Genomic DNA, 72,089 nt, shown 5'->3' on the forward strand with positions numbered 1-72,089 from the left:
CATTTGTTGTGGATGTTGCAAAGAATTAGAAATGCAATAGTTGATTAGTCCTCTCAACATCACTATGAAACAGATAGGTCCCATTATGATTAAACAATGCCAGTTAATTGCTGCCCTGTGGAATTAAGCTGTTCTACACCAGACATCTCAAGCTTTGAAGTGGCTGAATGTCTTAGAGTAATCTGGATCATATAGGAGTGCATGACAAAGTGTTGAACTTCTTGTGAGAGACATTTATTTTTGGTTATGGCTGCAGAGACGGGAGAGTTTTGTTTGTTGACTTCTTAGCCCATGTACTGGAATTTATCAGTATCTGGAGGTGGAGTCCAGGTCCACTGGAGAGCTTTGGGAATGCAATTCTGAGAAAACTTCCATGGGCAGAAACAGTCCTTATTTCTCAGTTTCAGCCTGCCACATTTGCATAAGTAGTTTTATGACTAGTAAATGCTTCATTTACTAGTCATAATACATTTTCCATGGTTTACAACTAGGTGAACAATGTGACCTGAATACTACTCACTGGAATGGTTCTGGTGTTTCATACACTGGGACCTGCACACATGACATGGACTAAATAGTCTTTAGGGTCCCTTCCAACCCAAGCCATTCTATGATATGATATGACTGTAGGCATGAGGACTGATGATTCATGATATTTTGTTGTTAGAGACTGGATTCTAAATGATCTGGTCACATCTTACTATATTTGAACAGTAATAAGCAAACAATTTCTGTTTAATATCTGAAAAATAAACCTACTTTATCGTGTCTTGCAGGTTTTACTGGGAGGAATAAATCATCTCACAGATGATTCCCACAGCATTAGTAACTTCTGGTTTTGGTTGATTACATGTAGCAAGAAGAAATAATGGTATATAAGCAAATGTATGAATGTAATTACCTCAAATGTCTATAAAACTTGTATAGTAGTATTGATTCCCCTTGAATACAGTATTCCAATTGCAATTGCTTCACTGTCAATAATTTTGGTTTTCACTTATTAAAACTCCAGCAGGCAATGCTTTTATAGATGTCAGTAGGTGTATGTTTATGGGTATGAGCCTGTCAGAAAAAATCTGTTTAATGTCTCCAGTTTTTGTAAGTCCTTTTTTATTGTCAGACAGAATTTCCTAGGCGTGGTGATGGGTGTGCTTATGGATTTCACTCCTTTCTTCAGACTGCATGAGACTTGGTATAGATTTGATCAAACATGTAATTTTCACAAATAAGAATTCATAATCTATCAGAATCCAAGATGTTTCCTTAGATAGTGCTAGCAGTAGATTCACAGACTATAGTCCTAAATGGTTCAATGCTCAAGCTTTGAGTTCCACTGACAGTTTCCAAGGAAATTTTGCAACACCATCTAATTCTTCACTTGATTTTGACTTTTAGGATTTTGAAGCCTAAGGGTTTTGTCAGTTTCTAGGTCCCTTCCCTTCCCTTCCCTTCCCTTCCCTTCCCTTCCCTTCCCTTCCCTTCCCTTCCCTTCCCTTCCCTTCCCTTCCCTTCCCTTCCCTTCCCTTCCCTTCCCTTCCCTTCCCTTCCCTTCCCTTCCCTTCCCTTCCCTTCCCTTCCCTTCCCTTCCCTTCCCTTCCCTTCCCTTCCCTTCCCTTCCCTTCCCTTCCCTTCCCTTCCCTTCCCTTCCCTTCCCTTCCCTTCCCTTCCCTTCCCTTCCCTTCCCTTCCCTTCCCTTCCCTTCCCTTCCCTTCCCTTCCCTTCCCTTCCCTTCCCTTCCCTTCCCTTCCCTTCCCTTCCCTTCCCTTCCCTTCCCTTCCCTTCCCTTCTCTTCCCTTCCCTTCCCTTCCCTCTCTATACTTACTGGTTAAATATGCATTTAAATCAATAACTGACTTTCAGTTTCCAAGTATTTCGGGATTAGCTGCAGACTTTGCTTGAGCTGTAGAGAGGAAAGCCTTTCTACTTACTTCTCTTGGTCCTTTCCTTCTGTGTCTTAAACTAAGGTTTGAATTTAGAGCATTTAATGTTAAACCTTCAGCTTGCCTAGGAGAAATGCAGTTGCATTCCACCTTTGGACACTACTGTAATACCATTAGTGGTAATTTATGTTATATCTGTAATATTCTTAAGTCACAATAAAGCCATAAATAACCATAAGTAACCATAAAAGAGTAAAGTCATCTTGACATCTGAAAGGGGATCAGAATCGAAAAAGAGAGGGGAATCTAATTCTAAGGTCCAAATCTACCCTTTAGTAACCAGAATGACTCTGTTTGTGCTGTATTGAGGTTTTGCCTAAAAGGAATTATAGGAAGCCTGAAATACTTCTGGCCATGTTGTTTTCTTCCCTTTCCTACACTACTGCTTTTTATCCATAATTTCTTTCCTTGCCACTCTTGATTTCCATTTGCCTTATTCATGCTGCTGCCCTTGATAGCTCCCAGCTTCTGACTCAGTGGAAAAATCCCTGACTGAAGTGCCTCCCTCAAAGAATGTTCTAAAACTTCTCATCAAGGAAAAAAGTGCATAACTTTAATATGCAAATAATCCCAGTAATTTTAGAGAGAAACCTTAAGCTCAAGCACATGCATACAATTTTCTGTAACTGTACATATATAATAATCCTAATCAAATAGATTGCAAGCTTGATGAAAGATTGCTTTGTGATTCTGTAAAAAAATCATTTTGTTTTGTCTTTTCAAAGCATAATTAAACATATGTACCTTTCTTAATGTCTTACTTGATCCTTCATAGTATGATCAATTTTTGTTAATGATCAAAGATGTTTTAAAAGTAAACAGCAGAAATATTGAGCATAGGTCACTGAGACATGAATTCTCTGTGAAATCATAGATTCTATGAAAGATCCTTCTCTATACAGTATTGTTGCTTGCCAGAAAGCACAATACCAGTAATCTTACCTTGATTTTATTTATTTTAAATTCTATTCACATGGGTAGCAAAATTATTTTGATAGACTTCATCAGTTTTAACTAGATTCAACTAGTGCATTGTGGAACAGATATCATGTTAATGTATCCTGTCGTGTTTAGTTTTTATTTTATTTTCACTTGATTCCCTTCCTGCTTGAAAAGATTAAAATTAGCCAATGGTTGCACCCTGTCAGTTTCTGGATCCCTTTCCCTTCCCTTCCCTTCCCTTCCCTTCCCTTCCCTTCCCTTCCCTTCCCTTCCCTTCCCTTCCCTTCCCTTCCCTTCCCTTCCCTTCCCTTCCCTTCCCTTCCCTTCCCTTCCCTTCCCTTCCCTTCCCTTCCCTTCCCTTCCCTTCCCTTCCCTTCCCTTCCCTTCCCTTCCCTTCCCTTCCCTTCCCTTCCCTTCCCTTCCCTTCCCTTCCCTTCCCTTCCCTTCCCTTCCCTTCCCTTCCCTTCCCTTCCCTTCCCTTCCCTTTTTGTTCTGAGATCATCAGATTTAATAATTATACCGAACTATATAAATCAAGTCTTCCCTGCCCCTTTCTTGCTGCTATTTTTAATGATTTCCAGAACCTCAGTGACTCAGGGCTCCATTCATTCATCTGAGCCTACTGCTTTGAGGAACACATAACTGCCAGCCCCGTTAAGTTGCTCTGGGTTAGAGTTTGCCTCTGCGTGAGAGAAACCTCTCCTGCTTATTTACTTCACAACTATTGCTGTTTCATGGCCCCAGCTGGGGTATATGGCTTAATTGTAACTGCCAGGTTGGACTTCTTAGATTGGACATCATTAGCTAAATCTGAGACAAAGCTTTTTATTCTGGAAAGTGATTTATAGCAATTCTTTTCTCTGGCCTAGACTTATGATGTCTTATGTTACTTTTTTAAAAGGGTCCCTCTACTTGTTTTCCAAACCAACTTTTAAATGGTTCAGAAGAGGGTTTGTTGTCTGGATAGGTAGGGAAAAGATCATTCTTAAATCAGTTTTTCCTACGGTTGTTTTCCCACACTTGACCCATCATTTTCAGGTCAGCTGCTTTTTGCCATGTTACCTACCTCTGTCTGTATCAGACTGGAAGTTAAACATATATAAAAATGAAACACATAGAGGAAAACTCACTGTTACAAGAATTCCACAGGTCTGTTCTTATTTTGGGCTAGTTTTGTACCAGTTGAAGCAAATATCTTGCCTTGTTTGTCCTTGCATACAGATTTGAAGGAGATGACAATCTAGCCCTGAACCTCACAGCAGAGACTAAGACAAGGAGTCAGAAAAGGAGACAAACTCTGGGGGCTTCTCTGTAGGATACCCTTTTGTAACATATGAGCTGGCACTCTCAGAAGAAAGCCATGTATAGAACTCTTCCTGGTGACCTCTTATGTTGCTGAGAAATTAGCTGCTGAAGGTTCCACTCATAGATGTCTTATCCTGACAACCTGCAGAGATGGAGTTCTTTATAACTGCTTTGGAGTGGAAGAGAGGGAGGGAAGCAAGCAACTTGTCTCCCTAAAGAAGAGATAAAATCTTAGCATTATTGATTCCTGTAGAGAATTTTTAGTGATTTGATTACAGCCAGGACTTTACAGTGAGCAAGGCATAGAAAAATCAAATGTCACAAGTGGTCTGCTTGGATCAATAATATGGTTGGGGTCTTCTGACCCCATGGGCTCAGTACTCTTGCATTATTTTTTTTTTCCTCTGTTCCCTGATGATTCCACTGACTGAAATATTCCTGTACTGTGGGTTGGTCTTGATTCTGTTAGATAGAGGATAACAGACAGGATAGATGACTGATGGAATTGATCTGGAAATGACCAAGCTAGTTGCCCAACTATAGGCATCTCCTTACATATGCAAACAAGCACCTGCTGCTTAGCCTCCTTGCTTCCTCAGGGAAGCATGGATCTTTTACAGTTTTTGCATTATGCATGCACCCTCAGAAATATTAGGTGGCAACAGATACCTTCACTTTAAAAGGTGAGCGAAGCCTACAATGTCTGTATTATAGTAATTCAAACAGGGTATAGTTAAATGAATAAAATTTCAAATATAGAAAGTCAAGTCTGAAAGAAAAGATCTCATCTAAGGCTAATATTAATTCTAACCTACCCAAAGTTTTTCCTTGAAATGAAAGCATTACTTTTGCTAAAGCAATTCCTTTCTATTTATTTTCAGTCCTTTTTTTTTTGGTTGTGAGGTACCAGCCCCACCTAGTGAATGATTAATGAATTCTTACAATGCAGCACAACCGGAAGAGTTATAAGCAAATGCTCATTTTTTTCTGGACTATGTAGTCTGTTTCTCCAGTTAAAGACCTTGGTAATTCTTAACTTCATCAAAGCTTTATGTTAAGATTACTGGTGGAAGTGAAATTAAAATCAGAATCGGGCTCAATGGCTTGATGTCATGTGTTACAAGATTAGTTATAACCCTCAACAGGTTTAGCATTGTGATACGATTCAGAGTAAATAGAGCATCAAAGCAATACAATTTTTGGACCATGGAAGAGAGAAAGAATATTGATGTGTTTTCCAAAACTGTCAAAGAGAAAAATATGCTAACATGTAAAATACATCACTTAACTAGGTACTTATACCGTAATCAATGCAGTGACATATAATTGGGACACAAAGTAGTATAAGCAAGTTTAAAGTATTGGGCCTGATTTTTGGTTGGAATAAATTGAAACAAGTTGGAATAAATTAGAATAATCTTCTTTGGCTTGAGGCATGGCTTTTATACATCTGGGAACATGGCTTGCTAATACTTGAAGGAAAGGTCTTGGTGATAGAACCAAATTATTCCTGCTGTTCCACCCAAACAGTTCATAGTTCATACACCCTTTGAAGAATTTAGAACAGCGTGAGCTAGATTTTAATTTAGATTAATTTTAAATTGTAAAAAATGACTTTTTTTTTTTTTTTTTAAACTCTGATTTTTCTTTCTGTGGCAGCAGAATACCTTGGAACATATTCTAAACACTGAACTCCTGAAATCACATGAAGTGACATTTTAGGGAATTTAAAAAATTCATCTAGAAGGTTTGTCTTTCTGGGTTTTCTGTGTAGTCCTTCACCTCCTCCTTGTGACAGGAGGTTTAGTACAAATCAGGTTCTGAAAGCACTAGAAAGGATGTTGACCATTACTAAAAGAAGATAAAGAACATGGGTCTGTAGCTGTGGGCTACAGGTCTCAGCAGCATAAGTAAGATGAAGCAGTGTCCCTCTAGATACTGTGTAGTACACAGGGAAGAGGGATAATACAGAGAGAGCCAAGGGAAATTAATTAAACCACTTAAAAAGGATTCCAAAGGTTACCTGTTCATAATCAGGCCACTAATATCTATTCATTTCATTTAACAAATCTCAATTAAACAATCTTCAAATAAACTTAGAATCACAGAGGTCACCTGGTCCAACCGCCCTGCTCAAGTTCAGTTTGCTGCAGGTCATTCCATGTGTCATGCCATGACAATGGCAAATCTAGATTCTGCTGCTGCTGCTGAGAGCTAAGCCTAGTTCTGAGGCATGCAGGGAAAGAAGTAATCTTCCTGATGGAAGAGTGTCACGCCTTTTTTTTTCAGTAAGAGTTATGTATGAAACTCAGATAGCATTAAATGTTTGGCACTGCATGGGAACATTTGGGTAACACACCTAATTTATTCCCCACTTTCTCCATCAAGCTGAACAAAATGAGTATCTTCAGCTAGTATTCACAATTCAAGGCTTCTAGTCCTTTCACCATATTTGTTGTTCTCCTTTGGACACATTCTAATATTTTATATCCTTCTTATATTTTGGACCCCAAAACTGCTAACAGTACTCACACCAGGCCAATGGCTCTATGTCCAGGTGGAAGCCAGTGATTAGTGGCGTCCCACAGTGGTCTGTCCTGGTCCCAATACTGTTTAATGTCTTTATCAGTGATATAGACAGTGGGTTCGAGTGCATCCTCAGCAAATTTGCAGACAACACCAAGCTGAGTGGTGCAGTTGATAAAAACAGAAGGAAGGGATGCCATCCAAAGGGACCTGGGTAAGCTGAAGAAGCGGGCCCATGTGAACCTAATGAGGTTCAACAGGTCCATGTGCAAGGTGCTGCACCTGGCTCAGGGCAATCCCAGACATGAGTACTGGGAGAAGATCTCACTGAGAGCAGCCCTGTGGAGAAGGACATGGGGGTTCTGGTGGATGAAAGGCTTGACATGAGAAGGCCGACTGCATCCTGGGCTGTATCAACAGAGGAGTAATCATCAGGTTGAGGGAGGTGATTGTTCCCCTCTGCTCTGCCCTCATGAGGCCCCACCTGGAGTTCTGCATCCAGGTTTGGGGCCTCCAGCACAAGGTAGATGTGGATATATTAGAATGGGTCCAGAGGAGGTCCATGAAGATGATCAGGGGGCTGGAGTACCTATGAAGAAAGTCTGAGAGAGCTGGGGCTGTTCAGTCAGGAGAAGAGAAGGCTCCAGGTAGAGCAGCCTTTCAGAACTTAAAGGGGGATTATAGAAAAGATGGTGAGTGACTTACATTTACACAGCCAGATAGGGATAGGACAAGGGGTAATGGTTTTAAACTAAAAGAGGAAACATTTAGATTAGAGATTAAGAGGAAATTCTCCTCTCAGAGGGTGGTGAGGCATTGGAACAGATTGCCCTAGGAAGATGTGGATGCCCCATACCTGCAGATGTTCAAGGCCAGGTTGGATGCTTTGGGGAACCTGATCTAGTAGGTGGCATCCCTGCCCATGGCAGGGGGTTGAAACTGTGTGATCTTTAAGGTCCATTCCAACCCAAACCACTCTATGATTCTATGATTTTATGATACTCAAGGTGAGGCTGCACCAGTGCTCAGTATGGAGAGGCAATTTCTTCTTTCAACTAGCTAGCTCTACTATTCATAATGCTCCCCAGGATGCCGTTGGCTCTTTTTGCTGCCAGGGCACAAATATCAACTCATATTGACTCATCAACCAAAGCCCCCAGATCTCTCTCTGCAGGGCTTCTCTCCAGCCACTTGTCCCCCAGTCTGTATGTACATCCAAGATTTCATCATCCTGGGTACAGAATTTAGCATTTGTTCTTAATAAATTTCTTATGGTTGATGGTTGTCTGGCATTCTTACCTGTCAAGATCTCCCTGTAGGGCCTCTCTACCTTCAAAGGAATTGATGTCTCCTTACAATTTATTATTCTTCCATATTATTATTCTTCCGATTTATTATTTATTATACATTATAATTTATAATCTATTATTTTTTATTCATATGTTCAGTGTGCACTCAACTCCTATGTCTAGGTCAATGATAAAATCTTTGAAGATAACTGGCCTTAAAACTGAATCCTGGGGAACACTAGTGATCACCAGCCTGATTTTACTACATTTACTACAACTCTTTGAGCCTTACCTTTCAGCCAATATTAACCAATCATATTGCATACATGTCTAGTTGTATGCTGGACATTTTGTCCAGGAGGATACTAAGAGAGAATATCAAAAGCTTTGACAAAATCCCCATCAAAACCCATCCACTGCCTTCCCTTTGTCCACTAAGTGGGAAACCTTTTCATAAAAGGATATTAAGTAGGTAAGGCATGACTTTGCCTTCATGAACCTGTGTTGGTTTTGACTGATGACTGCATTGTCTTTAGAGGGTTTTTCAGTAACTCCCTCTACTAGGTTTACATGTCAAGTTTTTGGTAGCAGGGGGGCTGCAGGGGTGGCCTCTGTGAGCAGAGCCCAGCAGCTGCCCCATATGAGATAAGGGCCACTTTCAGCTGGCTCCAAAGGGACCCGCCACCACCCAGAGCTGAGACAGTGAGTGATGCTAGTTGGGTGCTTGGAGACCAGATTGAAGAAAGAGGGAAAAACAAAACAAAACAAAACAAAAAAGCTGCTGTGCAACAGCAGCTGGGAGAGAGGAGTGAGAACCAGCCCTGCAGCCCCCAAGGTCAGTGCAGCAGGAGGGCAGGAGGTGCTCCAGGCAGGCAGCAGCAGTTCCCCTGCAGCCTGTGGAGAGGCCCCTGGTGGAGCAGGCTGTCCCCCTGCAGCCCATGGGTCCCACATGGAGCAGATCTCCACACTGCAGCCCCCCCATGGGTGGAGGAGCCCCCGGTGGAGCAGGTGGATGTGGCCTGGAGGAGGCTGTGGCCCATGGAGAGCCCCCGCAGGAGCAGGCCCCGGGCCGGAGCTGCAGCCCGTGGAGAGGAGCCCACACAGGAGCAGGGGGGCTGGGGGGAGCTGCCGCCCACCCGTGGGGGACCTGTGCTGGAGCAGTTTGCTCCTGATGGATGGATCCTGTGGTATGGAGCCATGTGGGTGCAGTTTCTGAAGAGCTGCTGCCTGTGGGCAGCCCCCGCAGGCTCAGTTCAGGAAGGATGGCATCCCGTGGGAGGGACCCCATGGGGAGCAGAGGCAGAGAGGGACCGTGAAGGAGCGGTGGAGACGAAGTATCAGGGACTGACCGCAGCCCCCATTCCCCTGTCCTGCTGAGGGGAAGGAGGTAGAATAGGGTGGGTGTGGGGAAAGGTGGTTTTAATTTGGTTTTAGTTTCTCACTGTTAATAATAGGCAATAAATTATTTTAATCTCCCTATGCTGAGTCTGTTTTGCCTGTGACAGTATTTGGTGTGTGATCTCCCTGTCCTTATTTCAACCCTTGTGCCCTTTTCATTGTATTTTCTCTCCCCTTCCATCTGAGAAGGGGGAGTGAGAGAGAGGTTGTGGTGGAGCGTAGATGCCCAGCTGGATAAAACCACCATATTCCTAGAATAATCTGCTAATTTTACCAGGCACCAAAGTGAGACTGACAAAGACTTAAAAGATCTCATGGGATTTGAATACTTTAGGTTAGTAGTTTATCCATTTCTGGCCTCACTGGAGATAGGCTGGAGTGGTACAGGGTTAGGATGGTAGACAAGCTTCTTCAGCTGCTTCCCTGTCACTGGCCATATGTCAAATTGTTGCTTCAAAGAGGAGAAAGAGTGCAAGTGATAGGGCTTGCCCCGGGCTTTCTATTTTGAAAAATTTCAGTGACCCTTTAAGACTTTACAAAATATCATGTTGAGTTGAAGAAGTGCATTTTGGCTTAGGTTGCCTGGCACTCCTCAGTATCCTAGTTGCAGCCCAGTGTTGTGTTTGCATGGTGCTTCTCAGTGGAGGAGGTGGTGTCCCGCTCTGTGGTGACGGCACAAGAGAGTAAGATTTACAGACTGATATAGCATCCTCTGTTTCATGCTTATGATTAATGGAAACTGAAAACTTTTGCATGGCATAGAGGAAGATGCAGTTAAGCAGATGGTTATTCTTCTGGTAGTTTGCTTAGACTTCATAATGACAATCCGTACTTAGCTTATCAGTCATATGGACCGGTGAGTAAGTGTTTGGAAGTTTGGTCTCAGTATGGGAATAAGGAACTTAGGAAACACATCAGCTTGCATTACAAATGTAAAGGACAGAACCATTCAAAACTACTTCATAGATAACAAACAGGAAGCATGTATATGAACAAATATGAGTGTAGTGATTCAAAAAGTCCAGGCTAAAGTTCCTCATTCACTGTGTCCGATTATTTCCAGACACTTGGTAAGTCTTTCAGTAATGATCTATTGCTTTTAAGAAAGAGTAAAAGCTGTTTTTCCTATGTTGTTAAGCATTTGTTGTGCATTTGTGATGTATGTAGAAGTTGAGGAAATTTCTGTTTTGTTATCTTCTTAGATAAGCTAGGATGTATAGTTTTAGAAGAAATAGTTATGCATGCTCTGGCTTATTTGCATTGGGGATGTAAAACTGGGGTGGCTGAACATGGCAAAAGAAATCAGAGCAAATGTACTGGCAAATGTAACAGTTCAAATCCAGGACTAGAACATTGCAAGACTCAAATGGTTAATCAAAGATAAAAAAGACTATTTAGCAAACCATATTTAATTATTCTGTGCAAATTTACATGCCACTCACATTTCCATTTCATTATCTATGAATAAAATCTGATTAAATACGTGAGTTGATTGTACCGGTTTTGACGTGGCAGTGCCACCTGCTGTTACATTATGCAATTTATATAGATTTTTTTTTGAGCAACCTAGAGGTTTACATATACTTTGAAAAGACAGACACACAGGAAAACTTAGGAGCTGTGATGCTAAGGTGGCATATGGAGTTATGCTGTCATTCTCATATTGTATTTGGGAAGTGGATTAATTTCATTCTGAGGGACTGAAGGACGCACATTCCTCTGGGAGATGACTGATTAATGTTATATCTCTTAATGGCCTATTGAAGATGGAGTCCTCTGGTAGAATTATGGAATCCATGACATTTCCTTCTCATTTGATTTAGGACTTCACCTAAAATGACACCTTAGGGTGTCTTTACAGATTAGAATTTAGGCATCTGTAACGAATTTTAAGAAACTAGAATATGGATTATATCATCTGCAGGAACAGTTGAACTTCTCATTCTTCATTCTCCATCATCCTTTTTAACTTTCTCTAGTTCTGTTTTATCCCTTTAGAAATGTAGAGTGGGAAGGGACCAAAACAGCAGAAGATGCCCCATCAGGGATTCACCTTGGAATTATAATGATCTGCTCTATTTTCTCTTTTTTGTCTTATTTCTCTTTTTTACACTTTTTAACATTCTCTGTGGCTTTTGACCTCTACTGAGCTCATGTTTTCATAAGTACTGTTAAAATACCAAGATGTCTTTCTTGGGTGATAATACCTAATTCAGAATCCTATACTCCTACAATGTAAATGTAAGGTAAGACTGTGAGGTGTTTTATTTATTTATTTATTTATTTATTTATTTTAATCTCAATTGACTTTCATATGACATTGTATTGCTTACCACTACGAGATCCTTCTGTTATTTCCTCAACCTGACCCATTGGGCAGTTCCTTTTCTGTCCCTGAATAGCTTGTTGACATAAGAAAACTGTGTTACTTTATTATATTTTTTCTGTTTTCCATGTGTTGAATAGTCCAAGCCTGAAAAAAACTAGTATGCAATTCTTATTTTTGTTTGACTTTGTTTCCTAGCTTGAAAAAAGATCTTTATTCATACGAGGACTTCCATCTTACTTCACGGCAGCTTGTTGTCTGTGACTGGCTTTGGTGAACAACCCTGTTGAATGCTTTCTCAGGATTCAAGCACATTATACCAAATGGATTTTCTCCAACTGATTTGTGAGATACGGCTTCTCTTTACAAACATATGTTGATTCTTCCTTAAGATATCTTCATCCACACGTCTACTAACGAATTCTACTGTTCATTATACTTTCCAAGAATTTGCTTTGTACGATTTCAGATTTACTGCTCTGGAGTTCTGAGAGCCCTTTTAAAAATTTGTCATTGTGTTTACCACTTTCTGCACTAGATACTGAGACAGTTTTAAGCACATGGTTACACATGGCAGTGAATTGATTTCCTTTAGAACTTGTGGGGAATGGTATCACTTCTTTTTTGCTGTCTTCTCAGCCTAGCTGCTCCATTTACAGTGGCTAAAAATGTAATCTCAGAATTGTCTCCTGATGTGATGTCTCATAATTATGTGTGAGCAATTCCACATAGTCTGTCTCTTACTTTTGCAACTTTTTAGACCTATCTCAGCATGTCACAGCATGTCATCTGATGCTGTCTTGGTCATATACTAGTACTATAGTGATATTATTACCTGTAAAGAATATTCTGTGTTATAAACTGATACTGTAAATTAATTTCTTGTCTTTGACTCTAATCAATATTTTATAAATTGCTGCTCTGTTACTAGTAGAGCAGTGTATGTCTGTCTTATGTAGTTGTGTCCTGGAATGGAAATGTATCGGCAAAAATAATATATGCTAATAATATGATTTTTAGAATCAGTGGGCTTCAGTGATAAGCATTTTTGAAAGTGCAATGAAGCATTTATCTGCATTTGCAGACACCTGTCTAGATGCATATGAAATTGAAAATGCAAGAAGGATATTTTCTTGCCTTACCAAAGAAAGATTTTGGTAGTCATAGCCAAGTTTATGTTATTATGTTATATGGTTACTGACAATAAAATACTTTTTTAATGCACTATAATTCAAATAGAATTACTTGAAGGATTAGTAATAAACATTAGGAAACTTCAGAGAGCTTCATGTGTTCCATTTCCTTGGGATATTTTCTTTAACAGTGGGCATTTCCAAGAACAAATAAGCAGATTTTCCTCCTTTTCACTTACTGTGCTTTCAAACTAAGACAAGTATTGTCCTATCTTCTTATGTCCATATTTCTTTGTTCTTAGGACTCTCTAGACAAGCTCTTGTCTTCCCAGTTATTTGCTTATGTAAAATCTAGAGAATTCCTCATCCTTATTGCTGACAAGCCTATGTTGCTGATGAGGTTAAAAATTCTCAGACTAATGGAGTTTATGCATACCTTAGCCTTAGTCATAATTTTTCTACTACTGAAGTTTCATTAGTGGAATTTTAATTCTTAGCAGTTGCAGAGGGCTTTGGGTAAAATTCTCACATAAAATTCTCACACCAGAGTACATAGAGAATCTGAGATTACATTCTAAATTAAATTTACTTATATGCATTCTGTTTGTAGCAATGGTTTCCATAAAATCACAACATGTGACAGGGTCTTGTTAGACTTGTTTACTCATAGGTTCTCACAGCATTAGGTGCTAAGGACATTTTTGAAAATGGAAATTATTTCTCCAATATTTTATTCCTTTTTTTTTTTTGTTGTTGTTTTTAATTTCTCTTAATGCTTTCTCTCCAGTTTAACAGGTTCACCCTTAAGTGAATCATTTCCCTGTGCATAGATGAACTGAAGTGAGAGAGCCAAATCATGAGAAAACCAAACTGTTTGTCTAGACAACCTTTAGCTAATTGCTTAGGGGAGGAGTGGGAGAACATTTTAATTTTTCTTTAATCATGTAGTTTGGTGTTGGTTTTTGCCAAACTCGCTCTGGAGGGAAACTATTTGCTGAATAAATTACTTTCTTTGGCAAGTTAAAATGGGTATATTTTTCTGATGCTGTCCAAAGAAACAAGGATACCAAGCAACAGTTCTCTCCTAATAGTTGTAGTGTACATAAGCCTTCCACCCCACAGAAGAGAAAAGTTTTCTGGTTTCATGCATTAAGAGGAAGAAAAAATTTGATAAGAAGGTAAGGTATCTGCATACTGAATAGCTCGTGTTTGACACACAAGGATATTTGGAAGAAAAACACAAATGTGTGATTGTGTAGCCATTTTTCCCTCTGTAAGAGGGAAATTCAAGTTTATAGAAGCTCCAGTTACCTTCAGAAACACTTGGATCATACCTAATGAAGCTGATTATTTCCCACAAACCTGAAACATTCTGCATCATCCCACAGCTTCCTCTGCAGGCTGAGAGGAGGATTTGGGCTTTCAGGAAAAAAAAAAAAAAAAAAAAAAAAAGAGGAATTAAACAGATTTTATGTATTTAGAGTATAGGCAGCCACTACCATTTGACATGTGTTTTCCATAAACTGTCCACAGCCCACTTGTGTATTTGTGTATGGATACAATAGCTGAAACATTTATTGTTGGCTTGGACGTGTTCACAAGCACTAATCTCATAGCTCAAGTGAGGTGAACACACATCAGAGATTTATTACCATTTGTGGCGACATATACCTATGGTAGAGCAAATAACGAAGAAGGAATGCAGATGCCTGACAGTGTAAGAGACACAGTGCAGAGCAGAGAGAAATTTCTGTAGAACAGTGGGTGGCACTGTGCACATGTGCTAAAAAAATTCCTCTCTCTCTCTAGCCACTAATATGTGCAGTGTTAGAAAGGCAAAATGAAGGTGACACTATATATAGTACAACATTTTATCCATAAAGAACAGGGCTAGTATTTTCTATTTACACATATTTAATACTAGATCTTCATCTTAGGCAAATAATGATGATGGTGATGATTATACTTTACAGCTCCATTAAACCCATTTTTGGGGGATATCAAAAAACCCTGCAAACATTACAGCATAACGTATTCCAGTGAGACAGATAAACACAATTCATTTTTTGACAGGAGGAGATTCAGAATTGTTTTTATTCTGGTTCTTTGATATCTGGGGGAGTGTGCCGGCTCCTGCAGAATGCTTAGCCACCGTACTTCATTTTAGTGTTGTCCATGGCACTGGACCACACAGCTGAGGACGGACAGGCTGGCTGCCAGAGAGCAGCTCACATGGGGAAAGATGGGTTATAGCACACAGTAGCAACTCTTTTCTTCTCTCTCCTATCCCCCAGTGCTTTTTGTTTTGCTGCAGGAAGCAGTGTGATTGCCTTTGCTCTTCTTAGACAGAAGCATTACGTTTGGATATCAAAGTGACAAAATACCCCCTGTAATTTTCTAGTGGTGACCAATGTGCAAAACTGTGGATATTCGTTTCACTAAATAATCTTCAAATAGTAGAAGAAAAGGCTATATTTGCATGTATCTCTTCCTTATTCATAGGTATGAATTATTTCTTGTGTAGACCTAATAGAAATTGCAGCTCTCGTATGAATATATTGAAAATTCTGGAGATACTCCTTTGTATAGGCACAATGAAGCTGACTTTTTTTCACAACATGAATAAATCCAGAATTAAAATGCATTCAGTTAAAAGAAATATTTTTTTATTCTTTGCTAAAAATACATAGGCATTACAAAAAGATTAATAATTCAAACTAATCTTAGTCAAATAATGAAAGAGTGGGCAACCTAAAAACCACATCTGTTAGTTACACTGTGCCAGATATTTAATGCATGACATGCCCAGCACATAAAAAAAAAAAAAGACAATTAACAATTCAGATGGGTTTCCAGACTACTACACAATGATCTGATGAAAGTACACATTCAGATCATGCATCTTTTTCTGCAGCTCTCCTCAGCAAACTACATACCACTGAGAATGCGAAACATGGCCAGAGCTAATATAATAAAGACGAGCAAATTAAATCTTTCAGTAATTTAAGGAACTGATTCTTCACAGCCAAGTAATGCGCCAAACAATTTCCCCCTTGGCATAACAACATCAATGAGGTTGAAATTAGTGACCTAATGCTATGAAATTTAGTCAAGGTGTAATTTCTCTTGTGTACAGGTGAGAACCTAGACATATGACAGTGTAATGTATTTACAATAAGTGTTTGTAGTGGTCTAACTATTTAGAGTGGTGGACTGCTCATTTTCATAACAATGACCAGGCAACTCAGTTACAAGCAAGGAAACTGTGGAAACCTCCGTTAGTGGAGCCACAGCCCAGAAGACATGCTAAAGAAACCAAATTTAGTTGACTTGAAGACTTGGGGGAGTTCTGTCTGGTGTAGATACACACAGAAAACACGTCTGACTGCATGGATCCACAAGGAAAGTTCCCCAGTGGGCACCCCTCCCTCCTCACACTCCCTTCTCATGGTCCACTGACACACAGACAGCCTGGGGTCCCTCAAACGCTAGACCTGTCTGGCCAAGTCGTGTTGACCCTGACTCCCTGCCCAGGCCCTAGGCTCCAGCTAGGCCTCCTAGGCCTCCAGCTTCCAGCTTTGTCAAACCTGGTTTTGTCTGAGCTGGTTAGCCCATATTGAAGTTCAGTAGCAAATGATTCCTCAGCCCCCTCACACAGCAGAGAGGCAGGTTTCACAGCAGGCAGGTGCAGGGCTTGGCCAGAAAAGTATACCAAAAAAGCTCATTTACATGTGAGGCACTGTTTTTACCCCACCTCCTCTGTTTCTTTTGCTTCTTTCTCCACCCCTGGGCCCACAGGCATGACCTCTCAGCGTGCACACAGTGTGGAGGGGTTGGCTTCCAGCTGGTTAAGATAATTAGCACATTTGGGATGAAACCAGTGCTGGAATAAGTGATTGCTTTGGTGAAGTAGGATAAACAAAATTATAGAACAGCATGGACTATATTTTTACCATTCCCAATGGAGAACTGCAAAGAAATCCTATTGCTGCTTTTCATATTTTGGATGAATGTGTGTTAATCAAAACAGTTAATGTACTGTCATGACACACAGCATTGTGCTAAAACACACCTGTCCAGGGGAATGGGAAAGGAAAGAGGCTGATGCTTCAGGAGTTCTGAAGGGGACACATAGATTAATTTTTTATTTTTATTTTTTTTTATTTTTCTATACGTTCTATACGTTGGCTGTAGAAAAAAATGTGACTGTAAAATGATCCAGCCTACTTAAAACAAATTTCTGTTACCTTCGCTGAGAGTATTGGGAGCCAATACCACAGGTCAAATACCTCCATCCACATCCTCCATTTGGGATTCAGAATACTTAATTTTCCTCTGAGAATTAAAAAGACATAATTATGCACAGTAAAAGGACCCTTTTTTTGCACAATGTTCTATAAACTAATGACATTATCTGGGTTCAGGTGTCTGGGCTGCCCAGATCATCTTTGCCTTCTCCCAAAGTAATAACTAACTAAATAAATCAGGACTGGACAGTAATTAATGGTAAGCTCAAGTCAGCCTCCAGCTAACCTATGTCTTTTGAGTGCTTCTCCAATAAGAACTGACTAAATGATTTCTGAATAAATTTCCTATCCAGAAAATGATTACATGGAAGGGAAATATCACCACCATGTCAAATGAAATTAGCAGTAGTCCTGACACATCTAAACTTTCATGTTTTTTTTTTTTTTTTTTTTTTTTTTTTCCAGGAATGTTAATAGGCTTCAGTGCTTTTCCCCCTAAGCCTGGATTGTGATGAGTGTTCTTATCTTACCAGAAAAGGTATCTCTAAGAACGCTGGGTGGTGCGTGACAGATGGACCCAAGGGATTACCAAGTTAAGGAGAAGAGTATTTAATAAGGTAGGTATATAAGAAAAATTGTCTTGGAAAGTAGGCAGACTACTCTGCTGCTTCAAATAATAAGAATAATAAGTAGGTTTTGGATATGTAAATCCAAACTTAAAACAGAATGTAGGCTGGTGAGATTTCATTTTTTATTAACTTCTTAGGAAGTTCCATTGTTGTTCTTTCAGCAGTGACATTGACATTAATTTTATTTTGCTAACTGCAGTCTGTGACATATATTCAAAGAAAGCTCTTTCCTGAAGTTTTTTGCCTAGTTCTAGTTAAAACTGAATTTCATTTCTACCAAATAATTCATTATCTATGTCTCTGATGTGTCTGGGTTAGAAAATAACAAGTACCACATTCTAGGAAATCTGTATTGAGTGGAAAGCAAATAACTCTTTTTCTTAGATTCCCCTGATTTTTTATTTTTTTTTTATTCTAAAATCTTTCTGAAAGTTGTCAGGAAGTTCTCTAAGATCACTGGTTGAAGGATGTTATAAAAACACACAAATACGTAGTTGTTACAGAATGTAGTCACCTCTCCTGCTTTTTCCCAGATTCACAGAAACCTACTTTATGATTGATTAAATATTTCAGCTCCAGTTTGGCATTTAATCTGTCTCAGCTGTCAGTATTTCTGAGTGCAGTTGAAATAATTTTTCTCACTTAATTTAACAAGTTCCTATGTAGCAACTGAAATCACCTGAAAAGGAAAATTTTCCAGCCTGATTGAGTGTGAGGATACAGTTAATAAGGAAGCTCTATCTATATAGTCCCTCTTGGGGGCAATGAAGAGTACAATTTTGTAAATATTTTTTAGAGTAAACCCTAGCAATGGATAATAACAGTGAGACATCTAATTCTACACACAGTAGATTCCTTAAACATCCAAAGCCAGATACATTCCTATAATTTAAGATCATAGCAAGAATTTCCCATTTGTCTTAAAATGTAGCCTTCAATTCAGATAGCCTCAGAGATACCTTACAAATATTCCAAGTATGTTTTAATATGAAAGGGTACAGCTAATTAACAGTCTCTGAGTGGGATTCAAAACCAGTGAAGACCTAGGCTCAGCTGTTCCTGTTGACTGCCTTGATAGTGGAGATCAATGGGTAACCACCTGGCTTCGAGTAATCTTCCAGAAGCACTTAATCTCCCTGTTGTCTTTAGAAGGAGTCTAAAGGGCAGTCATGAATTAGGTCCCTTTCCACGTCTAAGTGAGATGGAATGGCTTAAATGATAAATGCTGATTTACTGTAAAAGCTTTTGAAAACAATTGTCTTTCAAATGTGCAGAATTGGACAGCTACAAGCACTATATGTAATACAACTTCATTTGCAACTGCAAATTAGTTATACACCAAAGTTCATCATCTGGAGATTTTTCCACCCAGAAGACATGTAACTTCTTGATGTGCCATTTCAAACTAGTATACCAGCAAGTAGTATGTTTTTGTTCATGGTAGTTCTGCATACTTTGCCTTACAATACATCAATACATTGGTCTTATTCTGTTCTTGCTGTAGAGGGAAGCTTAGATATGCAATCATTGTAGTGTTTTGTATCACATAAATTGATGAAAAATGGGGCTTCAATATGAAGGTAAGGTTGGATGGAGCTGTGGGCAACCTGATCTAGTGGGAGGTGTTCCTGCCCATTGCAGGGGAGGGGGGGGTGGAATTAGATGATCTTTAAGGTCCATTCCAACCCAAACTATTCTATGATTCTGTGATTCTATGACCCAGAATCATAGTTTCCACTGGCCATGCAAAAACAAATTTATGTATTCCTTAATCATTCTTAATAGATGCATCTTTTACTTCTGCTTAAAATCCAGCTACACGGGACATGTTGTCCCTAAGTAATACATCCCATTCCTTTTATCCTCTGTGCTAAAAAGCTTTTTCCAAATGAATAACTTGAAACTCTTGTTACGATAATTAAATTAATTTTGTAGCTAGACATGTAGACACATCACTTCCTCTTTCTGCTGCCTCTTATCAAGAATATTATGAAATATGAGGGGAAATTACCTATCAAAATATATTGTTTCTGTTACTATATCAACCCTATCCTGAACATTTTCTTCAAAGCCTTCTTCTTTTAGTTTGCATTGCTATGTCATGGTTACTGTTGTGAAACACATGTTTTTCAGGAAGATCAGTTTTATTTCAGGCAGGAAAATTCTACTCAGTGCTTTCCACATGGGTCAGTGTGAAAACCTAATGTATTCCCATAGCAAATTAATATTGATCCTTGACCACTAAACCTGAACTTGATTTTATGAACTTGTAATACCTCATTTGTTCAAGAGCATGTATTTTTGGCTAATATATTTTCTATGTGTAATTTAGTAAATGGCAAATTTAGTAAATTACAAATGGAATCTTGCTAGAGTCCTAGCATTATCAAGCCTGAAGGTTGAAGTGAACCTATCACCATACAAATGTGTATTTTTCTTCCATGTGTATTTTTGTAATCTTTTCATTGCAAAGAAGTGTGTAACCTTTAGTCAGGAGATTTGAATACTTAGGTTTAAATCTTCCTGATCATGGAAGGCATCCTTTCAGGAAAACTAATTAAATTTCTCAAGCAAAATCCTTACTATGCTTTAATTATGTATCTGACATTGTCTTCAGTGTGCAGAGCATTTCAGCTCCTAACTGAAGGAATCCAGAAATATTGATACTGAACTGATAATTTAGGAAGCCATTAATGTTGGATTCTCACTTGGTATTGGAGTACTGATATACTCAAATTGCTTTTTAACCACTGACATTCCAGCCACCCATAGGATAGCTAAGCATACAGCTATTTGAAGTCACCACCATGTGTGAGCTCAACTAACATCACCATAAGAGTGACTATATGTCCTTTACATAGAATCTATGATATTTTTCAGTAATTGCTATTGTACAGTGGTGCAATACCGTAAGTTATTACATTCAGGTTTTGATTTACATTTTCTAATTTTCTTGGAATATGTTTGTTACATTATGTTAAGGGAAAATCCTGATAGAACTCTACTGTAATTCATATTAGGACTGTGTGAAACAACTATAGATGGTGGATTGTAGTCTGTACCATTATCAAGAGCTTGGAATGATCACTTCTAATTCAAACTACATTTGTCTTTCAGCATTCACAAGAAAAAAAACATCTGTGAGAATAACAAAAGGAGTAGTTTTTAGTAGCAATTGCTGCAGATATCAATAAGTACTAGTGGAGGGTAATTATAATAATCAAACTAAAGAAAACTGTTCATGCTGTTAGTAAAATAATATGCATTCTCTTATGTGAATAACTAAGAGAAAGGAATGTAATGGTATCAAGCACTCCTAAGCACAGAAAATAGTATCCTGAAAGACTGTGCTGTGACATTGCATGCCTGTTTTAAGTGGCACCATGCCATGGCTAAGCATCTAATTTGCAGTTGCCTGAGTTCCTGTAAGTGGTTGGGATGCAAGCGCCTGCGAATATGTAGTTTATCACAAAGCAATCAAAAGTTTCTTTCAGAGATTGAAGTTTAGGAACCTGACTTAAATCCCTAAAAAAAATGCTGCGTATTATTTGCGTAAATATACTGACATTGCCTTTTCCATACCTGGAATCCTTCTTCCCCCACTGAAATTAAGGAGCTTACATGATGGCAGAAGTGGTGGGTTTGCTTGGCATATTGCTTCCTGCAAGTAACTATTTTCGATCTTCTCAGGCCCTTCTTTTTCTAAAATTGCTACTTTGAAATCTACATTGTCCGTATTGAATATATTGTCAGGACATGACCAAAATGTTCTGTAAACATATTCCAGATATTTGATGCTGTAAATACCAGTTGATAAAACAAACCACCATGAGGCAACTTGCCAAAGGGCAAAGCTATGATCCATGAGCCCCAGGGCCAAGCACTCTCCTTTGTGTTTATTTGTAGGTAGCACTGAAATGGCATCAAATATATTTGATGAACTGCAGGGTGAATTTGTTATCATTAGCTAAAATGCATTAAAATTTTTTAAAAGAGACTGAAAATATACCAATAAAAGGTATGTTTCCATGCAGCTGGGTGTTACCATGGTCCTTGATTCAAAGGCTCTTTAAGACCTGCAAAGCAAAATCAGCAAACCCTTTCAGAACAGGCTTTAGGCAGCTACTCTCAGGGAAAAGTACAGCACTATTGATCTTGAATAGATAAAGGCACCTTTCTGTGAGAAGAAAGAAATCTTATAGGAGTAGGCACTCCCATGCTTAGCATTTTCTATTATGTGAAGAAATTTCATTGTGTGCTCCCTTTTGTCCTATTCTTAGGTGAGTAGTTTTCTCTAGCACTTCCTAGGAAGCTTCATCACCTTCTTCTGGACCTGGATTTCACCTCAGGATACAAATCTTTAATGCAGTTTAAATGTTTATTTGGTTAGAATCTCGATTTTCTACACATTCTATTCTGTGTACTTAAGGATAGGTCTTTTAGCAGTCATTTTAATAACCGTTTCTTTGCTAATGAAGGGCATGCTATGCCTTCCTTAAAGTAAAGAGATATTATTGTCTAGGTATATTCCCTACTTTACAGCTAACAGAGAACTTCAAGCAGCATTGTTATTCTTCAGAGAGTATTAATGTTATTCCCTGATGCATTGAACAGATACAAGTAAGACAAAAGTTTCTTTCCATAAAAGCAGATAATATAAATATGTATCATGGAAGAAGGAGAAAATAGAAGAGAGTGAAAAATGTTTTTGTCCCCATTCTAGGAATGGAGAGCTGCGGCAGCTCTTAGTTGAAAGATTTTTTCTTATGTCAAAGTCCACAGCATAGCTATAAGTCAAAGTATAGGCTTTTGCCTTTACTGTAAAATCAGGATTCATTTATATTTTTATTGTTCTAGTTTATAATTTAAAAAGCTTAGAATTTCTGTAGTTAAACCTTGCTGCTCAGATGAGACTGTGTCTGGAAAATCCTAGCAATGTAAAAATGGTGAGAATTACTAACCTTAGATCATTAAAGATTAGAATTGCTAGTACATCTATAGCAACTGGGTGCCATTCCATTAAGGAATTAGTTTGTGTCTTTTTAGTCTAAGATTGCAAATAATGTGAATGTATTTTAATGTACATTTGAAATGAAAAAGTCAAAAAATCTATGATTTATGGAATTAATGTGTCATTTGACATAATAAACATTACACTGTGCAGTACTTTGACTACAAGTCAACAGAGTAATAATAGTATTCTTAAGTATAATTCTCAACTTAGAAAATGCCAAAGCAAAATGCTTATATATGTATGATTTCACAACAAAGGGCTGTTCCCTTCCCTGCATTTAAGGCTAGAATTTTGTTACCAATTTATTTGATAAAAACTCAAGCTTTCAGTGAATCTGAAAGTATTCATTATGTAAGTCAAGGACAATACAATTTGCTTTCATCATAGATTTTTCCCAAGAAAACAGGAAAAAAAATAAAGGAATATTAAAAAAAAAAAAAACTGATCTCTGGCAGTAACTTTAAGTCATGCAAATGCCTGGTTGTTTGAATGCTTAATTGATTAGATTGATGCTTCTGAAGCAGTGAAATGCTTCTGCTATTGCTATCAACACAGATCACAGATGGTTTGAAAACTGGAGCATGTTTGTGGATATGTATGGAGTAACACAACCTGAAATTGGTCTAAACTTACCAAGGTTTCAAATCTTGACATCTGAGGATGGAATGAGAAGCCTTAGCAGTGAATCCAGTGAAGACAATAGATCAGTGTCTAGTGGCAGGTTTTATTTTGTTGCTACTGTTGTTTTTGAAAAGACAGTAACTGGTGTATTACAAAGGTTTATGAAACATAATGACAGTGCATTAAATAATGGATATGACTCAGTCTGCCTACTTTCACTCAGTCACTACGAAATTGAACAGATTTAAAAGATCAAAAGAGGGACAAAAATTTGTCTAGCAGTACAGGGTTTACCCAGAACAAAAGAAGACAACAGTGCATTTATGATGAGAAGCAGAATGATTAGAAGATAAAATTTTAAAGGTGAACATTATTGCTGAGCCATGACTTCACTTTAGGTATTATGATTTAAGGCTATTTATCAGTTTTTGAGATTAAACAGTGATCAGAAAAAATGTCAATGAAAAGAAATCCGTCTTTTCAATGTGTAGGTTTACTATTTGAATTTGAACAGAATTTTGGATAAAATTTTATCCTTAATGCAACAATCCTTTATGTCTCTTTGTATGTTTTGCTGCCTCTCTATAGGTTGAAGTTTTACTTGTCCTGGCCACTATGTGGATTGTATACCTTTTGGATGAGAGACCCTGAGCTATTCTATAATTAGCAGCAATACTCAATTTACTGTTGCTTGTTGAACAGTTATTTCCTCCTTTGATAATCATGCATCTGTTCAAAGGGCCTGATTTACCACTCTTAATTCACTAAGAAAGTTGCAGAGTACCCTCCTGAAATCTCTAAAGCAGCTAATGGATAAAAGTGTTCAAACTAATAAAAATATAAAAAATCTGCATTTTTTATCATGATCAGTATTATCAAAATATTTTATTTTGTATTTCTAGTTCAATGTCTTTTCATGCTGAAAGTCTCCAGATAGACATATAGTTAATTAGGTGATTTCAGTACCTTAATTAACTATTATATTTAATTGTGCTTACATAAAGCTCAATAAATGAATCAAGACAAGCAAACCTTCTCTAATAAATAAAGGGATGTTGACATAACTGTGCATTAATGATGTTGTTAATTATATTTTGCATAGCAATAGCATCCCTAGACACCAGTCAGGATGAGAGCTTATATTGTGCTAGACAGCAAATGAACAGGATAGTTCTTATCCTACAGCAAGTTTGGCACTGTGGGGGACATAGTTTTGGTGAAGGACAACGCTGGAGGTTTAACACGTGGATTCCATTTGCCACTTCTATAAGGGTATGTCAAACAAACAAATTTAAATAAATAAAACCCAACCCAGAGGATTGTTTAACTGTTGAAAGTAGAACTGACATATGAAAAAAATGACATGCTGTTTCAGTGAAAAAAAATGGTGTGATATGGATTTATTTTTTTTTCCCAGTGAGAGTTAAAAAAAAATCAGCAAAATCAGAAAACTCTACAAGCAGGAAATTAACTACAGGAAAAATAGTTTTTAAAATCATTCAGTTTTGCCTCAGAACTAAATTCTGGAAGGTGGCATGGGAGAAGTAACTCCTGTTCTATGCCTCAAAACAAAGATGACGATGTTTGTATGCATGACAACGGAGAAACACACAAATGAAAATCAAAATATTATTGCAAATGTAAATATCATCTACAAAATCATGTGTAACTGTCATCTTCCCTTTCTACATGGGTCTAAGAGGAAGATTGGGTAAAAAGTGGATAAAAATAAGGAATTAGGGTTTGTGCAGCCTTAAAAAGCTCCATGGCAATACAGCAGGTGTCATACATTGAATAACAGATCTGTATTTAGATGAAAGTAAATACTATTTCTTCCAAGCAACAATTTGTTTCTAGAGTCCAGAAGTCAGCCAGATGAGACCTAAGAGTGTCCATTCGTCTTACCTTCAGTGTGTTTCACAGCCATCAGTCTCCTGTTCATTATAGTTTTCACCCTTATCTAAATATTTGGAAAGAAAATGACATAGACAAATGAGAAGCATGCTATGTAAAGCATTGTAAAGCACTCCATGGTGTGTAAAGCTGTGCTAACATAGAGTGAAAAAGATGAGTTTTCTTACCCAGAGATGGAGGAAAAATTATTGCCTGTAATTAGTTTCTGAGGGTGTAGTTTGACATGCACGTAAATCAGCATATTCGCTGGAAATGTATGTCCATTAGTACCTCCTTTATGCCCCCAGCTATTTATTCTCCCTCTCTCACAACATATTTAATGCTAATACAACACTAAACTTGGTTATTTTTCAGAAGGGTCAGTGCCTGAGCTGCATGGCTTCATAAATGCCTAATCTGGTCTAGTGTGAAGAGGAAGGAAACCACAGTATGATGATGAAGACAAGGTGAAGATGGAGCCTCTTTCTACCAGGCACAGTAGGAAAATAAATACCTATAAAAATTATGACTCAACAGTAAAAACTTGGAAGTATGCCATGATTCAGGACCAAATAGCATGCAGATTGTTGCAAAGAGCTTAACCATAGTTTTATTTCTTTAGAGGAGTTGGTTGAAGTGTTGTTGAAGCTATTTTGCATATTGTATTAATGAAGTGATACTGGCCTGTAAAACTAACGTTCTTTTCCACTCAATCCATTCTGCTGTCCTCACCATTTATTATGGGCTTTGGTAGTGAGAAACAGATATGAATTACAATCCTCTGACAGCAAAAGAAGAGTGCCTATGGTTTACTTTTTAAAAAGCCAAGTCAGCTCCTCACTTTATGCTGCAAGGTGAACCTACAAAGGGATGTGTTGGCATAACCAAGAGTCCTGAGTCAGCTGCAGAAGGGGTGAGCACAATCTGGTAGGCCTAAAACACACCTTTTCAAAAGCTAGTTGTCTACAAAAAAAATTCTTTACTCCCAGTATGTTATCTCTTTCTTTCTTATTGGGTGAAAGGGATAGGGGATGTATGGAAAGTTGCGGGGTTTATGAAAAGTGTTATGAGAAGAAGATATGCTAAGATGATAAACCATTACATGGCTGTGTGATGCTTTAACAGATTTACAATGTGAGCCTTGTAAACTGAAATCTCCCCCCATTAGGTTTATATTAGATAAAATAATAATAATAATAAATGGATTCACAACAGTCTTAGTAACAGTCTGAGAAAGTGTATTTCAATGAAGGTAACTCCTATGTTGGAATCAATACTAAAATATAAAACGGTATATCTTATTTCATTTTTATCTGCTAAATTTAAAGATTTATTTCAATTACTCTTGCGTGAAAATGTGGCAACAATTAAAATATTGATATTCAATAATTTTTTGTAATGATCTGCTATCTAAAAGTCTCCCAGATGCTGTCTAGGTAAATATTCTGCTTGTGTGCAGAATAGAGAGAGTATTGATCTTGGAGAAGTCAATGTATTTTGATCAACAGAAAATCCACAACTACTCTAGAGGTTTCTTGCAAAACAAAAGTAATTAGAGTGGAAGATTGTAATTAATAAGTACTGCTCAGTGCATTAATATGTGCTCACTTAAAGACACAATTCTTGGTCTTCATTGTCTGTAGGATGCTGATTACTCAGCTCATTAATCAATTTCTCTATTCCCTTTCTGGGTCATGCATGTCACTCTAGGAAAACTGAGTAGCTTCCGTAAATATAGAGTGTGCCCACATCACACATTAAACAAACTTTGCTGTGTTAGCTCTATGGTAATTCAGATTCTAACTGCATTTAGGTAGCTTTATGCCTACAATTAAAATATGAATATTTTATATTACCAAGACTGAATACATTGCAACTATTGTCAATTGCTATCGCCATTGCCAGTCTCTTACTGACATTATCTAAATAATACAGATCCCAGGCTGATGAATGATTAGCTGACCAAATGACATGCTATATTTTTTTATAGAATATATATATATATATAGGATATACATATATCCTATATTTATATATATATATATAATGAGTGTAAGTGGTGTCACTTGGCATACACTTCTGTGTTTATGAAGTGCTCAGTGCTGAATAGGTAGTGCACTGTATTTTTTATTTATTTATTTTTTGCTAAATCAGTAGTTCTTTTCCTTTCCTGTGTTTAATTCTGAGGCTCCCTTACAGACTTATTTCCAGTTCTCACAGCACCTAATGCAGTTCCAGCCTTTGTGCAATTCCAAGGGGTCAGGAGCAAGGATGTGGTAAGAGACGGACATTCCCACCTTGCAAGAAAAAAAGAGGAAGAGGGATTAGTTGACTGACCACTACTGCCATTCCTGCAGAGCTGCCTTGCAACTGTAAGCTCTGTTGGCCAGCCATCCTGAATGGAGCTGTCCTTTCTCTTTTCTCACAGCACTGGGTTTCAGCAGCTCTCCTCTTGCTTTTCTTTTCTTTGTGTCTTCTTATGCAGCCCAGGTTCTGAGAAGCATCCCCGTCTTCATAGTCTTGCAGGTTAGCAGGAGCAGAGGGCCGCTGGCATCACCATCATCCCGAAAGGAAAACTTCTCCCTTTCCCCATAATACCTCTTTGGGAGAAAGCCGTTATCCAGTAGGAGGGTATCATATCTGGCTGCACATTAATTTCCCCAAAAATGAGCTTTTAAGTGGATTTAAAAACTTCTAACAGCTACAGCAAGTATCCTCCCATGATGTTTGAAATGTTGCAAGAGCCAAGGGGATGCACACAGTGAGTGCTGTTGCTCCCTTGCCCTTCAAATACCCTGCAGAGGTGTGTGGATGAGTACCACATCAATGGGTGTGGGTGACATGAATGACCAGGACTGTGGTCTGGCATTCAACAGTGTATCAGGGAACATGTTAGAACCTCAATGGTCCCTAGAAGTTTATCATAGTTGCTTTACTGCAGCATTGCAATTAGTCGGAATAAATGATTATAGTGTAACTGTGAAGCTTCCTAGTTAATTTATTTATTTATTCAGTATTTCTCATGAATTCATGGATTTTTAAACCAGGAGATATGATTAATTCACTTAGTTTGATCTCTTATATGACACATACCATATAATTTTATTTATTTATTTATCTATCTATTTATTTATTTATTTTTCTGAGACCAATATCTTATTACTGACTGAAGAACATCTTATGGAAAACATCTTGCCATCAGTTTCTAGAAAAAATGCAGAATCAAACCACCTCTGTTACCTGTAGAAGTAAGAGAAATTTTTTTTCTGAATTTCCTAGGCTTCAATCAGCAAGTTGTTTTCTTCTGGGTCAAACGTCTTTTCAAATACAGTATTTACTTTCTAAAAAATCACTTGCTAAAATCAATCAAAATAAACAGATTGCATCATTTTCTTGTTAAATTTTATTTTTAATTGTAATGCATTTTCTCTTTTTTATGGCTTCATTTTATATCTTTCCCATTTTTCCTTTTTTTTTTTTTTTTTTTTTTTTTGAGAGGGGTGTAAAATATGGCAAACGGAACTGTAATACTAGCTTTGTCAACAACTGCCACTTTTTAAGAAGATGAAGCATTGTCTCCTTTCAATTATTTTCCTATGTTTATGTTCAGAGATTCCCTTTTTTTTTTTTTTGGTCTCTGCGGAAAAGCATGGTAATTAGTTTTGGAACAATATATCATGGCCTGCAATTGCATTGGTAATTTCTGTAGAAAAATAATATTTATAGTTTTTCCTCACTGACAAATCATCTTTTCTGAGATACTCTACTTAGCTCATTCTTAAGCCATATACTTTAAAAAAAATTTTCTTCTTCCCTTTTTGAACTGTCAGTGCTGCAACGCACTAGTCTTCTGATTCATTTCCTTGGGGATAATTTTAAGTGAAACAGTTTAAGCTAGTTTCAAATCATATGGGGATAGATTTTACTAACATAATCTCTAGTTTAAATGTAGAGAATCTTGCCAATAAGTAAATGAGTAAAATGATTAATGAGACACTGTCCATTTACTTTAAAAAGTCTTTTGAATAAAAAAAAAATGAATAAGAATGGATATATTAATGCACATTCCAGTTATTTAACTGTCAGTATGACCTTGAACTTTGCTGGGAATAATGGAATAAGAGAAAAGGAAAAACGTTGTAAGAACTAGCCTTTTGTGCTTGTTTTTATAAAAACAGTACTAAAATCTAATGAATAGGTATAAAATCCTACAGTTTTAAAGTCCATTTTATGTATTCATAAATGAAGTAGTAATTTTGCTATAAAAGAACATTTATATTTTAATTGTACCTCATAACAGTAAGATCTAGAACAATTTCCCTGAACAAATACTGTTTGTTTGTTTGTTTGTTTGTTTGTTTTTTCTCCTGAAATGGATTAAGTTCATTATGTTTTTGCTGTTGTTTTTGTTTGTTTAATTGTTTATTTAATAGGTGTAATCTAGCTCAAGGGAGAGGAGAATGATAAATTCCTGTGAAAGTAATATAGAACGTTTATTCTGAGATACACTGAAATATTGTATAGTGTTTTAGGAAGGTGCATATAATTGGATCGGATGAACTGCTCTATCTAGAGTGGATCCAGATTAGGAAATAATTGCCTCCGGCTTCCTGTAATGTCCACGGTGGAAAGTATTGCTCACTGAGATCTGCCACTGTGGCTTCTCCTTAATCTCTAGTTTGGATTCTCAATAGGTTTACTAAGTTGGGCACAGGGTCATTCTGAGAATGGCTGATTACCTTATGATTTTGAAGCAAGATGTTCATCGCTTGCTGATAAATTTCTGCACCATATTCTGTGATCTAATATAAATATACTTTACGGTTGAACAGTGACGGATATTGATGAGGATGGAACATATAAAGCTATATAATTCAGGTTAGTATATATTTCCTTTCTCAGTACTGTACTGCAAGAGCACTGAGGTGTAGCTGCACACACACACATGCTGCAGATTTCAGGAGACAGAAACACTGGATAGTGGCAGAGAAAAGTAGGAGCAAGAAGCTGGGCCAGAAATCATTTATGATCAGAAAAGTATGCTCCTAGGCATTGTCTACACCAGGATCTCTTTATTTGTACACATGCTGGTGTGGCTAAGCTAGCACAATGATAATCTGGCTGCAGTTATTTCAGTATAAAACAATGTTTTATGCCAGTTTCAGAAATCAAGATGACTAGTAACAGTAGAAATATAGGTATGTTGATGCAATGAGTTATACTTTATGGAGGTAGTTAGGTCGTTTAGAATACAGCATCTCTAGCAAGTATATCTTCTATACTGATAGAAAGGCTGGTAAAATTTAGAAAAATATATCTTGGTATAGAGGAAAAAATCCATGGGGTAAAATTTATCTTTGACCAAAAAAAAAAAAAAAAAAACAACTGCAGAAGAATGTGCGTCTCTAATATTCCAGTCCAAATTGTAAAATGAAGCTCTAATGGAAACTGCACAGTGAAAATTTTATTTTAAACATAACAGAAAGAAACAGTATTTAAACAGTATTTAGACATACGCTTGCAGAGGTCAAGAGTGAGGTTCTGCACTAATGCAGAAACCAGCTACAGTATGAAGAGGTATTTGGCAGGCTATTTTCATGCAGTACATTACAAAATGACAAGGAGTCAGTTATTTCAAACTATTGCCAAAATACACAAACATGAAGCAATGACTTATGGGCAGTAGATCCTACAAGAGTTGGCAATTTAACCACTTCTCTACTGGTAAAGCATCAGAGGGTATACTTAAAAATTCTGGGCCTTGTGCATTAAGAATCTCTGAACTATAGGAAAATGAACACACACAGAAAAAAAGCATTCAAAAAGAGAAGAAACTTGAGGTGCAACAATTGTTTAGTCTTGAGGAGACTGAAATTTTTCTTAAATATATATATATATATATATATATATATATATATATATATATATATATATATATATATATAATCTATTTTCCATGTCGACTGTGTAAGAATAAGGAGGAATGACCAGTTCTGCAATAAAGGGGATTCAGATGGGACATGAGGAAAAGCTTGCTTAAAGTAGGTAAGGTGAAGCACTAGAATGTGAGGTATGTTTGTAATTGTTATACTGATAAGCCTGAAGAAGAGATCAGAAAAGCATCTATGCAGCATTACAGATTTACTGAGCAGAGGGATGGACTACATAGTTTCTGGATAATTCTTTCATCCCTGTTTTACCGAGGTATCTACTGCCCCGTACAGTTATGATCATTTTTTCCCCATATCTTATATGATATTATTTGTCTGTTTTTGTTTGATTTCTTGTCTGTGGATTTTGCACTGAGAGCCTTGGGTGCAGTTACGGCAATGGTCTCCTGATGGACCAGGTTCAGCCCTGTGCAGGCAGACAAACAATCAGAATCCACTCTCTGGGCTCCTAATACACCTCAACACAGCTGGGATAATAACCTCTAAAAGTGAAATAGCCCTTCTGTCAAGTGGCAGAAAGGAGAGCAGATTAATTTGAAGATATATCCAGAGTACCTGAGTGCAGGAGATCGCATGCAAAACCCACCACAGTAAGTGAAAACTGAGTTCACTGAAGCTTGGGCCTAGTCTGTAATGATTTAATGATTTTTTTTTATTTATTTATTTATTTATTTTTTTGTGATGAAGGAAGGAAGCCATCTTCTACTTTGTCTTGGTGAGACACTTTTCATCACAACTACAATTTCTTTTTGACACTGTGTTTCTAGAATGTGGAAACTCAGGACAAAATCATGCCTCTCTTCTTAGACAAAACTCAGTATTCATTTGTGAGGATGTTCAGTACTTTATCTCTTGTTGTTGTTGTTGTTTTGTATGTACCTTTCACCCTAACAGCAAAGACTAGGCCTGGTCTGATTCTAAGCTATGATTAAATAGACTCCCTGATGCTCAGATTCCCTCCACTAAGCTAACTGTTATCAACACCATATCAGATGCAGTCTCTAAAGCAGCAGCCCGAAGGGCCTAACACATGCCTAACACATCATTGCATAATTAGTGAGGCATTCACCACTTGACATTGTAAATGTCTTCTCAGGCTGCAAGAAGTAGACTGGGCAGAAGCAATCTGCATAAAGTGGTCTCTTTGCAGAAGTCTTAAAAGATATTTTTCCAATGCAGCTATGCCTGCTAATAAAATACCTGTAAAAATGGATGTGCTCTAGTTCTAGTTCTCCACAGGATAATACCAAATGCCCTGGATTAATTTTAAGTACACCTTTTTTATCTGTTCAGAAAACAAACAAACAAAGCAAGCAAGCAAGCAACCAACCAACCAAAAACAAACAACCACTGTTCCTATTTTAGGAAAAGAAGAGAAAAAATAATGTTCTATACTTTTCCTTGAGGCTTTGTGTATCTTATTTTAGTTAAAATGCTTCTCAAAGTATAGCAATTTCCCACTGACTAGATTGAATATATGAAATTTCTCTCTCACTGCCCCTTTACTTGATCATTTATTGCCTTAATGTTTCACAATTTTTTTACCTGTCTGCAGTTTTATATGAATGCCATTTATAATAATTACATATTAAATGGGTGGACATAGAATTTGAATAATGGATTTTTTTCTTCTGTATGCACTATTGTGAGATGACACTGGGTGGAATTAAAGATGAAACTTTACTTTAATGTAACTTTAGGTATCTAAAAGACAAAAATGTTAGGCTGTTGCTTGGTTTCCTGTGTATCACAAGCCAGTTATGCCTTGTGTATTACACTCATACAGAGAGTAATCTATCCTTTTCCTGTTTCTATGGAATTCATAATAATTTCAGTGAGTGCCAATAAATTTCTCTTGCCTTTTTTATGTGAGGGGTAGGAGAGCTTTTAATCCATAGAAGTAAATGCAGCTGATGCAATTCACCCCAAGTGATATTTTATTAGCACAGGGTAGAATTTGTTTCTCAGAAAAAAATATGATCAGTCAATCTCAGATTATCTGGAGGATGCTTTCAAAGAAGTTCTGAAGATAGAGAGTACCTTTGCAATGTAAAAGAATGACATCTGTATTAAAAACAATAAAGATTGTTCCTAGATACAGAATTAGTTTTCACAGAATCACAAAATGGTTTAGGTTGGAAGGGACCTCTGGAGGTCATCCACTTAAGCAGAGACACCCAGAGCAGGTTGCCCAGGACCATGTCCAGATACCTTTCAAAGATCTCTCAGGAGCCTTCTCTGGACAACCCGTGCCAGTGATCAGTCAGTAATGGAGTACTTCCTGATGTTCAGAGGGAACTGTTTGTGTTTAATTTTGTGCCTATTATATCTTGTCCTGTTACTGGGCACCACTGAAAAGAGCCTGACCTGATCATCCTAGCACCTTCCCTTCAGGTATTTGTCCACATTGTTGAAATCCCCTGAGTCCTCTCTAAGCTGAATAGTCCCAGATCCTTTTCTCATAGGAGAGATGCTCCAGTCCCTTAAATACCTTCTTGACCCTTTGTCAGACTTTCTCCAGTATGTACATACCTTTCCAGCACAGGATGGCCCAAAAGTGGACACAGCACTACAGGTATAGCTTCAGCAGTGCTGAGTAGAGTGAAGGATAACCTCTCTTGACCTGCTGGAGATGATACTTCACCTAATGCAGACCAGGATGACGCTGACTTTCTTTGCTTCAAAAGCACATTGTCCAAGAAGCCAGGGATCAAGTTAGGAAAGCTAAAGCCTAGATAGAACTGAATCTGACCAAGGATATGCAAGACAGGAAGAAGGGCTTCTATGAGTACCTCAGTGACTGAAAGAAGGCTATGGAAAATGTGGGCCCTCTCCTGAAAGAAACAGGAGACTTGGATACCTGAGACAGTGAAAAGGTTGAGGTACTGAATGCCTCAGTCTTTACTTGCAAGACTAACCCTCAGGAATCCCAGGTCCCAGAGGCTAGGCTGAAAGGCTGGAGCAAGGAAGATGTATCTTTGGTGGAAGAGGATAAGGTCAGGTAATACTTGAGCAAACTGGACATTCACAAGTTCACAGGCTTTGTTGGGATGCACCCACAAGTGCTGAGGTACCTGGCAAATGTGATTGTGAGGCCATTCTATTATCTTTGCTTGATCATGGCAACTGGGAGAAGTGCCCGAAGACTGGAGGAAAGCACATATCACTCCTATCTTTAAAAAGGGCAAGAAGGGGGACCCAGGCAACTACAGGCTGGTCAACCTCACCTCAATCCTTGGGAAGGTGAATGAACGGCTAGTCCTGGAGACCATTTCCAGGCACTTGAAAATCATCAGGTTTAGTCAGCATGAATTCACCAAAGTGTGCAGAACACAGATCTTAATTTGCTCATTCATATATGAAGAAGTATGCAATTAAATGTACATCAAGAGTTGCACCAAAATTTTGGTTGCAGCACTGAAATTTTGTCCAGTGGCACCTGCATTCTGCACACACTATGTGTGATATTCCAGTGTTGCATCTGAATCTGATGTTACATGGCGTAAATACTCAGAAGAATCCTATTTATTTCAGTTGAGTCCATTAAGGTTGCTTTCAGAGCTCAGATAAGCAGTTAGTGATATTTCAAATCGGATTGACAGTGGTTGGGCATCTCATGTTGCTGATACCCACCTGTTGCTCTGACCACTTTTCTCATTGGGTGTTCACATTGCTGAACTCTTGCTTCCACTTAGCTTCCCCAAAGAGCTATTGGGAGACACACAGGTTTCTCAGAAGGTCATTCAGAGACGGACCCAAACAATAACTGTTTATAAAGTAAACGTGTCAAATGGCCTAAAAATTTGGCATCCCAGGGAGATTTTAGATATACCTTACTTAGTTCCAGGTATTTCCATTCTGCATCTGTCTTTTTTTTTTTTTTTTTTTTTTTTTCCACACTTTATTCACCTTGCATCTATGGAAAGGTTTGTTTGTCTTGTTATTTTGGTTTGTCTTTGTTATTTTCGTGCATGCTGGAATTCCTGTCCACCCAACTAGTCTTTCACATGCTACAAGAATTTATATGTAATAAAAGTTAAGTAGAAGATAATGGGGATGGGTCAGGTCCATGAGGAAGATTATAATTAGGCACAGACTATCAAAAGGGATATATACATGTATATTATGATATAGTGTCCTATCACACTTAATTTTATCATTCTGCTTAAAATATGTACTTGCTTACCCTGAAAATGACTAAACACTAGGCACACAAGATTGTAAGACCTGCTGTACTTGGTCAAACCTACAACCTAACTACTTCCATGTCCAAAGCTTACAGTAGCATCATCCAGTTTTCCACTATGTAGGGAATTGTCTAAAGCATGAAACTATAATTTCAATTACAGCCATGTGTACTTAAAGTAAAAAGTGAAAGGTCTGTCATGACATAAATGTGCTGTGTAGTACAGATCAGCTCAGATCTGTGTGAAATTAATACTATATTTATGCTGTAAGTTTAGGAAAGAAAAATGACTAGTGAGATGTCAGCTCTGAAGGATATAAGATTTTCAGTGAAATGCCAACTGAATATGTCATCAGGGCTCCTTTAAAAAAAATAAAAAAAAAATAGTTTATCTGCTTCAGGTAAGTATTGACAGGATATGTGAAAAATGGAAGAACTAGGAAAATATCACTTGAAATGCCGTGTCCAGTTTTTGCGTACCATGTTTTAACATCTTAGAAACAACTTTGACAATCTGGAATTGCTATAGAATATATAATCTGTGAAAAAAAAATGGTGCAGCTTAGTAGTTTAATCTAGGCAAGAGAAAATTTGTGAAGGAATGCAACTATAATATTCCAATGCATTAAACACAATTATTAAAACAATGATCTTTGACTCTTTTTCATGACCGTTGGGGACAGGTTATTGAATTTGAAACAAAGACAGTAAAGGTTTCATACTGAGGAAAACTTTCCAGCTCTTTAGAATGGATTAAGAAAGAAACTAATAATACTAAAGAAAAAATGTCTTGGTGTTCAATGTTTTTGGCTTGAATGATTTCTTGAGATTTCTGTGAGCCTCAAGGTCTTTATATCTCTGTGCTGGAGGTATGGAGGCTGGAGGCTGGGAAGAGGAGAGGATTCTGTAAGTACTTTAGTAGTCATGGGGATTTGTCCTTCCTGCAAGGTACTTTTTTTTTTTTTTTTTTTTTTTTTCCATTACTGTTACCATTGAACCATGAAGAAAAGCTTCCAATAGATGTTTTGGGATTCTGAATCTACTAGAAGATTAGTCATAACTAAAGACTTTTGTTATTACCATGACTTTATCTTAGATGTTGAACAACTTTAAGTAATGTTTCTTGCTCTGAGTTTGCAATGGGGGAGTATGACCGGTGCTGTGTATGTTTGACAGAAATCCTTTTCAGAGGAGATTTTTGTGTATGATACAAATCTTTCAAGTAACTTTTCTAGGCTAATAAATATGTTGGCTGTAGGGACAGATGGATTAGGTGTATCATAAATTCAGCTATATATGGATTTATGGATTAAGAGTCCTCTCTCTCCGGGTTTATGTATTAATAGCCCAAAAAATAAGTACTAAAAAAGACCAATGGTTAATAGGACTATGGATTGAGGGGAACATCAAACTGAAGCCCTGGTGGAAACACATGTGGGATTGTCTCATTGATTGTACCTTAAAAAAATGCATTTGTTTGTACCTCAGAAGGATAATAAACATTTAGGAGAACACATAACCAAGAGTATGCACCTTCATACATATTTTAAACACACATCCGGACTTTCAAAGCTGCTGGTAATAGGCAGTTTTTTCTTGTAACTGACTCCATGCTTAAATCACACAGTAATCTAGCGCATATTTTTAGTATTTGTTACAGGTACTAAAGTTTAGAGTCTTATAGCAAGGAGTCTAAACTAGAAATGGTCTTAAGGTAGCTTCTTTTCCTCATGAAGTTATGTTTGCATTTCATTTAATGCATTTCCCAAAAGGCTGAAGCTAAGACAGTATGTCTACTTTTCCATGAGTCTGAGGCATCTCTGGTGACATTATTTCTGAGCAAAGTGATGTTGAAATAACATGTATAGCTTCTTTCACTGTTGTCTTCCAGAACCAGCTCAAGGCTTCTCAGAGTTACAGACAAAACTGAGTTTTGCAATGCTACAATGAAGAGGAGCAACCTGACCCCTGTCAGTCCCATCATAGGGAATGAAAGTTTAGGGTGTTTGTATATAGTGCAGAAGATGACTTTCGGGAGATAGGCTTTTTGCTGATATTACTCTCAGAAGTATAAAGATAGTCCCTTTTTCCTGCTCATGGCAGATCACACCATCTCACAATAGCTGCCATCCTGCGTTCCCTGATACCCATTTCACGACCACAGTAGTAGGAACTGAAAAACACTTTCAGCAAGAAAAGCCAATGAAGTAATTTTGTTACTTCTGTCAGCCTTATACTTAATCCAATCATTTCTTTGCTTATGCCTAGAGTCAGTTTTTGTTTCCTCATTGATCCCTACTGTGAGATATGTGAGTGTCAAAACATGTCTTTGTACCCTAGATTCTGTTTTCTATAGCTCATTGCATGATTTCAGAATCTTAATATATTTAATATTAGAGGTAAGTTTTAGAACAGATTTAATCTATCTGAGGAGTGATGTCAAGGAAATGGCATAAACATTTCTTTGTATTCTTTGTATTCTACCTGACATCTCGGGGGGGGGGACGGGACTGATCAGTACCAATACGCTGCAAATTACTGGAGTGTGAATTTCTGCAGGCTGGGCAGCAGAACAGATGCTAGGAAAACTGAATTCTATATACATGCACAGAGTACATTACTGTAGGCATAGTTCTATCAGATAATCACCATTTTTCATTGGAATATTTTAAAACAGTTTTCTATAATAGTCATTTTTATGTTCAATTTTCTGTCTCCAGTGGTTGCAGTGCAACCTCCAATTTTGGGGTTGATGGGAGCTGAGCTAAACAATAAATATTTTGATCATAACTTCAAAGATAAATTCTCTTGAACTAGGACTCAAATTGGTTCCTTTTTCCTCTCTGGTTTGAGAAAGCTGAATGTATGATGGTTAAGTGGAAAAGAATTTTCAAAGCCAACTATTCTGGCTTTTAAGAGTATTTTCTTGTGAAAATGAAACTTATTACAGATAAGAGTCCTTTTGTTTTTCTGTCACTGATAGTTTTTGTTTTTGCAGCAGGATGAGATAGCTCTCACATTTCTTAAATAATTTAGAAGGAAATTTAAACTCTACAACAGATAATTTTGGAAAGAACTAGCTTCCAAAGAGTTTTGCAACATCCTGTCTGTTATTAAATAACTCCGGGCTGGCCTGCTTTCTTCAGTGCTTGCTTAGCCCTTTTCATTTCTGAAGGTAGTTTTTATTTTTTTTTTAATTTTATTTTTTTCCCCTCATGGGAATGAAGTGATTTCCACTTTCTAACTACCCTCCATTAGCAGAACTCTTCAGCCTAAATTTGTCATGTCTATGAGAATAAATTGGATCCCCCCAGAGAATTTTTCCAGCTTTCTTACTATCAGTTTTAAAATTGCTGAGTTTACCCCGTCATACTTGTTAAGGCTCTTTCATTTTCAGTTTCTGTCAGGAGACTGATCTGAAGCGTTTCCTTTCTTTGCATTTTTCCTTGAGTTAATCTGGCAGAACCCAGCAATGTAACTTGGCATTTTCATAATTTGGTATTTAAATCACAGAAATAGTTTAATTCAAACTTTTGAGTGCTTCATTTGTCAGTGGTGCCCTGCAGAACGTTTAGGCCATTACAGCTGTATCATAGCTTCTACATCCCTTTCTCAAACAATTACATTCAATCAAAGATATTAGGGGACCACTTTCATTTCACAGTAATTGTAATGTAAAATAACATCTCACAAAACTGTTCATTATATGAGATTGTCCTGGAGTGAATACAGCTGCAAGGTACCCTACAGCTCCAGGTTATGAGCTGTAAACTTCCTTGACTTCATCAGTGAAGGAACATCTAGCTGGCTCATTACAGCTGCTTCCATGTACTTCCCTATGCTCTCATAGAGTATTCTGACTTGCACAGTGCTCCAAAAAGTGGTGATCAATATTCAACCCACTTAGGAGGAAGTGGCTGCCTGTCCTTAGGGAGAGAGGGCTTAGATGGGAAAAAATGATTTCCTGAGTGCTTGCAGTATGGCACTTCTAATTATTAATAATTGTGGCAGGGTTTCATTGGAGCAATCTAGGGAGAAATCTCACTGGATCAACCCATGGAAACATCATATGAGTAATATCAAAAATGCATTTTTTTTTTAATCTTTCAAGCTTCAAAAATATGCTGTAACCTGTTTTCTGACTATTGTCATACACTTATTTTTTCTCTCTTTTATGACACATATTCTAGGAAATAGGCCCCGAGAGCATCTACAAGCTCTTGGAGTGCTGGCTGCTTGGGCTCAAATTGTAGCTTTATCCATCTGTATCATACTGCTGGGAGATGAGTTGTGAGCTGTGGTTGTGGCAGTCACTGAGCTGCTGGTTGTTTCTGGTTTCCATTACTGGTCTGCACTGCACTACTTGCTTGGGTTCTGACTTTAAAGCATGATGAGAAAACTGCAAATGTCAATTATGTCTTCAATTATATTTATGTTTAACTTTTTATTTTATTCAGAAAAGCTTGAAAATGGCATTAACTTCAACAGTATGCAAATAGTGAGTGATCCTTTCTACTTGGTATTCCTGAAGAACAGGAAATTATACTAACTTATATTATTCTATTCAACTTATTACTGGAGAATAATTAGAAGTGAATGACTGTGTTAAAAGTTTTTTCTTCTGCAAAATGAGGCTTTCATATATATATATCTTTTCCACATTTATTTTCAACAGCAAATATCTGCCTTTGTAGCTTTTTCTCATATGCGCACTTTCACTCCACCATTACTGACACTGGAGTTTGAACATTAAAAATTTAGGAAAATAGTAAGAAAAGTTCGAATTCTTTCTGCTCATTGTTCAGTGCCTTTGATACAGGTTACCATATTCTCTAACTGAGATTTGAACCTAGAAGAAAAGGGGCAAAAACCTTTGTTGGAACTGTGAAGCATAAATTTACCTCTATTCTGGGCTCTGTGTTCTGAAGTTTGATCAGTAGTATGCTGAAGGTCAAAAGCATTTTTTTTTTCCATGGGCCATATAATACATTTATATAGCCCGATTAGTATCAACCATCCCTCTTGGTGTCATGTGCATTCTCTTGTTTGTTCTGTAGCCTATTGAGAGGGAAAATGTCCTGGATAGATATCTGGAAATTATATGGAAAATGAAAGAACACAGACCAGTTACTCTTAACTCATGTGTTTAACCTAATTTATTTGACTATCACAGAAAGCAATACACATGGAAAGATAAATGGATTTTGATGCAGTCGCCAGAGCACAGATGTCTACTTGCTTAGCTATTCTTCCTGAATCCCAGTTGCTGGTCCAGACGGACAAAGCATGTCCCATTGGCCCTGAGCCATTTGTACCAGTCCTACTGGATATCCTTGATATTTGGGGCCATTTTGCCTGACAGTAGTTTTAAGCACCTGAGTGGACCTTGAATACGCTATTTCACAAACCGCACCTGCAAATTCTTTGGAAAGAGGGATAATTTGCCTAAGCTAAAAGCATGCCAGAAAACACTATAACAACAATATTACAGATGATAGCCTTTCGGTATCCAACTCTGTCTTGGCATTGTTCATTTACTAGTGTAGATGTTTCTGAAGTATTAAAAAGAATATTGGAAGCACTGTATGGAATATATAAGCATGCCTCATGAGGAAGATTTTGGCAACAGAAGTTAGGGCATTCACCATGAAAAATTATCAAAGCTCTTTTCAGGTGCAAATATTCTGTTTGATGTTTTATGTCTATATATCTCATTTCACCCAAGAGAATCATACAGCAGTCAGCAAACTTCATACAGAAATACCGTGGTGTCTGTCAAAGTGGACTAGTATCTTCTGGAGTGGAATGTAACATCTATCTACCAGGGAAAATAAGACTGCAGATCTGAGTAGGGCTGGAGCCAAGGAATAATCCTATGTGCAAGGGAAATTGCAGAAAGTGTGTGCAGGTAAAAGTTGCTTACAAGACCTGAGATTATTAAGATTAGAAAAGTCAGATAAAATCTCACTTTATCTTTTTTTGTTAATATTTCTCCTCTCTAATAAAAGTTCATTATCTGAATGCAGCACTTTCAAGAACACCATACCCTGAAAAATCACATTAAAGCTTAGCTGATGTAGAAGCAAATTCAGTGAATCAATCCCTGATTCAAGTGTGGTCCATGTACATTTACATGTACAGTACTTTACATATCCAAGTACTGATCAGGCTAAATCTTTGCATATGCTTCTGCCTTGCAGAAGACTTCGTGTGGGCACAGCGGTTTTCCTGCAAAGAGTAATTACTAAGACTCTTCAAATTGTGAACTGCAGGTCTTGTCTTTATAAGAAATTGTACTGACTTAAATAAAGAGTTTATTATTAAAGGATTTAATTATATTCTTCTGTGAACACATGTCTTTCAGTTTAGAAGTAGCTTGTTTTGAATTTTGTAGGGGTGAAAGGAAGCATTCAGACAAGATAATCTTAATTGGACATTGGTGGGAGTAGAGAGTGATGACAGTAGGGGGTAGAGGATTGTTACTCAGAAAAAGAGACACACAGACTATGACAATCTATGAGAGATGACCATGTCAGATAAAATGAAAAATGTATTCTCAAAGTAAAGTCAGCAGCATGCAGGATGTGAGAGTTACTTTTGGCATGATGACAAGATGTAAAGTAGCAAATTACTCAGACTGCTTCTTCTCAACTACTTGAGCAATGCTGTCAAGTGCTGTACACTGTTACTTAATTTCTATTCTATAATGGATGTATATGTTTTAGCTATCACTGATTTTAAATGAAAAATAGTTTTATCCACATTTCAAAATGTATTTTGTTCTTTCTACTGAGAGAAATAATAGTGGCATTAAGATAAACAGGGCTTTAAGCAGCCCAGTGTCTGCACTGCTATGATAATGCAGTACCCAAAAGCCAGTTGTCAAGCATAGCTACAACCACTGTACAGGATAAGCAAGTTAAAATGTTTTCTCCTTTAGCATCCCTTTCATAGGCTTAATGGAGTTCAAGCTTCAAAAGCTGAATAACTTTTCTAACATATTGCCATATTTTACATTGCTTTAAGTAACAATTTACATGTTTCTCCATAGCTGTGTTAGATACTTCTATGGAAAATGTTTCTCTGCAAATACCTAGGAATCCTTTAACCCCCCACAGAATGTTTCCTTTATGACTGAGGATGGTAGAAGGTGGGCATGTTTGGAGACCTATGAAGAATATTTTGAGGTTTATGGTAGATGAGAATGGAGGAGGAATGGGAAAGACTGGCATTCTCTAGAAGCATCAGTACAGTCTTCTCTTAGAGGGAATTTGCTTCTTTATTCTGTATGCAAAGAAGAATACAGAAGTTGTGCAACATGGAAGAAAAGTCTAGATCTTGAACTGGGACCATTACAATAGTTAGAAACAGTTCTTGACAAACTGAGCGGAAGCAGAAAAATCTAGTACATAAGATAGCTTTGCGTAAGAGTACAGATACATGTATCTCAGACCTCATGTGACCATGACCAGGATGTTACATGAGCCATGTTACATGACTTCACAACCTAATATTACATTATGGATCCCTCCAGTAACTTATGGTCTTGGATTTCCACTGCAGCTGGCCCCAGAAGGCCTGGTCCCCCTGCTTTGTGCTCAGACACACAGGCACAGGTAGGTCTCAGTCAACCACCAAGCCCCATGGTTTACTGAGGAGCTGTCTGGGACCTCCTGGCCCATGCAGTAACAAGCCCACAGACCCTCTGGTCTCTCCAATATCCCAGGAAAATACCTGCCTCCCAAGCCCTCATTCCACTCGCAGGATCTTGCTTTTATTTTAAAATGTATTGTAGTTTTGAACTTACCCACACTAACTAATAAATATTTTTACAATTTGTGTATGTAATAAGGCTTAATTTCAATAAAGATTTCATGCAGAACAGCTTTAGCCTTCATCTGAATACATACAAATTCAGATCGGTGATTCACAAATGTTAATTCTCACCTCACAAGCTAATAAACCAGACTTGTCCTCCAGGCAGAAAAGAGCTTTAACCAAAATTAGATTAAAGTACTCCTCTGAATAAAGCTCCTCCTTGGAGAATCTTGTACAATGCCTTTATCATTCAAGGAAATCTAGACTGCTTATTTCATTAGGTAAATCTGAGACTCAGTGTATATTCATCCATTTGAATGGTAAATATCATATCCCTATCATTTTCTCATCATTTTGAGACATTCTAGTTCCTTAGTGATCCAAAAATAGAATATTATATCCTTATATATCTACAAAGATAAAGAAAATACTTTTATCAGAAAGAGTGAATCAAACACTTCCCGGTGTTCATCATTAATGAATAAAATTACTCCGACTTTTGAAGTATTTTTTCAAACTCCAAGTACAGAGTACTTAAATGTAGATGCGTCTTTATCTATCTACTACAAATCTTGTGAATATGGAAGAATATCTTAGAAAAAGAAAGAAAAGACATAAGACTTCAAGAACCACATGACTGTTTTAAAAGAAACTAGCTTTGTGGTACATCAGATTATTAATAGACATGTCCTCTGATGGACTCTGCTTCAAGCTATGTTCTGAAATAAATGTGATCATCTTCAATTTTTAATAAAGTTCTTTTGATAACTCATGTGTTTATAGGAATTAGTCTTATATGACTATATGACCGATTTCAACTGAAACTGGAGGGGAAGTCAGAGCTTCTGCTCACCTAAACTGGATGCAGAAGTGTCCCATCACCAGCTGAGGAGCCTTTGGTTACCTTTCAAATGCAATGAAAAATACAAGCACCACAGCAAGACCAAAAATCAGCTGAACTCCACTGGTTGCACAGGGAATTTTAAAGAAAAGTAAACTCAGGGAGTTTAGTTAAGACCTTATTTATATGGGGTAAACCTGGGCTGGAAGGGTCCCATTCTGGTTTGATCTTAACAAATTACCATGTTCTAATAATAATTATTTTGGAGGAAAATTCGTCACATTCTTTACCTCATTGTGGATATATCACAGCCAGCTTGCTCAAGAACACACTGTGACCTTGAGTGACGGTTATCATTACAGCATTTACAATTAGCAGTCCTGCACATGGCTATTTTCAAGTTAGTCTGAAAAAGTGTGTAAAATAAAATGTCTGCAGCATATTGGCTATTTGAACTCATAGTGGTGAGGGCAACCTCCCAGCAAATTAACTAACTGCACTTGTGAAAAATGCTGATAGTGGAGAAAAGTACATTACTGCTTGACCTCTACATCTAAGCCTATTGCAAAAGCTTCATTTAAGTTGCAGAACTACCTTTCCTGCAGTAAGGCTTCTATAAAAGTCCGTGCTCAGTTTAGCTAGTGCTATGTGTAAATCAACATTTTCCAGGGCACTTTGACGTGTCCCTTCTCAACCCTCCCCCTTTTATTTTTTTCTAGTAATTATTTGTTGTGCCTTCCACATTATGTTCTCTCCTTCTGCCAGCCAAGTTGATCTTTTCTTTTTTTAAGCTCAACTTCAGTTTTCTCACATTTCACCTTTTTTTTCCCCATGTGAAAATGAATTTCTTCATTTCTGTCTGCTTGCAACCCAGTGTCTCCATTTCTTTCCTTTCCACCCACTTCCCCCGTCAATTTGACCCACGCACTTTCATTCTGCTATTTTCAGAGTCATGCTAGTACCCTTTTTTTTCCTGGAGTACTCATTGTAGTCTTTATTCCTTTCTATAAAAATAATGCAATGTCCTGGTTGTTGTACCTGTCTGTCATTTCCCACTGGAAGAGAATCACAGATATTCATATCTAGAATTTGTCAAAACAACAACAAAAAATGTTCCTGATGGGAATTTCTACATTCCAAAGCCCAGCTTGCTGAAAGAAGACACAAAAGGTAACAGTTTTTCATGAAATGGTTTTAAGGAATATGATCTTACAAAAATAATATTATTTTGAAAGCATACATCAACTGATTTTGAGAATATCAAATTACTCAATCTTGATGATGATATCAAAGAAAAAGTTAAATATTAAAAACAACAGAAAGGCTGAAATTAAATTAATAAGTGATTAAGAAAAACAACAACAAACAAACAACTTGTTGAGGTGGTACATTTCAGTATCCTCAGCCACCTGAGAAATTAAAAAAAAGGGCAATATTCTCACATGCTGCTAAAATGGCCACAATCCTGAAGAAAATTCTGATTAAACTGTATACTTAATGGAAAAATCATGGTTTTATACCAATGTCATCTAGTTCTCTGTGATACATGCCATACAATGCCATATTTCTGTAAACAGGGAATTCTTTTACCCAAAGGTTTTTCTTTACTGCCCTTAGAAATCCCAGATGGCTAAAGGCTACAATGACTAGGAGATACTAAATGTGAAGTACTCCATACTAATATGTGGCATGTTTTTTTTTTTTTTTTCTTTCTTTTCCTTTCTGAACATTTTTTTTCTATCAGAGAACTTGAGAACTTTCAGCCAAGGGTTCATCATATTTCTCTCAACAGAACAAGAGGAAGCTCCCAATAGTCCCTGTTATATCTACGGCTTTTCAATTTTTAAATGTTAACACAGAGGCTTCTGGGAACTGCCTCTTCAGTTTCCTGTTTGGAAATGCACATAATGAATGCTAGATTTTGTGTTGCTTAGGATGACAAAAATATAAATAAAACATATAAAGAGCTTTTAGGTAAAAGAACAGGGAAAAAAGACTGTTCTTGTACTATTGTTGTTCTGTTGGCAGGAAAATATTGCACTTTGGGAACTGCAGATGAATAACTTATTCAGGAGCTCAATAAATAGAGAAGAGAAATTGAGCACATACTGGAACAGGGTCATTTATTTATTTATTTATTTATTTATTTGTTGTAAAGTTATAACACTTAGTAGACAAACTTAGTATTAATTCCTCATAAACTGAGAATATGATGGGTGCAATCTGCTGCAACATTTTAGACTACTTATGCTCAGGAGAATTCCCAATGACCGTTAATATGAATGGAAAATATAGCATATTTTGCTAATGAAATTAGGTTAATCTGAGCTCTCTTCTACTTAATTTGCATGTCAATCCCCCTTTTAAAATTTTGAAATACACTTGTTAATTTTAGACTCATTTGAGAGGTGAGTAGAATTCTTTAAGATAATTATGTTCCTATAAGTTTACTGAAAGGCTGGCTGACTAAAGGAGAAAGACCCAAATTAGTACCTCTCTTGAGAGCAAGAGAGAGCGAAATCAGCCTTTAGACATTCTCTTTGGTAGCAGACAGCCATCTCGTATGCATTTAGTTCAAAACTAGTACATGTTTTCCTCTTCTTTTGTGTGTATTTCATAAGGGATCATCTGGTGAGGAGCAGTTAGCTTTACTGGGGTGATGTGAGTGACATTAAGAAAATATGACTGAAAATATATAAGAAATCAGGTTTCATTAGCTCCACTGCTGGGATAGCAATACGATATTTTGGGAGTCAGTAGGAATATTTCTTCCTCCAATTACATAAAAGAATATTTAAAACATTAAAACCATAGTTCAGCATTGTATACACGGCCATGAATGGTCTCCAAATTATGGGATTCAAGTGCTGCAGAAATCAAAGACTGCTCATCAGTGAATTTCATTTCTTGTGAAAATTATGTGTGCACAAAGAGAATTGCTTCTGTCAAAGAACATTTAGCTCTTGACTCTTTCAAAACATCACCCCTTCACTGTGAGAAGTAAGAATTTGTTCAGAATATTCTTCTAAGTTGCTTTGACTATTGCATCTATTCTAATCTATTATAGACAGAGTCACCTGCCCTTCAGATTGTAATGTGAACACGAACCAGTCTAGCTGTATCTGCATGGTGATCTACAAAGGCTACTTTAACAGATGGGGAGTAAATGAGCCTCACTAGATCTTTGTGCATCTTTCAGGGCCTGAATAGTTCATCTGCAGTACAGATACTCACTAAGTGACTTGGGAGCCCGTGCTGCATTTTTAAATTTGCTGCAGGCATTTCAGCAACTCAGTCTAATTACAAGACAATGGAATTTGATATTGCAAGTGCTGAAGTACTTAAAAAAAGTGAACCTGATACATATTTCAATTTTACCCTTAAAAAAACTCTCCTCAGGTTTTAAAAATGTAAAAACTTTCTAAAATAACTGTGGGTTACTGTTAAAATCTTCCAACTAAAGCTTTATTTTTTATTTTTTTTTTAATTTCTTATTTTTTTTAGCCTTTGGAACAAAATATGAACAAGAATATCATGGCTGAAAAGCAAAAGAAACAAAACAGAACTGAAATTGAACTTGTTAGAATAAAGAGGACAGAGTGAATGTATACAAACACAGAGCATAAAGAATTGTCATGCAAAAAAAAAAAAAGGTGTATATATTAGTAAACTAAAGAAGATATAAAGGAATGATAACTTCTAACTTCTGTACAGGTCATGTGATTTTCAATATACAGAGTATCCAAGGAATGTAACTTATGTAAGCTCTGTCTGTAAGATTAGAAAATGAATTTTCAAAGTGCTATTGACTTTTATATCTGTCAAATAGTTTATCAGTAGCAGTCTTAGAGCTATAGGCAGAAAATTCATAGAAAAATATCCCATTACAGAGAACTTTGGTGGTATTGCAAACATGAAGAGTGAATGGGAGAAAAAAAAATATAGGAAAATTCTCTCTATTTCCAGCCACAATGAAGCATGAGTAAAAATTCTTAAAACCATCAAAAAAAAAAAAAAGAAAAAAAAGTGTTACTCACAGTTATCAATAGCTATCAAGTACTATCAGCCTTGAAAGCTAAGAGAACTACTGCTGACAGCTACAGGTCAGATGGTGAATTGAAATGGATAATGTGGAGGAAGGAATAAAGATGTGGAAGGACACTTACTGCGTGAGTAAAGACTGAAAGTATTTTTAACTTGAATTAGGCTAAAGACAAGTAGGCCACTTAAATGTATGGATATAGAGCATGAAGAAAGGCAGAAAGGTGATTATCTGCAGGCCCTTTAAAGACTTAGAAAAATATCGCAAGGATGGTCCCAGTGCTGAGCTGTTAGAGATGTCAGAGTTGTGAGATGACAGTGCATATTGGGCAGTGGAAAGAAGCTCACCTAGAGAGATGAATCAGGTGACTGAGTGACTTCTGAGGAAGAAATGTGGCAAAATTGAAGTGATTAAAAATTCTGAAGTTAGTATTTTACCAAAAATGATTCCTCAAACATGATTCACAGGGCAATGGGAGGTCAATGGTGACTTATAAGACAAGCTCTGACCTCACCAAATTGACGAGTAAGTACTAAGAAATATTCCTGGGCACTTCAATAACTCACTTTAAATTAAGATGCCACTTTTTGAGTAAGAGACTAAATTTACCAAGGTTAGACCATCAGTCTTCCACACAAATAACTAAGGGGAATAAAGAGTCTCAGCCTTGCAACCTACTGACTTTATTGGATTATTTTCATAATTTACATTTAAGTAGAACTAAGAGTGCTAAGAACATGGATGGACACAGACCCTGGCCCCAGACTTTATTGTTCAAATCCATGTTACTTTTTCAATGGCTACATGTTCATTATTTTTTCTATAAAAACAAACAACAATGACAAAAAAAAAAAAAAAAAAAAAACCACAAAAACACAAACATACTGCAAACAGTTTTAACATGATTACTCTTCTTTTTGATGTAAGACTTTTTTATATAATCACAGTACCATATATTTATGAAAATATAACATTCAACCATCTTGCTTTTTAATTCAACATAACATTAGATGGGAAGTTAGTTGTTCTGTAACATTTTTAGATTGAAAATTGCAGATAACATACAACTACATTCTTATGCTGGCGACAAAATCAAAGTGACTGATGCTGAACACTAATGAAAATCCATAATAATCCCATTTTGTTGTTGTTGTTGCTTGGTTGGTTTGTTTTTTAACTGAAAACAAAAAACAAACAACCAAACAACAACAACAAAACACAAAGATATACCATGCATAAGGTGCAATGAATCTCTTACTGGAAACAAGGAGGCAGATTTACAAATACTCAGTAGAGGTCCTAGAAATCTCTTTAGTGTGTCTTTCTTCAAAGGAGCAGTATTTCAGAATTCTACAAAGGAATCAGCAAATTCAAAGAAGTTCTGGGAATAAAATCTACAAAGAATACCCACGTCCGGATTCTTGTCTCTCTCTCTCTCTCGTTTTTTTTTTTTTTTTCTGGTACATGCTTCTAAGATACTGCTAAATGATGTAACTTATCGTACTGTTTTAAGTTCTTATTCTTGCTATTCTACTTTGTGAATGAGAAAGACTTTTCTCTTCTTTGATGTTGGAACCACTACTTAGAGAAAAGTATTTTATACACACACATCATCAAACTTTAGAGATGAAGAGTGATAACCCCCTCTATAGCAAGGCAGAAATTAAATAGACTAAACTAAACTTATTGGAATAGTCAGAGAAACAAAAGGTGAAGAGGCAAAGGCAAAAAAAGGTGTATGGTTTTGACTGGGACAGAAATAATTTTCTTCATAGATGCTCACACAATGCTGTGGTTTGGATTTTTGATGAAAATGATGGTGATAACACACCAACGATTTAGTTGTTGCAGAGCAGTGCTTACACAGAGCCAAGGACTTCTCTGCTTCTGGTGCTGCCCCACTAGCAATGAGCCTGGGGTCCCCACAAGCTGGTCACCAGGACTGCTGGCCCAGACTCAATAGAAACTCTGTCTTCCCAAGAAATGATTATGCGTGGTGAGCCCTGCTTTCCTGGGAGTGGCTGAACACCTGCCTGCCAATGGGAAGCAGCAAATGAATTCCTCGTTTTGTTTCACTTGTTTGCATGGCTTTTGCTTTACCCAGAAAATTGTCTTTCTCTCAACCCACGAGTTTTTGCACTTTTACCTCTCTGATTCTGTCCCCCATGCCACCTGGTGAGAGTGAGGGAGTGGTATTGAGCTGCCTGTGGAATTTACACAAGGGAAGGGAAGGGAAGGGAAGGGAAGGGAAGGGAAGGGAAGGGAAGGGAAGGGAAGGGAAGGGAAGGGAAGGGAAGGGAAGGGAAGGGAAGGGAAGGGAAGGGAAGGGAAGGGAAGGGAAGGGAAGGGAAGGGAAGGGAAGGGAAGGGAAGGGAAGGGAAGGGAAGGGAAGGGAAGGGAAGGGAAGGGAAGGGAAGGGAAGGGAAGGGAAGGGAAGGGAAGGGAAGGGAAGTCTGAATCAGTTTGTGCAGACTTCTGATATGTTTATCTACAGGTTTCAACCAGCTGAATATTCAGGAAGAAAAGATTTCTCAGCTTAAAGCAGCTCAATAGATTGGGCCACCAGTGCAATTTATGACACTTGTTCTAGGTCTTTTGTTTAAAGAGAAAGACTACTGCTACAAACCTAAGGAGATTACAGAAATGGTAAGAACTCCTGAAATCATATACTTGTTCTTCAAAGTGTTTTTTGTTTGTTTGTTTGTTTTTGTATATATGTATTTGCCATGTTATTGCATTTTTTGTTAATTTTTTAGAATGGACCCTGGAACATCTTTGGCCGTGGACTCAAAAAGATAATTTCCCTAATCAATACCCAGGTACAGCATGGGAGGTTTCAGGGGCTGAGGACTTGAAAATCTTGGTTGTGGCCACAGTTCTAGAAGGTTAACAATTTAAAAGTAAAAATGTAGCTAGGCTATAGCAGTTCAACTGGAGCAGAAAATGGGTGTAAACAATGCAAGGATAGGTGCAATCATGACTAAAACAACATTTTTTTTTTTTCTATATGCTAACTTTGTGATATCTGGAAATAAAATCTTGATGTTGTAATTAAAAGACATTCTTCATTACTAATAGTTTAGGAACATGACATCATTTTATCAGTCATACAAAGTCTTTTCTAGGTCTGCAGATTGATCACACGAAGTCTTTTAACTAGAGTTCTAGGCACCAAGAATTATTATGTACACAAAGACATTTGAAACTTTCTACTGCCAACTAAAATGCATCAGATCTGCAGAACACAAGCTTGATGCAATATATCATTCTTATGAGTATTGTGGAACATTTCTCATTTGGAAAGAAGTAGGCAAGGGGTTTTGTAAAAAATATACCCAGAGTTTGTGGAACTGGCAGTGCACATTTTAGATTGCTTTTAAGTTCATCATATATTTCTAGCTGACGCTATATGTAACATCATAGAGTAGACAGAAAATCAGCACAGTTAGTTATGCTCTGTAATGTGAATAATTGTCACATAAGCTTCAAAAGGTACACGTCACAAAGCCTATAGTTCTATAGAAATATCCTCAGCAAAGCAAAGGTGTTGCATAACACACATACATGGAAGTGGATGTTGTGCTTGTATTTTGATATTGATTCTTAAAAGGTAGTTGAATAGACATTTGGATGAACTAAGGAGACTACCACCATTCTGTGAAATTGAATGGTTTCCAAATGTCTCATCAGCAACTTGACGTATAACAAAACTCATACAACATTAAGGATATCCACATGAGTATTTCAATCCTATAGCAGGAACCTGGGATTACCAGACATTTAGCTTACAGATGGCTAAAATTAGGTAAGATAAATCTTTTGACATATCTCTACTGGCTTGAATAAATGTTGACTGAAATAAAACCATGAAGAGTTGGATACATTCTTAATATTTCTCTTACAAAGAAACAAGAATAACATGAAAACAAAGATTTATATGTTTTTTTCTCTTACATTTTAAGTGTATGCAATTAGCAAAAAATTGTACAAGGTTTTGTAGCTCTTTAACTGAAGGTTCTATAGGAATTTATGTCTAATATATATATATAATGCATATATATATTTAAAAAATAATACACTGGATACTTCCAGTAACTTTAATGATTAATGAGTCATGGGTTTACAATTTTTCACAAAAAATAAAAGATCACTAGTTTTACAAATAAACCTTTTCTAATACTCATGTGATTTAGCCAACAAATACTTTCAGTTTTCATACGTCTGTGTTTCTGTACCAGATTTAAAAAAAAATAGAGCTGTGGGAATTTCAAGTTGATCTATATGTATAAAACAATTAGCCTTGTAAGACATTTTTCATTAAGAAAAGGAAAAAAATGCTTGAAGCAAAAATGTGAATATTATACAAAGAAAATAATCCTACCATGGAAACCATGGAAAAAAGAAGGTGAAGCTTAGAAAATACAGGAGACCACAACTGTCCGTTATAGGACTAAAACAGTTCCTTTCTTTGATCACTGGAGAGCACTGTTCCCCTATGAAACAATTTGTTTCAAGAGCATAGCTTGGCATTCTGCTGCAGAAATGATTTGATGTAGAAAATTATATAACATATATTATGAATTCAGTTATGGAAGGAGAAATGTTAAACTCCTGAAAAAAAATAAAAGAAAAAATTAATGTTTTATGGGATTCCATTCTCCTATCCCTCAATTTGTACTGATAATATCATATTATTTATTACTTTTACTGTAAGAATGTCTACAACTTCCTCTGGTCCAGAGACCTATTACACTGGTGACAGGACGTGTATATTCAAAAGATTCACTCTATTTTTTTTTTAACATCTGTTTATCATAAAAGTATCACAAATTGTGTGAAATCCAGTTGACGCACATAAGTAGTTGCCTTTGAACAGGTGAGAATAAAATTAACTATATCATTTTTTTGCCTGAACTGGAAGGACAAAAATATACCTTTCCAAACCTTGAATCATTTCACTTAAATATAAAATTATTTTTCCATAAAAGGACACAAAAATAGTTACCATGCAGCAGTACAGAACTAGAACTATCTTGTGATCAAGACAGAGATTTATTCAGTAATTCTGAGACTTCTGTCTGATTTAAGTATCTGGGTGTAAACAAGACCTTGGAAATCCTTGGATGATGCTTTACATCTCAGGTTTCAAACTCTAATCAGGGGTTAATGCTTAATACTCTTAGGCATCCTTTGGTGCTCCTGCTTTTGAGGTTCAGTGCTTTGTGCCAGTACAGTTTCTTACTCTGATTTCAGATTTGAATGAGCAGGGTGGGACCTTGGGTCAGATTTATTTGCCCTGCATGTATTAAAACAAAGATGGTAGCATTTTGTTTCTATGTTAAATCATGGGACATTTAATCAGAATGCAAAGCAAAAAATAATATTTATCATATCAAAGCTGAAATATGGAGAGAAAATAATACCTTGCTATCAGCTTTACCCTTTCATAGGTGTAATAAATGCTTTGTTTAGTTGTTAGCTATTATTACTAAGCAATCATGTATAATAAAAGTGAACGATCATCCTACACATTATTCTGTTACATATAAGGCATATTAGTTATGAACACAGAGGGAGGGCTTTCAGGGGTCCAATCCAAGGAGAGCAGTGAGGTCTGCTGGATATCATAATCCGCAATGAGAGTGGGAGGATCAGAGCCCGTAGGTCACCTACCAAATCTCATCTGCAGCTCTATGACCATGTCAAACATCTTGTTCACTGTTGATGTATAATTCATTGTACTGTTTTAATTGAATTGCACACTGAAAAGACCTGATTTGTCAAGATAGCCTTCCCATTTCACAGCAGTAAAGCTCCATTGATTTCCAGTCAGAGAATAGGATGTCATGAACGGTCAGAACAAAACGTTTTATATTCAAATCAACTGAGCATAGCACTGACCTCTCTCAGCTTTCTGTCCTGAATAAAGACCTCTGCTAATAAGCAGCAGACACACACACGTGAGAAGACCAACCTGCAGAGGATCACTGATCACATTAATTCAAAATCGATTATGGAGCCATAAACTAAAGGAGATTATGACTGGCAACATACAGGATATAAAGCTGATAGGAAGTGTTCTTCAAAGTGTGGAAGAAGGAATTAGTGCTACATTTATTAGCACTATCTTTATTTGATTGCTCTGGGCTTTGGCTCAGTGAGTTCCTCGAGCAATACAGAGAGTTATAGCTTTTCAATAATTAGCTGAGAACATCTCATAATTACATACCTAATCAGTAAAGAGAATATAGCTGTATAGTCAGAACCTACTTTAGCTTATTAACAATAGGGTATGCCACTGTTGAGGTTTTACCCAGCTCGGCAGCTGAGCTCCACCACAATTGCCGTCTCACTCACCTCCTCAAAGGGAAAGGGTGAGAAAATATGATGGAAAGGACTCAGGGGAAAAGATAAGGACAGGGACATCACTCAACAATTATCGTCACAAACAAAACAAACTTGGCATAGAGAGATTAATATAATTTATTACATATTATTAATGGACTAGAACAGCGAGAAATGAAAACCAAACTAAAAACACCTTCCCCCCATCCGCTCTTTTCTACCTCTTCCCCTCAAGTGGCACAGGGTAACAGGGAATGGAGGCTGTGGTCAGTCTGTGGTGCTTCGTCTCCACCGCTCCTTCACGGTCCCTCTCTGTCCCTGCTCCCCGTGGGGTCCCTCCCATGGGATGCCGTCCTTCCCAAACTGAGCCTACTGGGGCTGCCCAGAGGCAGCAGCTCTTCAGGAACTGCTCAAGTATGGTTCCATACCATGGGGTCCATCCATCAGAAGCAAACCGATCCAGAATGGGTCCTGCATGGGCGGCAGCTCCCCCCAGGTCCCCTGCTCCTGCATGGGCTCCTCTCCACGGGCTGCAGCTCCAGCCCGGGGCCTGCTCCTGTGGGGTCTCTCCATGGGCGGCAGCCTCCTCCAGGCCACATCCACTTGCTCCACCGGGGGCTCCTCCACGGGCTGCAGCGTGGAGATCTGCTCCATGTGGGACCCATGGGCTGCAGGGGGACAGCCTGCTCCACCAGGGGCCTCTCCACAGGCCACAGGGGAACTGCTGCTGCGTGCCTGGAGCACCTCCTTCCCTCCTTCTGCATGGGCCTTGGGGGCTGCAGTGATGTTTCTCACTCTTTTCTCTCCCAGCTGCTGTTGCACAGAAGTTTTTTCCCTTTCTGAAATCTTCTCTCACAAAGCCACAAGCAGCATCACTCACTGGGTCAGCTCTGGCCAGGAGCAGATCCCTTTTGGAGCAGGCTGGAGCTGGCTCTTCTCTGACATGATGCAGCTGCTGGGCTCTGCTCACAGAGGCCACCCCTGCAGCCCCCTGCTACCAAAACCTTGCCATGTAAACCCAATACAGCCACAATTTCCTCTTATGAGAATTTGCAATGAGATAGAGAGTAGTTACCTGAGCTGTGAGGTGAATTACTTATGCAGTGACATAGATGGGGAAATAGAGGAAACATGCAAGAACTTGTGATATTAAAGTGAGATACAGTGAGCCTAAAAACCGTCCCTGGACAGAGCTCCAGTGTGACTGGCACCAAAACTGTACCACAAGTCATAAAGAAATGCTTTAGAAGCTTTGGAGCAGTCCAGGTTTACATGGAAAAATAATGAAAGTTCACTTCAATATCTGAATATTCAGTGGAGCACACTCCAAGCTTTATGAGATTAGTAATGTCAAACACATATTGGCTTCTACCTTTAGGACTCTTGATGTCCAGGAGGATACCCAGAAAGTTGCAGTCTGTCACTGAAAGCCTGGGATGGTGTCTGGTTCACGTTGACAAGTCATTCTCCTGAAATCAGATGAGCTGGTTTTTGCTGGTCTGTCATTTGGCTTACTAGTACCATATGTCATCAGAGAACATTGATGATTTCATGGAAGACATAGAAAGTGAACAATGTCATCTGCTGACTGAAATATAAACCTAGGGTATGTGTGGTCAGAAACGTGATTTTCATGGTTTATGATGCTAGTCATCTCTATGCTGGTATTGTTCTAATGGGCCACACAAAATCTCAAAGCTCTCCAGTCTTCTACTCATCTTGCTGCCTGAGAAATTTGATTTTGATACTCACTCCCAATTTTCCCACCATTTTTTTCTGGATTGGTCTTCCTAATATCAAAGCCCTCCATGCTGGGACATTGTTTAAATAGCTCAAGTAACTTGACAAAGATTTGAAGCGTCTAAGTCCACCCCTTTCCTCCAAGTGTCTAGTGGAAAATGTTGCTCTCTATATTGCACGTCTCGTAGAAAAGAAAGTGAATATCTTCTGTTTACTTTCTCCTTAAAAAACTTCAATGTTGAATTATTCCCCTCTCCTTCCTTATTATCGTAGTCTGGTATACAAACAAAGGAGTAGGCTGAAAAATTAGAATTTCTCATCAGATACCAAATAAAAATGTCTCATCTCATTTATTTTCTATACAGTCTTATCCTTTTCTTATATAAATCAGAATAAAAGAGTACTTCAATTTAATTTCAATTTTTAAAAATTGGTGAAATCTAAGATTCAGTACAAATGTTAGAGACTTTCTGATCAATTTTTTTTTTTTTTTTTAAGCTTAAAATATCAGGAATATACAGTTTTTCCTTTCCTAAAAGATTTTTGATATAAGCAATCTTTCTACCAAGCAGATGAAACATGTAAGTTAAAATAAATAGAAATTAATGAATTAAATATGATTGTGATATTATATGTTGACTGACTGTTGCATTTTCCTAGTAATCTCAGGTTTCCTGGTGTATAATCATGCCATATTTCACGGTAAAAATTTTTTACACAAAATCTGAATAGGTAATGGAAAAAGCAAATAATAATAATAATAAAAAAAATAAAATCACTCATTATGAAATTCTCTGAAAAAAAAAGCAGCCAAGCATTTATTATGACCTAACCCCAAACTCTATCTGAGTGTTTTTTTCATGCATCATTAAGATAGATATATACACATCAAAGATTTCATTTTCTATCCCATTCCTCATTGAAGACATGTTTTTGTTCAAATTATTTCACTAGAAAGTTTGTTGTTATATTTCATTTTTCCCCTCTGTCATGTTATTTTTTTCATCATATTTTTTATTTCACAGCGAAAGCACAGAAGCATACCTCTAAAGTGGTTATTTTCAATGAAAAACAGACTTTTGTCAAAGAGCTGGTTCAGCATAAGTGTTCCATCTGAAATATTTTCTATTGGGAAAACAGTAATGTGCTCTCAAATGATCTAAATGTAAGAGTTTTCAAATGTTTCATAGAACAGACACATTATCAGACAGATAGTCCTTTGAATCACCTATCCTTTTACTCCTGGTGCCCATGTCACCTGCTAACTCATTCACGAGGGCCAAAACCATATTCTTTTCCATTTACTGCTGTGTAATTTCCTGGTGTCAATTGTAGTGACAGCTAATAGAAAATTACCATCAGGGAACTACAGACATATTGCTTCTACATAGAAAAAGAGAATTTTTTTTTTTTTTTTTTCCCTAACATTTTGTCTTACTTTCTGACTGGTCTGTTTCCCTTTTGGAAGCAAGTATATGGCATTTGCCGTATTCCATCTGTACACCTAATAATTTCACTGAGAAAAGCTAATAGGCATGGGATCTCTGACCCAGTAGGTCATCACTCTCTTTAAAGTAACTGATCATCTCTAAATACACTAGAGAGTAATCCAAAACCTACTAAAGTCAGCAGATGCCTTTCAGCAGACTTTGGATCAGACACTGAAAATTCAGAAGTGTGTGGTCCATTCTGAAATGGAGAGGCTGATTAGAAAATGACTCCCCTGACATTCAGATTGGTATTCTAATCAGCAATCTGTAAGCAGAACAGAGTGCTAAAAATGACCTTCCAGTGATTTTCATAAGTTCAGGAGATTCAACAGCTTAGGGATACTCTTAGAATTAGGTATATCTCTTCTATGGTTCCTCATTTGGTCTCTTAGTTTCTTAAGTATCTTAAGTTTGCAGATGCTGTGCCCTTCTCTGTGGCATAAGTGGGTTATCTAAACTAGCTTTAAGCCTAGAAGGGAATTTCTTCATTCAAAGTGCCACCACCTTTTCCAGTACAGGCTGTATAAAGGGAAAATAAAATCATGTTGGAAACTGTAGTTCTCCACACATGATGGACATTCTAGGGCAGTAGTTTAAAAAATCATTTAGCATCTAGTTGCTGGTAGACCACGACTAACTACTAATTGGTCCCTTTAGATGCTCTGCCAGCTTATTTTTCACTCCAGCTCTTACTCCTTTTCTTTTTTTTCTTTTTTTCTTTTTTTTCTAAATCCAACAATCTAAAAATCTTGTGATAAGGCTTTTGCTAATTTACATAGCAGGGGTTGCTATAGCAACCTGGCAGAACATTTCCAGCGGCAACATAGTAGAGGTAACCTTTATCTTTATGAGAGAAATACGCTTTAAAGGTTTGTGATAGTCCTGTATATGTTTTTTTTTTCTTTTTTTCTTTTTTTTCCTGAATATGTTTAATCATGCAGTGAAGTCAAAATATTTCAACTTTGATATCACAGTCCTCACCTCAGTGAGTGTTGTTGTCATAAACACATATTATGACCTCATTGCATATCAAAGCATGTAGAAACAGCAAACTGCAGAGTTCAAAGCTGTAAGACGTGCTGCTGTGTTGGACATACACAGCTGAGGCTTTAGGACATCATCAAAATGGTATTCCTAGGGCTGCCTGCAGCACCCAGGTTCTTTGAGAATTCACTATCACTTCTGTACATGCTCAGTCCTGAATGTCAGCCTGTGACCGCATGGCCAGCTGCCCCCCAGCTTTGGACTGCACAGACCAAAGGGTTTGAGAAAAGTGTGGCCAAAAGGCAGGTATTGTGATGACAGCAACCAGCAGTTCTGTCATCCAACTCTGATAAGAAAATGGATCCCTAATGGATCCATTAAGCAGTCTAAAAAAAGGTTGTCCGTAATTTGCTTTAGTGCTATACTTTAGGAACTACAATAGCAATATTATATTCCCATAAATGCAAGGCTGTGTAAAAGATATAGTGTTATTAGTAATTCAGAAAAGGAAGAGTTTGCACCTTTATATTCCTCTGACCTTCAGAGTTGAGGTTTGTGTTTCACTGTCTTTTACCATACCAGTCAGCCGTCAGAGTCACCGACAGAGAACAGCTGCCCTGCATTTCCCACCCTGCGTGGGCTGGCTCATCCATCTCAGACGGGGACACACTTTGTTACTCTTTGAATATAGTGGAAGGAGGTACTGAGAAGCTGTGGTATATCTTAAGGTTTCTATAGGCTTAGGTTTATCTTCCAGATACTTATCTATTTATTATTCTGTTATTTAAGTTGCACTTAACTCCAGCTGGGATAGCTGTCATAGGCAAGACAGAGTAGCAACAGCAGGCTGTAGTGGATCCGGTACTCTATGTGATTCTCCATTACACTCATTCATTGAGCCCTAGCTTTATATTCAGTATTTTTTGGCTTCTCTTCCCAGCAGAGAAGGTCACTGCTGGCCAGTGAATGCCATGGCCAAAGTTGTGTTGGATTGTGCTGTGCTTCTGCTGGCATTTAGCAGCCTCTGGTGTTACAGGACAAGGTCCTGGTGTTTCTTCCTGCATTTGTCTTGATGCTTCTCTGCTACCTTGAGGATCTTCCCCAACTTCCAGGATCTTTTCTTCAACCAGCATTTTCACCACTATGGAAATTCTTTCTGAGATGTGTTCTCTTCAGGAGTGCTGCTTTCAGCCCAAGCCCATAGGTTTTCCCAGTCCAAGTAGTCACAGTGCAGAAGCAAAATGCATGATCAGCCTCCTAACTCGCACTTCTGTCTCATGTCTCTTGTTTTGTCCAATAATTTACAAAATTTAGAACCAGGCAATACCTGTTGTATCTAGCATTTAGCAGGCTTATGCTTGGGAGTGCAAAAGTTCACTTTCAAAACCTGCAGACAGATGTACACCCAATTATCTGTTGATTGTTAGCATTCAAAATTTAAGACTTTTTTTTTTTTTTTTTTTTTTGCTTACTACAATTGGATAAAATCTAAATATAATAGTTAATTTGTGGCATTCAAACCAGTTAAAAACAGTCATAAACACAACGGACTACTTATCATAGGTCTATATCACAACAGTCTCCTCTCCCTCATTCTGTTGACTTCCTCCCTTCTGACAAAGAGCTATAGCTTTTTGCTTGCCATATATTTCAAGATGCATCTAAAGCATGAACAGAGATTTTTCACCAAGGAGTTCACCTGTATAAAAAAGCTTCCATCAGAGCTCTGCAATCACACCATCAGACAGATTTAGAATCTGCATCAGCCTTTCTCCTCAGAAGCCATTTATTCCCTCCTGAGCTGAAAGACTGTCAGACCTCACTTTGCTTTAGACCGAGAGTCTTATCCCAGCTTAACTGACTAGTAAAAACAATTCTTTTCCTTAAAAGGTAGAATCTGCTTTACCAGATGCTTTGGTTGCTGTATGTCATGATTCATTGTGCAATACATCTTTCAGTGAACCTTGTGTTATACTTTTAGCTGAATGGTAAAAGCGTACTGGAAAAACAAAAACAAAAACAAAACTCGTTATACTAACTGTATGTAGGTTGTTATTAGTTCTTGACTAAGTCCTTCATAAGTTGGGGATGCGAATGAGCTTAGGGTGACTGATTTCTATCATTATTCCTGGTAACAATTTCATGATAACAATATGGTAACAATTAGAGAAGCCCATGAAATAGGAAAATAATTTAATCCTAAAATTAAGAAGAGAGGTTGTTATACAACTGAAACTCCAAGATAAATCCAGTTTAAAATACATGAATTTGAACTGCAATGTTGTAAAAACCTACCTAAGAAGGAGTGCTTGGTCAAATTTCTTAGCATTGCCTTAAAGACAGTGCTGGTAGGATGGTATTCCCAAAGGAGATGAAAAAAGTTTGTTCTTGTCTCTCAGTCCTGTGCATTGTCACACAGACACAGCAGCTCACCACAGAGATGACACACAGCAGCAGGGCAGGGGCTGGTGCCAGTCAGAATAAAGCAGAAGATTTCTAACTCAAATTTATGTTTTCAAGGAGACATACAATTGTAAAACCATCATCGTTTTAAGCTAGTATTTTCTAGGTCTGGATATTCCTCAGAAATGACATGTGACTTTGACTGGTGTGTAGGAGAAAGGACATTGCTGAGGCAGGACATAACACAGCACTGGACTGGTGCCTAAAGTGCTAGCCAGCACAAGCAAAGAAGGATTTTAACAAAGCCACACCATTCTGATCACACTTTACTGCTTCATAGGTCATCAAGGATTTGATCAGCTGTATGCCGCAGGCCATACAACATCCCTCAGCTCTGCAGTGAGTTCAATAACTCCTCCTTGCCCAATATGTAACTTGTTTCTAGGTGCATCTTTTGAAAACAGCCCACTTTACTCTGAAGATACCATATTGAAAATCAACCATTTTATATGGCAGGCTCCTTGGCTAATGATCAGCCCCACTGTTAAAGACATGGGCCCAGATTTATCTGACTTGTTTTAGGCAACTTAATTGATGTGCTGAAGCTAGGAGTTCAGTAATTAATAGGGAAAGATAAAGACTGTTTGTGGGTAACAACTCTGAACATCTGCATTACTTTCTGGAGATACCTGTCTCCTGGCACTGCCTAAATAATGACTCAGAGACAAACCCTATATTTTGGAAACAACAGACAAAAGGCCTGAGGCTACAAGAGATGAATATGGGGATTGAATTGGCATTAACCCCTTTTTTTTTCAGAACAGAATCCAAGAAGTTTATGTTCTGATGGTTTTACATTTAAGTACTAACATGTCTCTGCATTCATCGATTCCAGGATGTTGTTGCTAATTTTGCAGGTATTCCTTATTCCTAGGTACATGAATTTGCATTTAAAAAACATTTTGTTTGAAAGAGTCTGGTTTACCAAGTCATCTTACTCTTTGTACTATCCAGAGAATAGCCTTTGTTTGAGTTATGTAGCCTCAATCTTCTGATTTAAATTACATTTGTTCTTTGTACAGTATTTCAACTGGTTCTTGAATTCAACAGAAGCATATTGAAAATTATTGCACAAGGAAAAACTTAATTAAAAACTGAAGATCAGGGCTATATAATTCAAGCAAAGGTTGTAGCTAATTTAACAGCTGTAATTTCCTAGGGGCTGTTATTTATATAAAGCACTTAGAACTTTTATTGCACCTTTGGTGTGGCATTTAATTAATTAATTTGGCATTTCCATAGCACATGTTCAGATTCTATCTAAGTGGTAGTTGCTTTGTATTTCATCTGGAAACAGGCAAAAGATTTGCAGTTATTCAAATGGAGCCATTCCAAAATTTACAAAAGGGCTCCTTTGCTTTCATATGTGAATAGAGGGGATTACTTGGGGTTGAAATAATTGCATGCTATCTTAAAGTCAGTCTCCAGTACTGGCAAGATGTGAAAACCTGCAAACTTGATAGCCTCTATAAAAGTTTAATCCTGTGTGTTGGTGCTTCCTATGCCTCTTTTATGCATACTCCAGAAGTGAGTGCTTTCTAATGCAGAATGAAAAGATCTCACAGATCAGCACTGAAGTGAAGTAAGAGGATCTTTACATTTTTTATGGTTCTTTTAAGGATGTAACAAATATGAAGATCAATAAACAAGAAGCTAATGCATTCCACAGAAGCAGGAAGAATTGGATCTGAAAATAGAGATCCACAGTGTGCAATTTATGAAAATGCTGAAACAAAGAGTAAAAAATACAGTCTTTCTCTTCCATTGTTTTGATCCTGAATGATACATGGTTATGGAGATCAACCCTAAAAATGCATATGAATGCATTTTCTGATTCACTAAGCTTTATGTGCATGAAAGGAAGAGGAAAAAATGTCTTATTACCATTCCTCATTACAAAAATAAAATAAATTTAATTAAACAGAACTTTCACTATTGCCAAAACAGTTTTTATTTATTTGCCTGTAGCCACATTTTTTAATCAGTGTTATATACATTTTGTTAATAAGATACTCTATAAGGTATTAGCAACATACATTCTTTTTTTTTGTCTAAGGAATTTAGGTTTATTTATTTATCCATTAATTTTGAATTGTGTAAGATTAAATTAGTAACACTAAGGCTGACACATAAAAGTTTGTCAATGAATATTTAAATGTGATGTTCGTTATACACATCGTTCAGAAGAAACTGACTTGCTCCTTTTTGTTTTTAAACTAATTTTCCCTTATTAAATTTCTCTGAGTAGAAAGCCAACAATTTCTTCCAATAAAGCTTGATGTGAATGTGCTTCAAAGTGTGAGTAGGATTCAGAAATCAGAGTTTCTGGGGACTTCTGGGCAGAGAGACATTTAACCACTCCTTAAGAATATTTATCATATTTTTTGCCTTCTCACATGGAAATTAAACCAACACTGTTTCCTTTTTTGTTTGTTTGTTATCAATAACAGTGAGTGAGGGCACAACTTGCATCACTTCTTTGCAGCCAGAAAACAATGTGTCCAGTTCTGACTTGAATTTCCATATAAATTGTAGATCTTAAGATCTTTGGAAATGGCTCTTCCCTCAATTTGGTGCATTCCTATGGAAAGTTTCAATTTTTACCAAAAAATAAGCTCTCCAAAGGTGCCCCCAATATTGGTTCCTGTATATTTTAATCTTTCCAGAGTCACTTAAAGACTGGTGCCTTTGAGGTGTGGCTAAACAGAAGACATAGGCCTGTCTTCAGTCCAGAAATAAGAAGCCAGAAGCAACATTTGCAGAGGATATGCATTTTATGTTTACCAATTCAATCAAAAGTAAATATGTGACAGATATTGTGGATACGCTTCACTTGTATAAAAACATAAAAAGGAATGCTGCTCAAGGTTCTCTCAAATCACTCACCTTGTCTACAGGTAAACCTGTAGAAGAAGGCATATTACCTGGGTATCCTGTGTTTTGCTTTCCTGATGCAAATGTTTTGGAGGCTCTAGGAAATCTCCGATAGCAGGAGTGCTGATGTCTAGGCAATCTAATCACATGTAGTCTTCTTCATCTGATTTTTCAAGTGTTAATATTGATAGTAGGAGTTGATTGCAATGTTGCAAAACAGAAAGACAATGAGCGGTTAGCTTTTTAAGACTGAGAAAAAGGAAAAGTGAAAAAACAAAACCAACAAAATATTTTTGCTGGAGGCTGTTCAGCTTTACTCTATTTTTCTTTAAACAAAGCTGTGAAATGTTGATCCTATGAAAATTTGTGAAACAGAATTTTGAAGAAAAAACAAAACAAAGACAAATAAAAACAGTAGCAGGAACATAAACAGTATGCTTTCCTTCAGAAGTAAGTGCAATTCTCTAAATCCAATGTGTCTTGGGAGTTAGACTGTCATATGAACAATAGATTAACCCACCATTTGAACATGACTGTTTCAGTTATGCATATTACTGAATGATGAGGCTGACCACTTTATAATATTTCAGTTTCTTTAACCTCAGTGGGTAATGGAAGAAAAAGACATTATTGTCCAAAAAATAAAAAAATTTTAAAAATTACTTAAATAATGATATCTTAACACTGATGTTTTCATTTTAGCTACATGCAAAGACAAGAACAGCAAGAAACACTAATTTCTCTCGCTCCCCTTGAGAAAGTATGCTTCAAGATTATGGTACAGCTCCACAATACAGTGGAATGAAGTGCCAAGCAGGGCAGATACTTCTGTGGACATCAGTTACCTTCCCCTTGGGTCTGGGAGCAAGAGGTCTGGAAGATTCTCCTATTCTTCTACTAAGAAATGAATAGTAATGGATCTTCTTCCTGCCTGTGTGCTTGCCTTTCTTCCTTCTCCTCTTCTATTTCTTCTGGTTTTGCCTTGCTTCTTCCTGCCCTCTCTGTGCTTCTGCACAGCCAGTCAGTTTGGGGCAAGACTGCATAACCTGCAGCACTTCTGCACTCATCTTTGTTTGTGCTGTGGGAAGGAGATGTTTGCTGTTCTCAGTCACTCCTGAAGCTACAGGACTGCTCCTGTACTATGCTTATTAATCAGAAGTAAAATTCACAAGTACAATGTTCCACTTGAGCATTTGAAGATTAATGTTTCATCACTATCTCTTGGATATCTGGCTTTTATTCAAAGACAAGATTAATAGTTTACAAGTGGTTGCTCTGGTGTGAAAAGGTGCAGAAAGAAAGAGGAAAAAGCAAAATCTAATCTAAAATCTAAAGTTACTTATTAAAGTAAGACTATAACCCAGTAAAATACTTGATTTTCAATCCTAACTAATAAGAATGGATACCATCCCTAATATTAATACTTTAATGAAGTACATTTTATGCTGTACTTTAAAAACACCCCCACAGTTCATCTCTCTCCCCTCCCCCCCCCCACTTTTTTTTTTGCATACTAGATTAATTTTATAATTTGGGAATTCAGATAAAAAAATGAGAATTTGTACTTCTATAGGGGCTCATTTTCCATGTCTCTCTTTGATTTTTAATGACTTAGGGTGTGAGAGATGAGTCTTCTTTCTATCTCAATTGAAACTATTTAATGAATGTTTTGACATAAGACATATTTTACAGTACATTTGGCAAATTTAGAAAAAAATATGTTCAAATTTAATGAAGAGTTAGACCAAAGACATTTCTGTTTAGACATCTCTCCAATGTCCTTCCTGTCATTTCCTCTGAATACACATAACTATCACAGAATCACAGAACTTCTAGGTTGGAAGAGACCTCTAGATCATCGAGTCCAACCTCTGACTTAACACTAACAGTCCCCACTAAACCATATCCCTAAGCTCTACATCTAAACGTCTTTTAAAGACTTCCAGGGATGGTGACTCCACCACTTCCCTGGGCAGCCCGTTCCAATGTCTAACAACCCTTTCGGTAAAGAAGTTCTTCATAACATCCAACCTAAAACTCCCCTGGCGCAACTTAAGCCCATTCCCCCTCGTCCTGTCACCAGGCACATGGGAGAACAGACCAACCCCCACCTTGGTACAGCCTCCTTTAAGGTACCTGTAGAGAGCAATAAGGTCGCCCCTGAGCCTCCTTTTCTCCAGGCTGAACAAGCCCAGCTCCCTCAGCCGCTCCTCGTAGGACTTGTTCTCCAGGCCCCTCACCAGCTTTGTCGCCCTTCTCTGGACCCGCTCAAGCACCTCGATGTCCTTCTTGTAGCGAGGGGCCCAAAACTGAACACAGTACTCGAGGTACGGCCTCACCAGAGCTGAGTACAGGGGGACAATCACTTCCCTAGACCTGCTGGCCACACTGCTTCTTATACAAGCCAGGATGCTGTTGGCCTTCTTGGCCACCTGAGCACACTGCTGGCTCATATTCAGCCGACTATCAACCAATACTCCCAGGTCCTTCTTCTCCGCTAGGCAGCTTTCCAACCATTCCTCTCCCAGTCTGTAGCTCTGCTTGGGGTTATTGTGCCCCAGGTGCAGGACCCGGCACTTGGCCTTGTTGAACTTCATGCAGTTGACCTCAGCCCATCAGTGCAGCCTATCCAGATCATCCTGCAGAGCTTTCCTACCCTCGAGCAGATCGACACATGCGCATAGCTTGATGTCATCTGCGAACTTACTGAGGGTGCACTCAATGCCCTCATCCAGGTCATCAATGAAGATATTAAAGAGGACCGGCCCCAGCACCGAGCCCTGGGGAATGCCACTAGTGACCAGCCTCCAACCGGACTTGACTCCTTTCACCACAACTCTTTGGGCCCACCTATCCAGCTATTGTGACAGCTTTCACCTTGGAGGAAACCTAGAACAGTTCAACCCTAAGATTAGACACAAGCAGGTCCAGAAGCTGGGAAGCTGCATTACGTATACTAGCAGGCTGTGATCATCTACGTTAATGCTCCATACAGATACACAGTGACCTTTTCCATTACCTCCTTTCCCACTTCCTAATTGGCTTAGGTTTCTCTGAAAGTTTTGTGTCCTCTCCATCTGCTCTGCCTGTGGTCCCCTATGCACCCTCTGAGATTTCATGCTATTCCTTAGAAGATGTCTAACTGACTTTGGATAAAATGCAAACTTTACCCATCTCTGTCCAAAGTTTTGACATTTCTCACTCTATTTATGAGTGTCTGGGGCATCAAAAGTGGAATTTTCAGACTTCATGGGGAGCAAAGAATTCTGGAAGGTGAATGCCTTTGAGGTTGCCTGCTCAAATACTGCACATAGCAGTTTAGGTCTATCCCACAAAGGCATTAAATTGTATTTACATGAGCATTAGTGAGACTTTCAGTCATGTTAATACTTGGCTGATCCCCCCTGATTAACTATAAATGAGGAAGATTAGTTCCATTAATGTTAAAACGGGTAGCAGCTATTGGAGCTTACATAGCTAAAAAAAAAAAAAAAAAAAAAAAAACCATAAAAAAAAAATGGAGAGAAGAAACAGCATTTCAGCATTTTATTTCTCTGTAATGCTGATATACTGTCTGAGGACTTAGCATCTTTTGTTGCCAATGGCACAACTCCCACTCTCTCCATTGTAAGAGTGTAGCTAGTTGCCTGTAGGCAAGCACAAAGCATAGTGCTCCATGAGGAACACGATTTGAAGCACAGTGGTCTACAGAGAAATTTGGATGAGCTGGCTGGACAAATGGATGATGTACTCTTTCCAGGCATACAGCATCACTCTTTTTGCACAGGTCTGCTGCTTAGAAGGTAAGGCTGATGAAGCCTTAGTGTCTGATGAAGCCTTAGATCCCACATTTTAATCTCCTCTTTCAGGGAAATTGCTCCCAGGCTTTCTGATGCTTATTGCCATTAGCTCCCATCTGTTTTACTACCGAAATCACATGAATTAAGAAAATATGAAATAAACATATAAAAAAACACAGCGACTGAAGAAAAAGATAATACCAATGTAAGAAAAATACAAATTATTCAACAGTTAAACAGAGAAACTCAGTGTTAAGTGAATGAATTATTGGGACAGAAGAGTGTAAATGAAAGAAGGGGGATATTTTAAATATTTATTTGTTCTTGTGAACCATGACATTGGCTCCATGACACTTAGATAATTGATTATTGGATCTGTGTTATATACATATATATATTTTTTATATATATATAATTTTTTATTTTTTATTTTTTTTTCCGCCGGAGAATACTTGCACATTCTACCATTAGTGTCCAGTATAATATAAAGAAGGAGGAAAATCAAGCATTAAATTCAGAGTAGCAGTGGGTGTCAAGGGTGAAGAACCTTGTAATAAATGGCTCAATCTTCAAAATAGGACTATAATCAAAGTTTACAATTTATTACAGGAATAGAGGTAAGCAAACAGCGTTGGGTGCACCGGGAGTCTCTGCTCCACCAAGATGCACACCAGTTACATCAAGCAGCTGATTTTTATGCTCCTAGGCTGATACATATTCATTAATACTTCTAAAAAAAACAGGGTTATTATAATTAGTTTCTGGGATCCAAACCCTCCTACTGGAGCATGCGTATCAGTCTCCGGTGGTCCCTCTGGGGTCTCTGGAGGTCTCTCATGCTGAAGGCTCATAGTCTTCCTCCCTCTTGTCCTTCTCCTTTGTCCAACTTGGCTGTATGTCAGAGACTTGTGCAGCGTCCCCTGCAAGCTTTGTCTTTTAGTCGTTCTTCAGCTCTCCCCGTCTCCTTAATCTCCTGGCCAGATATCAGAGACTTGCATAGTGTCCCATGCAATACTCATAATAGTTAGCAGTTATTCTGAACCCCCCAGATATCAGAGACTTCAAGGAAAAGCCTACAAATACATTTCCCTTCAAGCTCTCTATTGACATGAATTGCTAAAACATTCCTTTGCAAGATACAAGAATTATATACATTAACCACTCTGTTTTTCTTAGACTTGTGGTTATACAAGAGTATGTAAGACAGAAGGTCACATTCATCATACCATGCGGCCCTAGCACTGTTCCATACTGACACGAATCAGATGAACATATCTCACAACCTGAAGGATTTTTGTCAAATTTGTCAGGACTTTTTTTTTTTTTGTCAGGACCTTTTGAAGGACTTTTGTCAAATGTCAGATGCTCTGACTTTGGGATGTTTAATTTCTGCCATGTGGTAGGGTGAAAATGAGAAGACAGGTATTTGTGTGTCTGTTGTTGCAGAAAGATTAAGGATTTGCACGTTGTAAGGCAAGTCTTTTAAGGACAGTGATTACCTTCCCAATTCAGTTTATTTAAAGATAGAATTACATTCATGTTTTTCATATTTGCACACTAGTAGCTTGAGATATTTTTGGACCTTATGCAGTATAGTTTTAAATTTGTTTTACTTGTAACTAAAGGTAGTTTCTATGGTTACAAACACAGTTTCAATTTTTGTCTTTAAAAATATAATGTTTTTTTCATATTGAAACAAAAGGAAGACAAAAGCAATTTATCAGGAATAGCAATTTCATGTCACTTTTTTTTTTTTTTGTAGTACACTTAATTTATGTACCTTATGAGATGAGTCAAAAAAAAAAAAAAGAAAAAGGGAGCTTTTTTTTTTTTTTGGTTTGGGGGAGGCAGGGAGAGGGTTTTCTTGTAATTGAAATGCAGATTGATTGCTTTTTTTTGGTTTGTTTGTTTGTTTTCCAGAATGATGTAAATTTCATGGAGTTCCTCTTTCCTGAAAAGGAAGATGGATTTAGGGAGATGTATTTATTTATTTCACTATTCCCCTTCTCTAAATTATTTCTTTAGGGCTGTAGGAATTAATGCTACCTCCAGGTCACGCCTGGAGTATTTTTAACTGAGAAGCTTGAAAACTGAAAAAGCTGTTTCAACAAGGGAATATATTTAAAAAAACAAGCCCAAATGCTAACAAGTTATGTAAATGCTGAAAGGAAATTTCTACTAATAAAGAGATTCTAAACAGTGAGTGGAGAATGGGGAGAAGGTGAGACAATGTGGAGGGAGAAAAAAAAGATCTGAAGAGGAAGCAAAATCTTAAAGACCAAAAGCTGTTTTGAAAAGTGGCCAAAGACTAGCTGTAAACTTGACTTTTAAAAGCCTGACTTGTGAGAGTTACTAAGCTACATAATATGGGCTGACCATGAGTATATATATATATATTAAAAAAAAAAAAAAAAAGGAATAAGAGAAAATGGAAGCCATTGGGAACATGGAGAGAGAGATGTGTTAATTACAATGTGGCTCATCATTAAACAAAAAGGAAGCTGTGCCTCAGCTGTCTGTTGGGATGACTATACTGATCATTAGGCAATGGCAGGGCATCAGACAGAGACTGCTGGAACTGTTTGTTGCCCCCAGGTATGGGGAAATTTGGAGACAAACTGCTGCCCATTCACCACCATAGAATTTATTCCCCATTTCCTTTTATACTCACCTCCCTTCTGAAATAAACCAGCAGTAATAAAGTCTTGAACTAATGGTGCAGGAGGTAAGGTAGAGAATACTTAATGTGATTATAAATAAAATCTCTTGAAAGAATGGCTATTAATACCATGCATTTAACCATTTCTTTGATGTGAGGAAAGCCAGCAAAGGGATACAAAGTACCAAAGAACAGTATGATGCACATTCTGTGGGAGAAAGAACATACTGGGATTACTGGAGATGGTGTGAGGGGGAGAGAATCAATTATTTTCATCCTCTGTAGCCTTACACATCTGTAAGCATCTCTGTAGCCTTTCAGTGTTAAAATTGTGAAAATCAGAGTTACATGTTCTGACACGAGCTACGGGCACTTTCAACTTGTAGAACTGGGCTTTATTTCATATCATCAAGGTTTGCTGCTTTTGCCAGGCACAGACTTATGTTTTTGATCACTTGGCTTCTTTAGTTGATATCGCTGCAGGCTGTGAGCACAGATGCACAGTCAATATTCACTTTAATAAGTAAATTTCCTAGCAGCAAGAAAATCATATTATAACATCACCTGAACTGACCTCTGCTCTCAAAGTCCTTTTGGCAAGAGTTGTGTATCCACAAAGTCTCTGACCTTTCAGTACTGTGCAAATATATGGATCACATGTAAATACCACTCAAATGTTGTGCTGATAAGTAACTACACAGAAATATATGCTTGGAGTCCAATGGGTTGGATCTCTAGCAAGAAATACGAATAGTCTTCATCTGTGTCTTCATCTGTAAAATGTACAATGAAGTACAATTTGTGGGAAACAATGTCTTCAGCAGTCATTAAGACTGTTGTCTTCGATGTCATTTCATTGAGAGTGTGAGCTAAGGAGCTGTGAATTTTATCTGTTCTTCACAATGAGCAATGTATGAGAACAGTTAGAAAGTCAGTTTTGCCCTGTATGCAATGTAACTATGTAACTGTGTTGCAAGCATTTTATGCTGTTCAAGTTCAGTGATGTTACCCTGGTTTTCCAGTGTCTAAAAAACTGTAATAAAAAAAAAAGACAAAAAAAAAAAAAAGCCATCATGTTAATGACAATGTCTTAAATTATAGGAGCAAAAGTGTGATAGAAATTAAAGCTATTATTATGCTCAGTAGTAAGTGGGATAAAAGAAAATATTAAAAAAAAAAATAAAGAAATGAAGAGATATTCCCCTCTTATTCTGTTTTGCTCAATACAGCAAAACATTTTAGTTTATAACTTTGAAGGTTATATATACTTCCAATATAATACTGAGTAACCAAATGTCATAAGGAATCATAGGACATGACATGGAAAGAAAAAGCTTTCAAATTAATATCAATTACAACTAAAATATACTGTAATGTAAAATATGCTATACTGTATAATAATACATATACTCTGTAGTTATTTTAGTAAATGAAATATATATACTGCTGAAAATATAGTATAAGTGCATATTATGTAATCACTTTCAGCTGGATTATAACATTAGGGTTCTCAGTCCTGCTTTGTTATACTGCCTGTGCTAATGGTAAGCTTTCTGCAAAGCTCAGCTGGTAGGTATGTGTCTCTTACAGCAGCTTTATTTATCATCTCAATATAGATTTTACAGTAATGAAT

At 37.5% G+C, this 72,089-nt stretch overlaps 1 long non-coding RNA gene across 2 annotated transcripts; it reads left to right on the top strand.

The window, feature by feature from the left end:
* The first annotated feature begins 27,556 nt into the window (after positions 1-27,556).
* On the top strand, positions 27,557-51,158 carry LOC137851840 (uncharacterized). Of its 2 annotated transcripts, none has more exons than XR_011093527.1 (6): positions 27,557-27,635; positions 27,749-27,973; positions 28,436-28,511; positions 30,096-30,141; positions 31,236-31,308; positions 50,596-51,158. It is a non-coding gene; the product is annotated as an uncharacterized lncRNA (long non-coding RNA). The 2 variants fall into 2 exon arrangements; XR_011093526.1 differs by having other exon boundaries at positions 27,749-27,789; positions 28,411-28,511.
* The last annotated feature ends 20,931 nt before the right edge of the window (positions 51,159-72,089 follow it).

The sequence above is a fragment of the Anas acuta genome, chromosome 2, assembly GCF_963932015.1.
Source record: "Anas acuta chromosome 2, bAnaAcu1.1, whole genome shotgun sequence".
In the NCBI taxonomy this organism is placed as follows: Eukaryota; Metazoa; Chordata; class Aves; order Anseriformes; family Anatidae; genus Anas; species Anas acuta.